The sequence below is a fragment of the Tetrao urogallus genome (assembly GCF_951394365.1).
Source record: "Tetrao urogallus genome assembly, chromosome: 7".
Classification (NCBI taxonomy): Eukaryota; Metazoa; Chordata; class Aves; order Galliformes; family Phasianidae; genus Tetrao; species Tetrao urogallus.
The window spans coordinates 34,040,971-34,110,581 of NC_136820.1; the positions used below are offsets into that span (position 1 = coordinate 34,040,971).

At 43.8% G+C, this 69,611-nt stretch overlaps 1 protein-coding gene across 2 annotated transcripts; it reads left to right on the forward strand.

Moving 5' to 3' along the window:
* Positions 1-3,484: 3,484 nt before the first annotated feature.
* SPAG6 (sperm associated antigen 6) lies at positions 3,485-36,728 on the forward strand (the record flags this gene model as incomplete). Of its 2 annotated transcripts, XM_079538712.1 has the most annotated exons (11): positions 3,485-3,509; positions 3,606-3,701; positions 13,757-13,923; positions 17,326-17,509; positions 24,177-24,382; positions 25,296-25,469; positions 27,420-27,572; positions 30,187-30,378; positions 31,545-31,661; positions 34,327-34,472; positions 36,662-36,728. In XM_079538712.1, the coding sequence occupies 11 exons, from the start codon at positions 3,485-3,487 to the stop codon at positions 36,726-36,728; spliced, it is 1,527 nt and encodes a 508-aa protein (XP_079394838.1). The 2 variants fall into 2 exon arrangements, with proteins under 2 accessions (XP_079394838.1, XP_079394839.1); XM_079538713.1 differs by lacking the exon at positions 34,327-34,472 and having other exon boundaries at positions 36,662-36,685.
* Between the last annotated feature and the right edge of the window lie 32,883 nt (positions 36,729-69,611).

The window sequence follows — 69,611 nt, forward strand, 5'->3', positions numbered from 1 at the left end:
CGGAACTCCCGCACATCCCATCCACGAACCGTACCGCTCTCAGCCCGGTGTGGCGGCGGCACCTCGCGCCCTCCCAATGTTCAGAGGGTGAAATTCGGAGACAATGTTTACCCAGCCAAGTGTTTCCTGTTTCCGCTGTTAATTTTTAACGTCCTCGCTTCTACTCTGGGTACTTGAAACGGATTTCCTTCATTTTACTACAGACTTTCTTTTTCACGATCTCTCCAGAGCCGCGTTTGTTTTACAACCGCGGAGATAATAAACAACAATAACAAGAAGAAGAATGAAGGGCGAACCGGAGCGGCGGGGCGGCACGGAGCGGGCACAGCCTCGGGGCCGCAAAGAGAAGGAGGCCGCCCTTGGGGCCGCGCAGACGGGGCGGGAGGCGGCCGCGCACCGCTCCTCTCCGCGCCGGCGGGGCCGCAACCGGCTGTACTGGGGCGGCCGCATCTCCGCCGCCGCGGAGCGGAGCGGAGCGCGGCCTCCGCCCGGGCAGAGGCCATTTTGCGCCTGCGCAGCTCTCCCGCCTCGCGCCTGCGGAACTTCCCCCGCGCTCCGCCGGATTCGAAAGGGACCCGCGCAGGACCCGCGCAGCACTGCGCACCCGGCAGTGGGGCACCCTGTTTCCCCTCCCGAGGCATCCGCAGAGCCCGACGGCTCCGCGCCGGCCTTTCCCTCGCCACCTCCGCGCTAGGTGCTCGGGGCTCGCAGGCTGTGCAGCTGGTTTGTTGCTAGTGGCAACCACACGACAGCGATTTGCAGCTCGTTCTGCTGCCGGTGCCTCTCGTTCCACCTTCTTGCGCACACCGGCACGTCGCCGGAGGGTCCTCACTTTCCAGCCGCGAGGACAACGGTGGGGCTGGCAGACGGGGCGGGCGCCGGGCATCGCGCGGATTTTGCGTTTCCCCCGTTCGTTTGCGAGCTGCCCGCGGCCGCAGCCCGGAGCCAGGGTGGGCGAAGCGATCGTGGGACCCCGTAGGGAGGTGCAGGCAGCGCGCACCCGTAGCCCCAGCGGTGGACACGAAGGGAGAGCTCACTCCTTTCCACTGCCCGAACAAACGCGGCTCCGGCTTTCGGTTTTGGACCGTCTAAAAATATTTATTTTGCATTATTATTGTTATTATTTTGATGGTACTGCAGAGAAGCCGTCGGTTCCAGGGGAAACCAGAGGTGCAACCATCCGCAGGTGGCAAAAGGGCTAAGCCCCGGCAGCTGGCATTTCCTGGCACCATCCCGCAGACAACCCGAAACACTCTGCCCATTTCCCATCTATTTCTCTCTCATCGTTTTTGTTCTGCCTTTGCCCACCGTGGTGGCGACGCACAGCTCCCCACCGGCAGGAGCCGTGCGACGGTGGAACCGCGGCAACACATGGTAATGTCCTCTTCGGTGGGGAAAAAAGAGAAGTCCTCTTCCCAGTGCCCCGACTTCGATGCCTTCGCCCCACAGAACTACTTCGTTCCATAGGAGAGTCCCACAAATGGAACCCGATGCCGGGAGCGCGGGGTGGCACCGCGGGACACCGAGAGCCACCGGGAGCCGTGCGGAACAGCTGTAGCGGAGTGGGCTGCGGGACAGCCCCGATGAAGTCCCGCCTGGAGCCGGGTTGGTCATGACAAAGCCGACCTTAGGCTGGAAAATTAAACAATTTCTTGCAACGGTTCAAATATTTCTCTTGCAGTGCATGACCTATCCCGGGTTGCATACCCTTCGCTCAGCGATGGAGCGTCTCATTCCCCAACAGTCCGACCACTCGTGACCCCCCATTCAGCAAGCCAAGCACTCGAACCCCGAACCGCGGGGGAAAACCCCGGGCTGTGCGCGTCGTCCTCCCACCGGCACGCGTTAAAATCTCTTTTTTGCAAACCTATTTTTTTGCTTAGAGGTGGAACCATCCGCCCGACGGGGACACTCCATGGGAACACCCCGTGGGACATCCCGCGGGCACATTCCACAGCCGCCGTGCGGTGCGGCGGGACACGTCGCCTTCTTTCTGCCGGAGCCGTAATAGTAGCGGCCGCATCGCGGTACCGCTGGGCACGGGCTGTCGGGGGACGTCAGCTGAGAGGCGACGGCCGCGGAACACCCCCGGCCGTGCCACCGCCCGGCGCCCCGGCCCTCCAGAGCCCCACGAATACCTTTACCGTCCACCTGGCCGGGGAAAAAAGCTGCGCCCCGGCGCCCTCCGGCCGCTTTTCCCAAGGAATCAAAGGCGAGGGTAAGGCACAGCCGCCAGAAAGCTAGACGCGATACCGATCGGGACATTTGGTGGCTGTTCTCCCGTCCCTGCTTATTTCTGAAGCCGACGCGCCCGCTCACGGCGACGTCACAGCCGTCAGTGATTTTCCGTTCTCGGTACTTTTGCGAGAACTCCGGCGACGTTTCCGCAGCCGCGTTCGCGCGGCGTTTGGCCCCGCGATGCCGTCCGCTCCGTGCGCTGCTGCGGCCACGCAACGGCCCCGCGCGGTGCGGGGCTGCGCTGCTCCGAGCGCCGGGTTCACGGCGAAACAGAGAAATGAATCGATCGGCGATCGGCGCAGCTGCTTTTGGAAAATAACCCCGCGAGCCATTCATCACTGTTTGTTTATTTATTTATTTTTAAATTTGAGTTACTTAAGAACAGAAATAAGCGCACGGCAATGTGTTTAGCAGCTGTTCCCTTCCTGAGTCCACATGGCGATAATTTCTCCAAATATTTTTGTGACAAACGGCCCCGGCGATCCCATCCTACCCGCCTCATCTCCCCGCGCCCGCTCCGTTTGTTTGCTCCCGGGGAGCGACGTTGGCGTTAAGGGCGGCGGGCGGCGCGAAGCCCTCGGCGGCCCCGGCACGGATCCCGTGCGCTCGCCGCTGAGCGCACCCGGGGATCGGGGGGTTAAAACTTCGGCGACTTTCTTCCACTTCTCCGAACTTTTCCAATGAATTTTCCCTCCCGACTTCGAGCCGCGCGCCACAACTTTTCCTCACCGCCCACCGCACGGGGCGGCCCCTCGGGGTCGGCCCAGTCCGAGCCCCGCGAAGCAGCACGAGGCCCGCGGTGTCCCTGCGGCTGCCCTCGGGAGCTCGGGCCGGTGTCGGCGGGAGCCGCTCCACGCGGCGCTACCCGCAGCTGGGCCGGGGCGGCGAGAACTGGCAGAGAGAAAGAGGGAAAGAAAAGAAAAGAAAAGGAATAAAAGAAAGATAGCGAACTAAAAGGACCCCGCGAGAAGCACGGGGTGCTGCGGCCGCCCCGCTTTTCCTTTCTTTTCCCCCCCCCGCGGGGCGACGGCACCCTCAGCAAGCGAGGGCGGCTGCTGACCCCGGCCCGGCCCCGAAGGACTCCGCGCTCCGCCAGCAGCTCCGCGCACCACGCCGGGACGGGGCGGGGGCGGGGAGGGCGGGGCGATGACGTCACACTCCGCGGTTAGGCCCCGCCCCCCGCGCCGCTTCCGCCCGCCCGGTTGCCGCGGCGACGGGTACACGGCGCGGGCGCGCGGTCTCCGCCATGAGCCAGCGGCGGGTCTTGCAAGGTAGGCCGGGGCCGGAGCCGGGGCCGGGGCCGGGGCGGCGGGGCCGGGGTCGGGCGCTCAGCCGCTCACCTGCCGCCCCCGCGCTGCCGCTCGCAGTGTTCGAACAGTACCGGAGCGCCCGGACGCACTTCGTGCAGGCGGTGGCCGAGCTGTCGGCGAGGCCGCAGAACATCGGGACGCTGCGGGACGCAGGTACGGCACGGGGCGGTGGGAGCGGCCGCGGGGTCCCCGGAGCGGCCCCGGGTGCTTCTCCCGGGGCCGCGGCCGTATTAAGCGTTTTATTTCGGGCTCCGCCATCCGGCCGCGGTCTCGCCGCGCCTTTTTGCTCTAAGAAAACTTTCTCAGCTCGATCCGCTTCTGCACGGCGGTGCAGTGCGGCAGTCCCGGTGCGGGCGGCTCCGCTGGGCGCCGTGCCGCCCGAGCCCGAGGGATGGCTGTGCAGTGAGCGGCCGGGGCCGCTCGCGGCTTCCTGAGCGAGCGGGGCGAAAGAAACGGTCGGCGATGAGTGAGCTGACCGACTGGTCGGGAAGGGCTGCGCTTGGCTAACCGAGCGGGGTTGGGAGATCGGCGGCGCTTCGGTTTGTCCCGGCTCGGTTTGTAGGGTTTGCGTCCCGCATCCCAGACGGCTGTCAGCCTCGTCCGAGGCGCGGGCAGAACAAACGCACGAAGGAAACCGATGCCGCGAATACTTCCAGCTTCTGGCTGCCGGGAACCCAGCTTTCCGTGAAAATGGTTTTGCTGAGGATCTCTCGGTTAAGGAGCCATTTGCGTGGGCCTGCCGCACCGCCTTGCTGCTCCGTTTCTTTGCTTTTTCATTTGTTTCATCTGTTTTTCTTTTTTCTTTTTAAATCTTTTTCGTATTTCTGTGCCACTGCTTTACACAAATTTACACAAATTACCCACATCTACCGAAGGGACAGCTCAGCCATGCAGGCAGTTTAGGACTTATTCGCAAGGAGAAGCCTCACCGTGCCTGTTTATAGTTCTGATTTCTGTCTGCTTGCGGAGCTCCCATTCGGATGCAGCTCTTACAGTGTTTAAAAAATGCAGAAAATTTCTATTTTAAGAAAGCAGTTGAAGTGCCAAGCTAATTTTACTTCCATTGTATTGCGTGAACTTAAAGTAGTCACTTGTAGTCTGGTGGGCAGCTTTCTTTAGCACTGCCTTGTTGTGAGGAGGAAACGATCACTGAGAGGCCACAGACTGTGCCGTGCCTTGGTCTGAGAGCTGGCTGCACGAGGATCCGCTCTGGGGTCACGGTGTGCAAATGTGCTTTTGTGAGCCAAGGAGAATGGAAAGCAATTCTCTACTACTTAGCTGCTTTCCCATAGGGTTGGAATCGATTTTTGGTTGCTAGAAGAGAGGGAAATGTCTGCAAAAACAGTCCTTCCTATTATTACTTATTTGAGTGACTGAGGCCCACAAACATTTTACTCTCTCTCCCCAGCCTATGCTTTTAAAACTTAAAATTGAAGTTACAATTACAGTGGTAACTGTTATCCTGATCTTTTCTGAATATGCTAGAAACAGGCTTCAGAACCTTGCTCTAAGTGACAAGTGGTTGTGTGCTGTCAGAAAGACCCAACACAAGCAGCAAGGTGCTGCAGATCTCTCCATCGCAGCAACTTGATAAAGAGAGGTGTCTGTTTGCACAAGTATCTCTGTTGAAATCCATATATAAACGAGTTGGGGGGCCAATATAATATTCTGGTAAAGGAAGTTCATTATTCTTTGGGAAGCTCACTGTTTCAAGAGGATGCAGGAAGTTTTTGCCTGCTGTCATTTTCCATTGGCTGTGGGAGCCTGGGGCACTTGGAGGGATTCTCCTGTTGGATCACAGGAGTTGTCAGTGCTGAGGTCTTTCCCTCAGCAGAAGCAGAAAGCAGCTCACAGTCACTTGAACTGGAACAAAATTGAGCCCTTAAAATTTACTGTATTCTACGTTTGTATTGTTGGCTTACGTTTCTGGAACGGCCAAAACTCACGCTGGCAACTGTGAAATATCAGTGCTCAAGGAATAAACATCTGGTTCAATTTTTAACAATTCCTTTGATAAATACTTAGTATCTCATGAAAAAGAAATAGAAGTTTGAGACCATTTCGTTCTTTGTGGAGGTATCTCTGGGTATCAAGCTAGCAGTGCACAAGACAGAAACATGTTAGTGCTGTTCTTGACCTCACTGTGCAAGGAACCATTGGAGCAGTTCCTTTTGGAAGACTTGCTCCTGTTCGTCTTCAGCAACTCTCAATTTTTACTGATTTGATTTTGTTCAGTTTGCTTCTTATGGTTAAATACTGCTATGAATATTAACTGTAAGATTTGTCCTTTGAATGTTTGATCAGTTGCTGGGAAAAAAAAATTATTTTCCAAGCCTCCTAAACATTTTCTGTTTGGTAAATGTAAGTTTGGAACAGTAACAGGCAATTATCTGTTCAGACCTCATTTCTGGCAGGATCATGTTGGGAGAAGCTACTCTGGCAGGAACTGATTTAAACAAATTCTTTAGGAATAAACCTATTTCTCTGACAGCTGCAGCTCATCAAGTTTGGTACCGGAATGCCATGTTGAGCTCCGTCTCCTCTGCAAGAAGCTGACCATTCTCAACTGTAGTGGCAGATGAACTTGAGCCCTCTTTCTTGTGCTGAGATTCAGGCAGCTTTTGGTCTTTTAGAAATATCAGGAGAACACCTGAACTGGTTCCAGTATGTTTTGAAGGCTGGTGGTCCCCAAGGGCCTAATTCTGTTTTCTTCATCTGCTTTGGGAGGTGCAATACTGTAAAGTGTTCCATTAATATCATTTTAATGGAAACGTTTACATTTCACCATTAATAAATGCATCAGATTAAGACTTGTATTATTTATGTATATTCATTTTTGTATTCTCCCATGATCTGAATTTAGTATTTATTTTTGCATCAGAGCTTATGATGATGGGATCTTTGCTTTCAGTGCTTTGCTTTTCAAAGTTATTTAAGAATATTATTGTAATTAAGAAGCAGTTTTAGTTCAGCAATTCAGTTTTTGACCTTAAAGATACTCATGAGATCAGCTCTTTGCCTTTCTGGGGCAGTGGGTGTCATAGAGAAGGCTAAGTCCGAGGTGTGGAAAAAGAAACCTGTACCCGTGTGGCCAAGGAGCCTGGGACGTTGGGTGCTGGCATCCTGCACACCCAGCTTTCCCTCTCATTTTTGCCAAGGTTGTACTTTTAATGCCTCGGGCAGATCTCTTCCAGTTTTCTGTTCTTCAGTCATGCCTACTTACTGACCAGCCTTCAGGGCTGTGGGAACCAACTTCCAAAATGTCAGTGTAAAGGAGGGCACTGTGGCAAATCCTTGGGCTGTGGCAGGGTTCCTCTTCCTCCGTGGCCTTGTTCTTTTGCAGCTCAGGGGTGGTGCTGCAGGAGGTTTTCTCTCCCAGCCCCAGAGCTATTCCACTGACTATGGGTTTTAAAAGCTGCATTTCCAAAGCTTTGGGTTGTTACAGGCATCCTTATTGGTAAGAGAAGGCTGTTCTGATTTATTTCCCTTATCCAACTACGTGGAGTCTTTTTTGCTTTTCTCTGACCTGCAGTTATTCAAGTTTCATGAGGGCTTTCAGGGGCTTAGGGAAAGAGAGTATGAGGATTCTGACTGACTTTCATGTATCATCCTCCCCCCACCTTTCTCCCCCCTTCCCACCCCCTCTCCCCCCCCAAAAAAATGCCCAAAACAAAACCCCAAAACCAAACAAACAAAAACAAGGAAGCAACCCTAACAAAGTCTGCTATCTCTGGAGTAGCAACTGTTTGTCTGGAAACTTGGAACGAAAAAACTTGGAATCTGCTGCTGCCCCAAGTGTGCCTTTTTCTTTTTTTCCTACCTCCTTTCCAGATAGGCAGCAGCCAGCTCTTGCTTGCTGAAAGGAAGTGCATCAGGCCTGGGCACAACAGCTCCACTTGAGGAGCCCGTTAAGGGTAATTCAGCTCCTAAGTGTGACATTCTTTGAAACAATTCTGAGTGGGAAACCGAGGATGGAAAGGGGAATCAGTCCTTACCAGAGGTCGGGCAAGGTTATATGGTGCAAGAGAGAATATTTGGCAGTAATTCTCTGCTACCTTCTTTCTGAGTTGCTGGTGGGAACTCTTCCAACACAAATCCAGTCTAACAGTCTAAACACCTTATTTTCTAGTTAACTCTGTGTTGCTGCTGCCTTTGAATTAGACTTAATGAATTCCCTACTTCTGTCACAAAAGGCTCCTTCAGAAGGTGACCAAACAGTTCTCCTAAAATTTCAGGCACCAAAATGCTGTGCTACTGCTACTGTGCTGCTCTATGGCCCTATTTGTGTGGGTCAGTGGTAGAGGCAGGAAGACACTGCTGGAAGGTTCTCACCAATTTTCTTGCTGTATGATAGACTTACAGATATTTGAATTCAACTCAGAAAGCTGATAGGAATCCTGGTATGGACTTGTTTCAACAGAAGGGGTGGGCTTTGCTCTGGACAGGACATTCAGGAAGGAGATGAAGCGGAGGAGCTCAGCAGAGGCAGCAGTACCTCAGGTGGAAGCAGCTGCGCAGGCCCTGGGGCAGGCAGCTCTATCAGGTGAGCACAGCGGTCCTTTCCAGTGCTGTCTTCAGCACTCATCTCTGCTTCCCTGTAGGTGTTTTAGAGGAGACCGTCGCTAAGCAGCAGTTCTTACATTTGCAAAGTTAACTGTTCTTCTAAGTGCTACGGAGAGAAATATTCGGTTTACTGAAGATGTAAATAGGAAAATGAAGCAAATGAAAATAATGAATCTAATGAAAACTTCTCAAGCAGCTGGTCTTGTTGTGGTATCTGATTCAGAACTGATGAATAGCAACTTCATGCAGGAGGAGAAACTAGTTTTAGAAAATGTGGAAATTGGAGGTAAAGCTTTTAATTAAAGTCAATGCACAGTCATAATCTTGGTTTATATACATCCCTCAATTCTCAATTTGATATCAGTGTAAGGCTTGCACAGCAATAAGAATTGATTTTTCTTTTTCTTGTTACACTAAAGCTCTTGTCATGATAATTATTTGGTCACTGCCTTTTCTCATATTCAGACATCACTCTGGGAAAATACATTCTCCTTGAGAACCAGTACAGTTTCTTTTTCTTCCGAGATCCTTTTAATCCTTTCACTCTTCTATCAGCTCTTCTTTAGTGTTTTCTTCAAACAGTAACTCCTATCCCACTTTTTGTCTCTATCCTCACTTTCAGTTGCAGCACCTAAAATAGTCTGTAGTAGGACGTTTGTGCTGACACTCAGATGTCACTGGCAAGCTTTATGTGCTTTATTCTACAGATAAATGTCTGTCTGTGGTCATGGTGAGACATGCTGCATGGCAGCATTTTAAAACATGCTAAAAAGCCTTGATCCTGAAAAGTGAAGTCTGTATCAGCTAGTCTTGAAAATGCAAATCATGTAAATCTAATTCTTACGTCAACTCAAGGTGTATGGCCATTTAAGCTGTCTAGCATGTGGTTTTACCTTTTGCAGTGACTAGGTATGTTGTGCAGGCTAAAAACACATTATGAGGTCTGGCTCTAGCTCATGGGTTCTTCTGCTATAAACTGATTCTGCTCTGTTTAAATGTCACTGAAGTTTAAGGCTGCCTCGAATGTGCCACCTTGGCTTTTCTAAGGACAGAACATTGCGTGTTATCACAGAACTGTAGGGGTTGGAAGGGACCTCCTGAGATCATCGAGTCCAACCCCCCTGCCAAAGCAGGTTCCCTACAGCAGGTCGCACAGGTAGGCATCCAGGCAGGTCTTGAACATCTCCAGAGAAGGAGACTCCACCACCTCCCTCGGCAGCCTGTTCCAGTGCTCCGTCACCTCACTGTAAAGAAGTTCTTGCGCATGTTTGTGCGGAACTTCCTATGCTGCAGTTTCTGGCCATTTCCCCTTGTCCTGTCTCCACTCACCACTGAAAACAGTCTGGCCTCGCCATTCTGCCCCCCACACCTTAGATATTTATAGACCTGGATCAGGTCCCCTCTCAGTCTCCTTTTCTCAAGGCTGAACAGACCCAGTTCACTCAGCCTTTCCTCATAGCAGAGATGCTCCAGGCCCTTCACCATCTTCGTGGCCCTCCGCTGGACTCTTTCCAAGAGATCCCTGTCTTTTTTGTACTGGGGAGCCCAGAACTGGACGCAGTACTCCAGATGAGGTCTTACCAGGGCAGAGTAGAGGGGGAGGATCACCTCCTTTGACCTGCTGGCCACGCTCTTTTTAATGTTATGATGTTGCCTTTATTCCCAACCACTCTAACAATCTCTATTTTGTCAGTAAAACCTACTTAAAAGAAAGTGAATCTAGTTTTTATATTTTACCTTAAGGGTTCAAATGTAATGTCTTTATAACTGTTCTGCCTGGCAGTATTTCAGTAAAGCAGGAGCAGTATGAAGAGCTGGAACAGCATGAGGTCCCTGTAAGAATTTCAGGCGGTATTTGATCATGCAACTCATTAGGAAATGAGTGTCCAACCTGTTGGCTTGCCTGTTCTGCACTGAGTGAACAGGAATTGTCTTGGGCTGTATACACAAAGGTTGCTCCAAAAGTAATGCCTCCTATTTATTTCCGTGGAAACCACACCTGATATCAAGAGCACAATAACACAGTTCAATAGAGCAAATTCTCAGCTACAAAACACTGTCTTTCATTATAGTCACCACCATTAGATATGCATTTTCACCAGTCACGAACGAGAGCCTGCATGCTGTACTCCTAACAATCTGTACCAGTGGAGATAACCCACTGCCACTGCTGCTAAAATGCACCACCCACCACCTCACTGTGCTCACATCCACTGTTAGATCTGCATAAACATTCAGCAAACATTGATGAATGTCAGTGGATGCGATTTTTTTCCACGTGGAAGAATTCAGTTCCACCCCTTTTTCTTCCTATGCACCATTCTGTCAGACTGCCCCTCTGCTGCCATCTGTCACACAGCAGCAGTGTGTATTGGAATACTGGTGGGAAAGTTCCAACACTGCTGCCATACCACCACCATCCATCTCTGGTGTTGTGGGCCAACATAATAAAATAGGAGGCAATACTTTCAGAGCATCCTTCCTAAAATATACAATATAGTTCATGTATGTAAGTAACATAACTTATTTTAATCTTTAATATATATATTTTTAAAGAAACAACAACAAAGAAAGCAAAAAACCAAGAAGTAGTGGTATACGTGACCTTGCTTTTGTGAAACTAACGCTTCACTCCCTGGTTTGATGGCAGTGGCTGTAAATCCTAGTGAGGTCTCAAGCTGTTTGTTAGAGATTTCTGATCAATATGGCATGATTGTGAAGTGAGAAAGGTTTTTCTCTGTTAAGAGAGGTCTTACAAAAGTAAAGAGACACGGTTAGATTTTTTAGTTGAATCTCTGATTGTACCTCCATACCTTCCATTTGAAAATTCCCAGTTGCAAACATTAAAACAAACTTTTTTTTGTTGTTGTTGGCAGTCTTGAAACCTATTCTCAAATCCCTCTATCAGAACAGAAAGCATGGCTGCATGTTTTTCTTTTGTTCACAGGACTGTGTTTAGCCAGTGTACTGAAATGGGAGGGCAGATGGGTCTGGGCTGTGCTGCGAGTTGTGCTGTGGGCTGGATGTGCCTACATTAGGGAGAAGGACAAGGAGATGCTTTCCTGTAGGGGATGCAGATGACTTACTAGAAGATTAGCCCTCTGTAGATGATATATTGCATTGGCACCAACTTGCGTGTCTTTCTGGTTTTGATTTCACTTATAATTTGTCCTTTAAAGTCCTTAACCCATCCTGATATGAAGTGTAACTTCCTATTGAGGCCATACCTGCTATTTGGAAGGTTCTGTGAGAGGGTACCAGTACAATGGCCAGATTCTTAAACAGGGGTTCCTGCAAAGTGCTCAATGAGTTCACAGTGGCCCTACAGTGCCGGAGGACCAGCTTCTGTCTGCTGCTGCACAGGAGGCCTTTTTCAGCCCCATGGCTTTGACAAGAGTGTGAGCAGGACCCAGCTATACCGCAGTCCTCTTTCCATAGTCTCTACGTGCATGTTCAACTCATGCATGCTATGACCGTGGCCATTTTTGGTACTTCTCTAGTGCTATTCAGACATGATTTCATTTCACTTTCCTTTTTATTGTGTGTTGCTGCAAGACCTGTGATGTTTTGACTTGTGAACATCCTGGGAGGCTGAAACCACCGGACATAGCTTGCTTGCGGTGCTGACCTTGCTAGAGCAAACTCAGTGGTGTCAGCATGGCCTCCGTGGTTAGCTTTTCACTCTCACTCTTCATCCTTCTTTTTTAGAGCCTCTTATTGACTATTAAGATATTTTCTTCTCACTGGAAGTAATATAGTTTTAACTCGTGAGAATCAGCCTGCTACTTGAGTACTTCTTCCTTTTGTTCTTTTCAGGGTGCCTTTCAATACAGAAGTGTATCATGGATATAATTTACTGTGATTTCCGTCCCTTTGGCCTAATGCTTGCTCTAATGGCCTCGGCTTGTCCTTGTTTCATTGTGTCTCCTCAACATCCAGGTGTTACCTGCCGTTAGTGATCCCTCTGCAATGGGACTGTTGCACCAGAAGGCCTTTGGTACTTAGAAGCTTATGAGCCCTTGAGAAGTCCTGCTTTCTTCACTGGTCAGCCAGCTAAATCTTTATCTGATGCAAACAAATGTAGTGGAAAGAGCAAAGAACTGAGGCAGCTGATACAGAGTTTTTTAACTGCAGCTCTCAGTCATTTGAGTTCTGGTATAGCACTTTTGCAGCTCCATGGAGCATTGCTTTCTGGCTGAGTTTCAAAGCTCAGCAGTATTAATCCATATGGCTGGCTCTTAGAGAGGCACTGCTTTCAAAGAACTGCCGTACAAATAATTTTCTCTTTTCAGACCTTACAAATCATATACTTTGTAACTGCATATATCTTTTTTATATCCATACTGAAAAGTCTTAGTTTAACTGTAGAAATAGCCTTTATGTACAGAGTGGTCAGCCTTGGTCATCCTTGTTGCCTTTTTCTGAGCCCTTCCCAGTTCTACTCTAGGGAAGGGTATGAAATGCAGAACAGATTTATACAGCAACATAGTGATGGTCTCCAATTTGGCATCTATTCACTTCCATATCCCCATATACTTCTGTGTGCATAATTATTTTCCCACGGCTGAGCAGTGAGCTGGTGTCTCCATGAAGCTGCCTGTCCAGCAGTGGGACCTTTCTCCTGAGTGGTAGCGATGTGCTTGAAGTTCATCACTGTGGGATATTGGGATCAGCTTTCCTGTATATGTTTGATTTCACTTGCTGTTTTATTATCCAATCATTCAGTCCCTAGTTTCTTAGTTTTCCCCATTGGCACTCCCTGGAATAACCCTCGGTTACCAGTACATGGTCTCACCTCATGGCTCCTGCCCCTTCCAGATCACAGGTGAGTGCTGCAAGGCACGTGTCCATGCATGACTCGTGAAGACCTGCACTGTGACCTCCTCCCTCCTATGGCCAGAATGGAAAGTTTACACCTGCTGTTTCCCATTTTTAGCCAAACATTTATCTTTATAAGTACTCTTTTGGGCTATAACTGCTAGCGGTTCATGTCATGGTTGATTACCTCACCTATAATTTCAACAATGTGTGTATATTGCAATATCCTCAGGATACATGAGGATTTCATCCTCAGGATTCTTTCATGTTTAACTGACGAACTCTGGATTGCAGTAAAACACGTTAACATTTACAAAGTGATTAAAAAAAAAGAAGAGAGACGGCACCACCAACAAACTTTAATTCTTGTATCCGGAGTGTAAGACGTCATGGCTATTGGCCCTTCCATCAATGGTAGCTTGTAATAGACGGAATGTAATTTAGCATAATTCAAGGCAGAGGTTCTTCTGGCAGGCTGGAGGAGTGGCACAGCAGTGGGAGATCACCAGAACCTCTTGATGAGGTTTCCTGTACGTGCTGCGTTAACACGTGTATTTTATATATGTTCGTACATACCATATTTCTGTGTGATTTTTTAAAAATTTTTCACAGTTGTTTTCTACCTATGAAAAACTGCTGTGCTTCAGCAATTCTGTCCAAGTGCCAACTTCATTTCAGTGGAACACTTGCATTTCCTACAAGCTCTCATTACCTGGAAGAATAATTTAATAGATTTTTTATGAGTAAAGTTGATGTAAAGTTTAGAATAAATGATTTGAAAAACTTCTGTTTACCAAGTGGGCTTTTCTCTTCCTGGTGTAACACAGGTGTAATATCTTTGCTGAGACCTCTTTTGCTGGATGTGGTCCCAACTATCCGACAGGCTGCTGCTTTGGCTCTTGGGAGGCTTGCCTATTTTAACGATGACCTGGCAGAGGCAGTGGTGAAGGAAGGCATTCTTCCACAGCTCGTGTGTTCACTGTCTGAGCAGAATGTAAGGCATCATTGTTTTCTTAAGTAGTCATTTTTGTTTAAACTGTTGCACAGGTAAAGGGAAATCTTTCTGTATTGGCTATCTGCTGATATTCCTAGCATAGCATAGGAATGTGTGGAAGTCAGAGAGTATGCGTGCTTGAACTCCTGGGAGATCAGTGTGTGTATAACTTTGAGCTTAAACAAGTTTGACTTTAAAATCTCATCTTACCCCCCAGTGCATTATAAGAAATACACTCGTGGCATTGTTATGGTTTTAAAATATTGAGTGATATATTACAAAAAATCCCTCTTAAAAAATGAGACAATTGGAAAGCTGTAGTGAAAATTGATCGGGATTTGTCAATAATACCAAACATTTGTAAAATACATAGTAAATATTTCATTATGGATATTCAGTTTATATCTCCACACAGCCATGTGGAAATCTGTAGCATAAGAAATACCAAACCACTGATACAGGAAAATACCCTTAAGGTTTTGATCTTATTAAAAAAAATGTTACTATGCAATTGCATTGCAAATAAATCTCACAGTGTCACTTTCTCCCCTCTTGCCATTTTTCCTTCAGCTTTTCCATATATTCTAATTTTTGGTTCCTAGCCTAAATAAAGTAAAAAACAAACACTTTCAGTACAGTTTCTACTTACTGGCAAATGGAGGAGACAGCTGACAGTTAAGTCCATTGATACCATTGCCATACTCGAGTTGCAATTTTGGCTAATTACATTTCTGGGATATTATGATTTCAATGGCAATATAGTTTGGAAAAGTGTATTTTCATTATCAGTCTTCTGAAGAAGACGAATTCAAATATTCTTTGCTTTTTTTTTTCTTACATGTCTGGCCATTCCCTACACAGTTAATCAAAACAACAACAAAAAGTCTGAAAAGGTCTTAGACAAATTTATGACCATTTCAGTTAATTTATGTTTTTAAGAGAGGGAGGGAAACAACTTTTTTTTTTGTTTGTTTGTATTAAATAATTTGGAAGCCACTCCCCTGCTACAATTCAAAGCACTCACTAAATTAGCTCGACTACCCTGATTTATCTCTTCCACGTTACTGCCAGTGCTGTTGCTACATCTGTGAGATGGCTGTAATTCAGAATCAGTTGGGGCAGCAGCAAGATTAGTGTGAGGTCATGGAAATCCTACTATGTCTTGGTGACTGAGGGCAAGTGAAGGAAACTCATTATCCAGTTCATGCAGAGTTTAGCAATGCATGCAGTTTGTTACTTCCCATAGGCAAAAAAAAAAAAAAAAACCAAAAAAACCCAAACCAAAGCAAACAAAAAAAACCCCAAAACATTTGAATTTCCATTCACTCATAAACTATCAACATCTATATTTAAGGAGCTGATTCTCGGAGCACACAACAAATACTCATTCTGCTGGTTTATGGAGAATAGTTACAGGGTCACATCCCGGCTCAGTGTTTTGTCAATTAAACTGAGCAAAACAGAGTTTTACAGTATGTACTAACTGTGCCTGCAGATACAGTTTGTTTGTAAACAAATGTGTTTTGAATAACAATAAAAACAAAGAAGTGTTTTTCTTTGCCAGAAGTGTAATTACTTAACAGAAATAACGTACCCGTATTTGCACAGATGTAGACTGGTGCAAATTATTCTAGCTTCATTTATTTCAGCAAAACTGAACGTAACTTAAACTAGCTAGGGGTTTGTCCACTTGTGTCTGTACTGTTTCCCCTAACCTCTCTTCTCCTAAGATGTCTTTCTTGTAAATTACAATCATTGTATCTACTTGTAGGCCTTAACTTAGAAGTCTGGGTTTTTGGCAGTAGGGAGTTATATCTAAACTAAGCAGAGACAGGCATGCACTGTAGCACTAGAGGATGACTGCTCTTTACATGCTGAAATAATGGTGTTTGGGCCATTGCTAGCAATCAAAATGCTTGGCAGTGCCTGGATGTGGTTGAGGGGATGGCAGAAGCAGATCTCCATTGGCTCACATGAGGCCAATGTGCTTTGAGGCACATTGTGCACTGTTGCTTGTTCAGAGTCCACTTCACTTACGTATGGAGCTGTTGCAGACAGTTCTATACTGCCACACCTTAGTGCCTCGGGGAAGTTTTTCAAAGGTGTTTGGGCACCTGGCAGGAGGCACAAAAGCATTAACTTGGCTTCACATCTCTATGCACTTGATCCCAAAGGGTTGAGGGGTTTTCTTTGTATAAGTTCTGGGTACCTTGACAGTAGGAATCCATCATAGCTAACTGCCTAGGCTTCCTGTACAGAGCAGGGGAGAATGAAACATCCAGCTGGTGCATGGAGAGGGAGCCCTCCCAAGCTGGTCACAGTGCTGATAGGCCAGCTGCCAAGAGCACAGGGTAGTGGCAGTAGGTTGGTTGTGTCCTGCTGAACCTTGCCCTCGTTGCTACAAAGAGACTTCACAAGAGGGTTGAGTGCCAGCACAGTTGTGGCAGGAGTACTTGAATTGGATTCTGAATTTTGAATCTGTAGAGCAAGGAAGAAATGTAACCTTCAGCTTCCACATACTAAGGAGAGCTTTGAAATTGCAGAAGACTATGAAAAATGATTTATAACATATGCTTTTAAAAGAAGCCACAGCCACCACTGCAGTTTACGTAGAACCCCATGATGTGTGCAGCATCGTACATTACAAGGGTGCACCAGCACTGAGGCAGAAAAGTAGAAAACCAGAGACAAGTGCTTGTATTTTCTTGAACTTGTGACAGAGGTGCCAAGCTTAGTCTGCTTGGAAGTGAGCTGTTTCTGGACACATGCAGGAATAGATTTTCAAGTTGCCTGGTCAAAGTTGAGGAGTATCACACTGGGTGTCTGCCGGTCTGGGTTTTCCCAGGATCTTAGCTGGGGCATCAGGCAGTATTTAGGCATTTGGGGATTCAGTTCCTAAAGACTTTTGTTACATCATATTCTCTGTGTCTCTGTTTCCTGTTTGTAAACAGTGTTTTCACATAGTGATGTTACGAGAGTATGCACATCAGAAACTGTGAAGTCTTGTGGATGTTGCAGATGGGTAGAATTAGTTTTAGGAGCTTGCTCTGCATAACCTATGTAATCTGATTAAATATGTGAAGAACTATTGTTTTTGTAGCCCTTATCACTCACAACTCACTTAAACAAACAGACTTATCTAGACTATTATCTTTTCCCTATATCCTCTTAGCTCTCTATTTTTTTTTCCATTTGTTTGTGCACTTGCTGCAGATTTTAGATCATGAGCTGTCTCAAGGAAGGACTGTATATTCATTGTCTGTGTGATGCCTGGTGGTCCTGATTTGGATCTGAATGAGATACTGTTGCTATTAAAAAGTCTAATTTATGCATGTCTCTGCTCTATTATGCCATAAACTACTAAATGTTAGTAAAAAGCATTTTTTTTTCTCATTTGTATAGCGTTTCTACAAGAAAGCAGCTGCATTTGTGTTAAGAGCAGTTGGTAAACATTCTCCACAGCTAGCTCAGGCAGTAGTTGAGTGTGGAGCGCTGGAAGCACTTGTGATTTGCTTGGAAGATTTTGACCCTGGAGTGAAAGAAGGTGCAGCTTGGGCACTTGGTTATATTGCCCAACACAATTCAGGTAACAGGTTCGGTTTGCTATCTTTCAACCCAATACAGTGTGAGAGTTACAGACATCACAGTAATATAATTTATTATAAATCAGAACAGAAGACTTTTTTTTTTTTTTTTTTTTTTTTTTTTTTTTTTTTTTTTTCTGTGATAAAATTTTAAACTTGGAGTAAAAACCTGCTCTAATTTGACAAATCTGGCAATGCTGTCCCTTATGTGAGAAGCTGGTGTATCTGACATCCACAATGACCTGCTGTGTGAGAGTTGCTCTAAGAAGAGACACATTGGATGAATGGCTGGGAAATGACATTCTGCTTTATTCTCCTTTATGAGGAAATTTCAGAAGCTGCACTATTATGTAAATATTACCGTGGAACAAAATTTCTTTTGCTTACTGTAAGTTCTTTTTTTATGTACATAGTAAAAGGGAAAAGTCTAGGCAGAACCAAGATCCATTCAGCTGACAGCAGAGCCTGCAGTATAAATGTGCTAAATTCATTGCAGTGACTATATTATCATTAGGCAGCAGACCACACTCTTTCCCTGGGAGTCAGGAATAGGTTTGAGGAATCTGATGTCGAGCAGCTCGCTGCTGTCTTGCAGGCAGTTATATAACTCACTTGCAGTGTCATGTTCCTATTTAAAAGCCAATCCACATGGTCAATAATTCTTTTACCAGCTATTTATATAGTTCAAGTAAAAGTTTGGAGCTAGGAAGAGAAGAACTGAGAGACAAAACTGCTGAATAGAAAGGATGAAGTAAATAGCCTGTGTTTGTACTGGTTAAAGATAAAATTATCCCAGGATCACAGCAGTTTGGAAGCTATTCTTTTTTTAATTGCTGTTAAGTGTTTGGCTGCAAAAAGTATGGGGTATTTTCCCCAGTTACTGGGACCAACTCTAGAGTTGTCAATGTCTTCCACATGGGCTGCTTTTTAGCAGGGAACAAATTTATTCTTGGTACACCTGTCTGCTAAGAATCTTTTTATTTTTTGGCTATTGGATCAGAATCCCTGAAACCAAATGTTGCTTTCATCTGAAATATATTTGCTAAGCGTCATTTGAAAGTGTTCCTTTGTATGAATGTGTGTAGTCTAAGAGTGTCTGTGTTACTCTTAACATAAACATGTCTGTAGTTTTGTTATATCAGTAAATCAATATTGACTCACCTCAATTGCCCTTCATGCTATTCATTGTGTGGATGCTGGCTGATCTTTAGGGTGATCCAGTTCTCTCTGTGATGGCACTGTCTACAAAGATGGAGATGTGGAGGTACTGAATACAGCAAACTCCTTATACAAATTTTTATTTCATGGTTATAAATTGTTTATTCACTGACAGTAGGTGGATGGATGTTTCACCATTTTATGCCGGCAATAATCACAGCATTTTTAGGAATTGGGTTGAAATTGTGAGGACAAGGACAGATCACTCAATATCATAAGTTAAAAACAAACCAAAAAAGAAAGCAAACCCCCCCCAAAAAAAACAACAACAACAACAACAAAACAAACCCAACAACCAAAAAATCAGTTATTCCCCTGCTGTGGAGCTGCCCAACTACAGCCAACTGGGTATTTACCTTGCTCTCTGACACAATCACAGGAAGCCTCTAAAATAGTGACTACTGAAAGTAGAGCAGTTACACTGAAGGAAGATCTCTCTGTGCATAGTATGTCTCTTGTACTGCTGCAAGCATTTGCAGCAGTATTGTTGGAGGTGGGATCCAAAGTTGGATCTCTTCTTATCAACATCTGGTATTTACTGTTAAAGAAACTCTGGATTGGACTCACACTTTTGCATTGTCTAAATTTGGCAGTTATGATTTTCTCTCACTGGCTGTGGGCACATATTGCAGTTTGAACTCTAAACACAGAGTGGGGTGATAAATGGTTTTCCCCACCCACAAGAAATTTTTCAGTTTCAAAAATTGTTTCTGTTCTAAATAGGGACAACATTAAGATAAGATCTTTTTTTTATTTTTATTTTTTATTTTTATTATTTTTTTTTTTTTAACCTCCTGAAAGGATGATGTGGGGGAAGTTTACTTGTCCTCAGCAATAATAGTTTCACAATTGGGGCATATGCCTGGGATATGGGAGACAGATTAACACCCTGATCTGCCTTAGATGAGATGTGAAACTCAGTCTCTGGGTGCAAGCACAGGCTCCTAGCATTAGGTGGTATCTGCTCTGCAGTGGGACAGTTTCTCAGTTTTTATCAGAAATTCCATCCGTGACATGATTAAGCTGCTCTCTAGGAACTACAGTGCATGTTCCCTTGAAAAGACTTTTAACTTTGAGAAATTGGGACTTTTTTTTTCTTCTCTAAAAATAAAAAGAACCACCAAGAAAACAACAACAAACAACCAAACAGATTAACAAGTTCCTTTCTATCTTCATACAGCCATCACTTAAAATACAATTCATCTGTGAACAGGTATTTCCAGAATGCCTGCAAGATTTTAGGTCAAGACAGAGATTCCAAGACACTAGAAATTTTGCTAGGTCCATTTCCAAAGCCTAGCCTGAGCTCGTGCAGTTCTGCTCATTGTGGAAGATTCCCTTGAGCTGTGTTCAGATGCTGATTTTACTCCAAAGTTTGTGGATCAGTGTATGCTTGAACTTGGTCGGTCATTACTGCTACTGTATATTTGCGTTTGAAAAGAAGTGCAGAGTTTCAAATAATATCAAAATGCTATCAAGTGCATGAAAAGTATTTTATAAAATTTTACTTGTACAATTAATTTGAATGCAACATTCTTGTTAGAAAGAAATGCATATAACTTAGCTTCCCATTTTCTTTGCCTTCAGAAGGGCATGAAAGATGTAATTTACTAGTGCTTTAGCATACAGTGAACTGATAGTAAAATGAAAATAATCAATTCTATTTATACTCAAGCATATTGCTGAGAGAGGATTTAAATTCATTTTCTATCATGCCGTGGTGCCTTAGGATCATAGGGTGGTTCAGGTTGGAAGGGCCCTCAGGAGGGTTCTAGTCAAGATCCCTGCTTAGAGCAGAGTCAGCTACAACATTGCTCACATCTTCAGTGATTGCAGTCTAGTAGGAACTTCGTCTTATTCCAAGATCTAAGTATGCCCCATAATTAACAACCACCATCCCACAGATTTGAGCTTTTCCCTCTATTTCCAGTGAAATATTCACCACTGTGGTTGAAGTGGTCTGTAGTGATCTCGAAGTGCAGCCTTTTGGACTACTTGTGGGGATTAGAGTCTTTCTATGTGGTCATCACATAATCACGTGTTATTCAGAAAAATACAGTATTGGTGGTTGTGTTAGTCAAAACCTGTTGTTTCCTGTGGATACACCTGCCACCACAGCAGGGTCTGTTTGAGAACCATGCTCTTGACTGAAACATACATTTGTTTCCAAGCAAAGAAGGTTTTGCTGCTGCTTTCTTGCTATATTCCTACAGTGGTTTTCCTCCCCGGGGACTACCATCACATTCACTTCCTCCTATTCATTTTTCTGCCTCACTTTTTTTTTTTTTTTTCTTTCAAAACCCTTCCTCTTACTGCTAATTTGTTAATGTTAGTATGGATTTTTTGTTTTAGATCAATCCTATAAGACTCTCCATTGATTTCAGAGGGTGTGTAGTCAGGAGTTTATTGACTTCTCTTTGTTCACTTCCAACTCTTCCTGATCACGTAAACTCATGACTAGGCTTCAAGTTACTTTGAATTAATTTCAGTCCCTGGTGAACACTTCTGTACTGAGACAAATCAGTACAACTCTAGTACAGCTTCTAGCTGAAATGGTGACATCTTAAACTCCAATGGGTTTCTTTGTCAGTCTTCCTCGTAGCTCTGTGTCAGTCTGTCCTCCTGTCTGTAGTATATCCCTCTGCTAAAATCCTCTCCATATTTCTGGACAAAAGCATCTTACTTGTAGTGAGTGTTGAGTCCAAGCTCTGTTGTCTCTCCTTATACGTAGAATCACACTCACTGCTTACTCTCATGCAAAGAGAAGTCCTGCTTAATCACCATACAGCTGGGTGAGTTCTTCGGTCTGTGTCTCAGGCTACAATTCTGACCTTGCCTTTTTCCTAAACTTCTGTTGATTTAAATGATATTCATAAATTCATTTTTTTCTTTTCTTTTTTTTCCTGTTGTCTTTCTCCTTCTGCTGGTTTGGTCTTTACCCACGTAACACATTCTTGGAAGAGTGTTAAGTCTTTCTGTAATTTATTCTATTCCATCTCTTTTAATTTCTTTGTCTGAATATTTGTTTTTAAAAATTTCTTCCTGAAAACTGTATTTTCTCCTTTAACTCTTTCTCAGCATTATTGTTTTCTCCATATCTATCTATATTCTGCAATTGGATAGCAAAGTTTTAAAAATCCTTATTGCACAGTTTGAATTAAAGATTTTCCACTAACTTGGGAGATTAATCATCTTTGTGAGAAAAAGAATTGCAATTATCATAGCCTCCTTAGTACTTAGTATCATAGTTTTGGGCTGAGTCAGCAGGGGGAAGTGATGGGAGAATACATATTTTCTTTTGTCCTGCTTCAACTTCTCCAGTTTTCTGACAGTCTTTTTACTATTCAGCTGTCTTGACACCTGGTGCAGCCCTACGTGTGGTAAGTTATTAGCCTTGAACTTTACAAACACCACTGGAAGGAGGACCACTTAATTAACCACGACCAACAGTAACCATCAGTATTTAAATGATATCAAGGTTCTAACAGCAAGAGCTGATCTTAATTGAATCAGATTGACTTTGCTCTTTTAAAATTACTTCTATGGTTACTTTTACATACCTGGGCATTGCTGTGACCTTAAGGTATTGCTCTTTCCCTCCTTACTTGATTTCAGCTCATAAGGTATCAAACAAACACCTTCTTCTAGAACTGTCCTGTACCTCTTGACGTAATTTCTGTGATATTAGCATCTCATCAGTAGACTGCAGGCAGTTGAGATGGTTGCTCTGAAGTTGCTTCTGAGATGCCGTCTGTAACTGGGCACAGTCTGATGAATTAAGCCAGACCTTTGGTCAGTAGTTCCCGATGTATTTCTCTCTGTCAGCATACAGTATCAAAATATAATTTGGAGAAAAAGACAGGTGTATTTTTTCCATGAAAGTTGAATGTAGCTTATACTCCTTGAAATGTTTAGCTAGTTCTCCAGTCTGTTTTCATACATGCTGCAGGTACATTTCGTCTCAAATCTGTAAACTTGCAGCCGGACCATCAGGCAGGGTTTTGTTCCAATCACATGATGTGTTTATGTTTTCTTTCAGTCTGTTTTCTTTCAGCCAAGAAGTTACTTGGAGGTTTAATATTGTACTAGTTTATTTAAAAAATCGCTGCATTACTTACTATTTCTGAGGTGATGTTTATACTTTGCTTAAAATATGATATCATGTGAAATAATGTATAGTGTAAATATTTGAGTTATCACATGCCTTGGAGTGTGTGACTATAATTCACTAATTGAAAACAAATCTGGTCAGGAATATTACTTGGATGCTAACAACCTAATGATGACATGACTTACAGATTTCATGAAGAACTGTATTAGTCTATGTATATTTAATGAAGTATGCTATATTTTTCTTAGTATGAAAATGTCTTTATGGATGGACTATAAATCAAAAGCTAAGTTAGAGTCTTGAAATACAACAGCTATATGTTGCCATGGTACTGCAAGTCAAGATAAATGTTAAAGATAATAATGGATATGCATAATAAGATGTAGCAAAACTGAGCTAAGACCTAATAGACTATTGAATTCATCGTGATTTTTACTGCTTTTGCACACTATTTGGAAACAGCACAGCTTTGTTACAGAACACATTTTGCTTGTGGTATCCAGTAATTCTTATTTTAGGACTGTCCTTAATGCTGCATATATATAGAAAGAGCTAATGAATTTCCAATGGTGTAATTTTTGTCACTGTAAGCTAATCATGTGCTCAGATTCTTTTTTTTCTTATTTAAGGTGCAGTTAGTTAAGGATACTGTACTAATATAATGTACTAATAACTATACTGTACTAATCTCAGACACACAATATCCCAGTGATGATATTTCTCATTTATCCAATTGTCTACAATAACATTTTGATGTCACTAAGGAATAAATTCTGTGTTTTCCCATGTATGGTTGCAAAACCTCATTTTGGTCGGTTCTGTTTTTCCAGTCTTTTATGTAAGATAAATCTTTTATGTGTGTTTTTTGTATTTCTGTTTTTGGCATTTGATCTATGCTAATATCTGCTTATCATTTAAAGAGGGTAAAATGCTCTCTAATTAGGTGGTTGGTAAAATTTTGGTACTTTGGCTTTCTGTGTTGTTGTTAGCCATGCATAAAATGCTTTCCTATTGATCAGTGTAGAATAGCCAGGGTTTAAACAGCTGACATCTGCTTACTTTAAAAAAAAGAAAAAGAAAACAGAATAACAAACCATTTCAGCCTAATCTACCTCAAATGTGTGCATGTAAATGGGGGTCCATCTATTGACCTGCATTCTTTTCAGTTTTGGATTGGTCCACATGGTTTATGAAACCAGGAGGGCTGATTTGAAATGCAGATGTCGAGACAGTGAACTACACCCTCCCCTTTTTCCTTTGCTGTATCTGTCAGGGTGAAAAATGGCTTGCACAAGGGTCAGTCACCCATACTCACTTAATTACTTTCCTTGGACCTACAGAACTGTCACAAGCTGTGGTGGATGCAGGAGCCGTTCCTCTTTTAGTGCTCTGTATCCAGGAGCCAGAAATTGCTTTGAAAAGGATTGCTGCTTCAACTCTTAGCGATATTTCAAAGCATTCTCCAGAGTTAGCACAGACAGTAGTGGATGCAGGAGCTATCGCTTTCTTAGCTCAGATGATCCTGAACCCTGATGCTAAACTGAAGGTACATTTAAAAATTATTTTTAATCTCCATTTTACCAGTCGTTACTTGATACTGAATCATTGGCACAGATGTGTATATTTATTTAGAAAGCTCTTGTTTTGAATGTTCGCAAAAGGTAACTACGCAGTGACAGAGTTCTGAACACGTTCACAGATTTAGCTGCTGGATAAAAACTGCCACCCAGTGAGGAGCAGTTAAATCAATCTTTCAATGAACAGCGTTTTATTTATTTTAATTATAAAGTATCGTGTGAGGAATGCAATCTGATGTATGAAACCCCATCCTTTGAATTTCTCTAACAAATATTTTTAATAGAGAAAATCTGCACAATTCAGTTACAAAAAAGGTTTTGTGTGCTTAGGATTATACTATAAGTTAATATTGAATGTATTATTGTATTTTAGAATGTGCTATCCGATATGAATTGTTCTTGTTGAAGAATTTCTCACAAGTTTAATGGACTAAAAGTCACGATTTTTTCTTAGTGTAATTTTCGTGTTTAACAGTAACAAAAGAAAATATAAAAGTGCCACTTCAAACAAATAGATACAACGATTTAAATAATTGATCTGGCACACCAAACGTAGGCAAATAAAGATACTTTTCTGTAGATGTCACTGAATTTTAATGTAGTTTAAATTTTTTTATTTATATATGTATATATATGTTTCTTCTTTATGACATAGTAACTTTGAATGGCATGAAACAAAGAAGAAACTTTTATTCAGCAACCAGCAAACGTTCTGAGCCATTATATTCGTGCATGAATTGATTCAGTGAATTGTAAAGTAGCTGTAATTGTTTTCTCTATCCTCTTTGTTTTCCTTGATGCAATAGATTTTTGTGTGCAGGAGGAGTGCATGTTGCAGGCTGTTTGTCTACTATTGATTTTATAACAATTTTTATTTACTAGTGTCAGGTGCTGTCAGCGCTAAGCCAAATAGCAAAGCATTCAGTGGATCTTGCAGAGTTGGTGGTTGAAGCAGAAATTTTCCCAGTTGTGCTCACATGCCTGAAGGACTCGGATGAATATGTCAAGAAAAATGGTGCAACTTTAATTAGAGAGATAGCAAAGCATTCGCCTGAGGTAAAACCTTGAAAATGCAAATACAAGGTCATATCATTAGATTTTACACTTTAAATAAAATACAGGATTATTCTGTCATTTGCTTTTTGAAAGGGAGGGCAAATGGCTGTTTGGCATATTCGTTGGAAAAATATGGAAATGCTTGCTGATATTATGAGATGTGTATTGAATATGAATTGGCTTAGGAAAATTGGGAATCGCATAAAATGCACCTGGCTATTTCATTCCATAAGATATCAGTGCAGAAAGGGAGTTTTAGGCTGACAGTACTGTCAGTGTCAGATATTAAAAATACCACAAGTAAAGCCTCACAGAAGTCATGATAGCAGCTTATAAGTGACACGAACGTGTTGCGACAATAACAGACGGTGTGTGTCTTTCTGAAAAAATCTTTTAGGGAGTGCTCGTATCGCATTTCTTTTATTTTTCCAACAACAATGAAACCCAAAAATCCCCTCATTTATTGTTAAACTGATGATAGTTTTTTCCTGATAGCTTGAGTTTTTTATCTGATTCTCAGCATTTGCAGTCTTTTTGCCAATAACAGGTACAGAAGGGTTGTGAGAATCAGCAAAGCAAATGCAAAATGCATAGAAAAAATAAATAATTAGAACTACATTAATCTGTCAAATCACAAAGACATTTAACAGACTCTAAATATGAGTATGGAAAGAAATGCAAGCAATGTATTTGTTTCAGCACTAGTGCTGAACACAACCATCGTAATACTAGCTTAACAGCTGAGAATTGTTTAAACATGAGATTTGCAGCCTGCTTGTGTCTGTGCAGTAGTAGTGTACATCTCTGCACATGCGTGAGCCCAGATGTAGAGCTTGGCCATCACTGACTGCAGTTAGCTACCATGTGAACGCTTTTTCCTAAGCAGTAACTTTACATTTCGTGTGGCTGTGTCACAAATAAAGCCATCTCCTTACAAAAGGCTCAAAGGTAAGAGTGGATTTCATACTATTAGAAATCAGCTGGACTGGAAATCCACCTGCCTTCAACTTTTGTTTATGTTATTGCAACTCTTGAGCAGGTGTTACTTTTACTTTAGAATCTTGGCAAAGATGTGGTGTATACCCAACAACGTAGAAGGAAATAATCATAATATGGAATTCTGTTAATTTATATGCATTGTTGATATCGTATATTCTCTACTGCTGTCCCTTAAGTGATGTGAGAAGCAATATCATTTGGAATGAAACATGTCACGTAGCTTAATGTACACAGCAAACATCACAGACTATGGACATGATTATCATTTATAAGCAAGGCTATATTGGAGATTCTGGAGAAAAGTCCACTGCTCATGAAGTGTGCTCCCTGGATGTGTCCTTTAGATATACAGTGTTGACAGAGTGATGTAGCCCAAGTTGGTTTTGGGCAACCATGACAGCTGTCTTTGGATTCACGCCTTGCTGTGGGGGAGGAGGATCACAAAGGCTTTAACACATCACAAAGGCTGCTGAGGTTATCTATAGAACACAGGTGAGAGGAGGTGTGGGCTTTTCCTTCTTTCCTTGCACAGAACATGTGTTGCTGGCTTGGAGAACAAATGTACAACAGTATGAAAGAGCGTCTGGCTTAGTAGTTGTGTCTTCAAGGTCATCTGTGTATTTGGCTATCATTTGCATGGTTCTTTGGTATAACTGTATAAGTTGTTTTGTATAATAATGCGGTTGCATAGCATGGAACAACATTTTCAACATCAGAAATTCAGAATCCTGATTTCCTTGCAGTAAAGTGAATCAAAACCAGGATAGCAAGACAGGTTAGTTCCTGAGGACTTCATGCTTCACTCAGTGCTTAACAGTCAGTGTGATACATCAGTCTTATCCCAGTTTTATTTTCTAAGTCAGGAGCAATACATATAAGGACTTTTATAATGTGATGCTTTATGCTTGTTGATACTTCACAGTATCTAATCTGTTCTGTTTATCTTTACAGCTTTCACAGTTTATAGTAAATGCAGGTGGAGTTGCTGCTGTGATTGATTGTATTGGCAGCTGCAAAGGGACTGTCAGACTGCCTGGCATCATGATGCTTGGTTATGTAGCAGCTCATTCAGAGAACCTGTCAATGGCAGTTATTGTCTCCAAGGTTAGCTATCACTTTGCCTTCTTCCTATAATTCTTCAGTGGTGTTCTGAGAAAGAGATACAAATTAACATAGGCAGAGCATGTGTTTTGTGACAGAATTATATACTTGCTGTTGATTAATGCACTTTCTTGTAATATTGCTGCTGCAATGTCTGAGGTTATATGGTAGCCTGATCAGAGTTGGTCCTTATCAAGCTGAACCTTTTATAAAATGACCTGGATGCATTTCTGAACATCTATTTGTATTCTACTACATTATTTTTCTGTGCTGCAATTGAATGAATACAAAAGTAAGTCAGAGAATTTCTATGGCCTGTTTCGTCTTACAATGAATATTTGTGGCTACATCAAAACTCCTTCTGAAACAAGAATGTTTAATGGCAGATTCTGTATTGCGCTAGCATGACTATTAGAATAGTCTTGCAACTGAAATCTTCAGACTTGCAAAGACTTCAGTTTCTGAAATGTAGCATAGTTTGATTCAATTGTGCAAGTCATATTTCAAATGAGATAAGCTGTATGTTTTCAGGTTTAAATAAATTCTGCTGGGCATTGGGATAGAAAGATGATGTAGTAGGGATATTTGCAATATTTGCAATAGATGAAATTAGTGCCTGAGGTAATATTCTAATGTGAATGATGCTAATGACAGGAGGAAGTAATTTCACTGAGCACTGTTGGTCCGTTTTCATGCGGGCGGGTTGAGGGAGGTGATTCTCCCACTCTCATGAGACCCCACTGGCAGCAGTACTGTGTTCAGCTGTAGAGCCTTCAGCATGAAGAAGATACAGACCTGTTAGAGCAGCTTCAGAGGAGGCAATGAGGATGCTGAGAGGGCTGGAGCACCTCTCCTGTGAAGGCAGGCTGAGGGAGCTGGAATTGCTCAGGCAGATCTCATTGCAGCCTTCCAGTACTTAAAGGGGTTCTAAAGGAAAGCTGGAGAGGGAATCTTTATCAAGGAGTGCAGTGATAAAACAAGTGGAAATGATTTTAAATTAAAAGAGTAGATTTAGATTTGATATTTGGGAGAAATTCTTTTCTCAGAGAGATATGAAGTGCTGGGACAGCTGTGGATGCCCCATTCCTGGAGGTGTTCCAGGTCGGGTTGTGTGGGGTTTTGAGCAAGTGCACCTGCCCATGATAGGGAACTGGAGCTAGATTATCTTTAATATTCCTTCCAACCCAAATCATTCTACGGTTTAAAGTTTACCATGTGAATAGAGACAACCAAGCAATAAAAACTGAGGAATGGAAGTGTTTGCTGGTAGAAATGCAAGTTAAAAAATGAAAATTGTACAACATAACATCTGTATGTGCAGAGAGGGTGGGTGTGATAAAAAAAATTCTCTTCTGCATTTGAAGACTGAAGAAATGGTCTTTTGGCTTGCTCTTTGTGGAGATCCACCTTTTGTGGGTACGCCCATGTCTCACCCCTATAAGGGATGCATAGTATGCTTCTGCTTTTAAATTCTTAATCATGATGAATCCAGGCTTATCTTCAAGAGGAACCACCAATGTGTTAAATTTCTGAAAAATAATGATTGCTACTGTGACTGAATGAGAGTGCAATAAGGTTTTGTAGGGATCTGTGCAGGCATCTGAAATGAAATATTTTAACAAATGATTCACAGAAGATCTGAATCCCATTTAAAAATATTTCCTTTAGGGGAAACTAAGTTTTTTTGAGAGATGCATAATGCAAAGGGTAATGCTTGGTAAACTGGGACCATTTGAAAGCTATACACCTAGGATGTTATAGCTGCATATGGCTGTATGAAGTGCTCGAAAAGATGAATATCAAAAAGTGGCTTAGTGGGTTGTACTGGACAGACACTTCAGTGTGGTCTTCTGCTGCAGCACTGTGAGGAAAGAGACACTCGAGTCCTTTGCTATATTAAGAAGTAGAAGGTGGAACACTGCTGGAACAAAAGTAGTGATTCTATCTGTATTGCAAGTGCATATTTTTCCATTGTCTGTGTTTGAGAAGGATCTTGAGAAAAACAAAGGGGATGCAGAAGAGGCCATAGATGATCCAGAGGGTGGAAGGAAAAGGGCTTATAGTTAGAGATTTAGTAGCCTTGACCCACCTAAAGTACTGTGAAGTGGTGATATCTATTGAAGCATCCTGGACGTAAAATACTGGCTACTGAACAGCTCCATAATTCTGTGGAGAAAGGATAAAGATTGAGACCCCTTATCCACAAGAACTTCAGTAATTGCTAGAAGTGAGTGAGGTATTCTTCATCTTCTTGATGTCTTTGCATCAAGCATTTAAACCTTTTTTGGAAGATATTGGATGCATCAAACATGAACTGCTCAACTCAAGCAGACTTAGTAACTCAGTCTTAGTACAGCCTGAATTGTGTGATGCATTCCTTTTTATCCCTTAAAGTCTGTTAGCTTAAATGGACACAATATTGAATCTGTTTCTCTCATTGTTTAACTAAATTTGTAAAGATTTATTCAAAATTCTTGCTAGTCACGATGATGTAAAGGCATGAAAACAAATAGCAATCATTCTCTTCTAGCTTATATTATAGGAAGAGTGTAAATAGAGAAACATTTTCTAACAGTCTGTATCAGTTTAAAGGCAGTGCTTTTGGTTACTGCTGCAGGGAATACCACCACTGTGTACCTGTTTGTTAGAAGAGCATGAAGATCATATTAAGGCAGCAGCTGCGTGGGCCTTGGGACAGATTGGCAGACATACTCCTGAGCATGCACGTGCAGTAGCAGTAACAAATGTGCTAACTACACTGCTTTCTGTGTATATGGACACACGCAGTTCAGAAGATCTTCAGCTGAAAGCAAGTATATTCAAAATATATGCAGTATGAGATATTCAATGTAACCACGTTTCTAAGTGCTTAAAAACTATACATGGTATGTGTTTTTACTGATATTCAATAAGTTATGGATTTCCTGTGCCTGAAGGCTGTGTATCATTTATTAGGACTGATTGGCCCTAATGCATGGGTGTGTGTATGCAATCATATGATACAGCCACAGCAGTGTAATCTTTCATTTTCTTCCTACTTTAGATCAGAGTTGTGTGTACTCACAAATACTGTTGTGTCCTACAAGTGACTAATTGTCTACCTTTTTTTCTCAAGTATGGGCTCTTGTATGAAGTGTTATAGAGCTCATAGTAGATTTGTTTACATTTTTATTATTGTAATAAAACTGTAACAAGTACCCAAAGTACTCTTCTCTTGAAAACATGTGACTGTTCCTGTTTAGGGCCTTAATTCCATTGGAGCTAGTAAAGCTGGACTTTGATAAAGGGTAGTTTTGGGTGACAGTAAATGAACTGACTGAATAGTATAATAGGACAGGATACGTTCTTCCAGGTTGCACTGTGCCTCTTTACAGTCCACCAACGTACAACAAATCTCAGATCTGTAAGACAAGATGACAACTTCTGTATTGCTGTTTTCAGTGCTCGCAAAAATATCAAGACCAAATTAGCTGTACCTAGAATCTGACCCAGTGAGGCCGTTACTGCTTCTTGTAGCCAGCACTGAGTCTGTCTCACTGTCCCTGTTCCTTTCTGCCTGGATGGTAATGCACTTTGCTACCCCACAATAGCATGCTCTCCCAGTAAGCCACTTGTAAAATACAATCTTTTAAACTGTATTTTGATTTAGCTTTCTTATTATGTTGAAGTACTTCAATTTACTTAAAGGGTCTACTCATGCTTCCATTGTAGCCAAAGTCAAATTGCCATTACTTTGACCGTAGATAACTTAATAATAATATGATGCACCATAGGTTTTGAAGCTTAATAAATCTAAGTAGAAAATTGATTCTTCATTAAGTGACTTGATGGATATAATATTTTTTATTTAAAAAATGCACTTTGAGAATTCTGATCAATTTGCTTTTTTTGCTTAGACTTCAGAGATATGTTTCATGAATTCTTGTTGTTTTCATTGATGTCTCACTGTAGAAATTTTGTTTTGCATTTCAATAGACTAAAAGAGCCTTAAAGAGCATCCTTCAGAAATGCACTTATCTTCCAGCACTTGAACCATTGCTGCACGATGCCCCTCCCAACATTATGAAACACATTGTTGGGCAGTTTAGCAAGGTAAGAAAAGGCTCTGCTTGATGAGTAATCATTTTCCATTTATCAAGAAAGTTATCCTTCCAAATATGAAGCATATAGATGCTTCATATAGGTCTTAGTTGTTGTCTCAGAATCCTCAAGCTTCCCCTGTAGAAGCAGTTTGGAGCATTGTGCTTTGTTGCCTGTTAAAGATGGATATGGTTTTATCTGGAACCTTCTATAGTTCATCCCAGGACAGTGGGAAAACAGTTAATTATAAGCAAGGTGTTTTTTTCTTCTTTGCCTCTTGAGATGAAGCAAAATAACTCACATGAGAATATTTTCACTGAGCCAAAGTATCACGTAAATCCCAGTTACATCTGTTTTAGACAAACTGCAAGCTGTCTGTCCAGGAGTGGCTTAAGCTGGATGTTTTACATTAGAGTATGAAGGCCTCACTATTCTTATCTCCATTAAAATTTTCAGTTGCTTATTGTTAATTACATTATTGATTTAAGCACAACGTATAAAGAGAAATGCGGTTTAATCAAAATGCAATCAAACTATTTCATTGCAATATCAAAATATTACATTTGCAATATAATGCAATATAATCAAAATTCCAGTGTCTGATTTGATCACCAGCAATTGAAAGCCTTGTTTAGCTGTAGGCCTTTCTTTTGTGCAATACCGTGCAATGTAATCTATTAGCAGGGGATACCAGATTCTCTTGGTGAGGTGTTTCTTTTTGGAAATGACCAAGCAAAGCACTTCTGATTAGTAATCAGTTTCTTTTATCAAAGATCTGGAAGTGCCACTGTTTGTAGTGTGTACTGGAGATTTAGTCAGAATCCAGTGCCTTTGCTTCTGTGTGCTGACTGGAACTGTTGAAGAGTTGAGTGTGTAGTAATTGGTTACCCCGTGTATACATTTGAATGCTGTTTGCTGTTGAAGCGGTTTTGTACCCTTCATATCAGCTGATGTTTTGTTTAATTTTTCTTCTACACTGTATTAAACAAACTGTACTTGTCTAGCATTTGTTCTTCTAAAGTATACATTTAAAATTAAGTCCTTTGCACTAAAAGCTTTTTTCTCTCCAATACCATAACTTAGGAATTTCCTATTTTTAAACCTGAGGTGCATTGGCTCTGTTGGCTCATTTATAGCACAGTAAAAGCTTTATTTCCAAGCTGTGCTTCAGGGTGGGATGCTATGTGTTTTTGGTGCTGGACTGTGTCATTTTAGTATTGCCCTTTCCACGGTCTTTGCAATTCTGTGCTTTCTCAGTTTGGACTGGGAAGAGGGAGACACTAGGTCTCCAAGGTGTAGTCTATCTTTAGAGCCTCTTCCAAGAGACTTTTCTGCTGTCTTATCCAGCCTGGGAACCACAGTGTGGAGGCAGAAGTCAGGGAAAGGGCCAGATCCTGTCTCCCTGCTAGTTGTTCCTTGGCAGTTCTTGTAGGAGGAATGTGGAAACAGCCACTTCGGAGTTCCCAGTTGTTCCCAGCACACAGCAGGGAGAAGTGTCTATGCAGCCTTGTGTTTTTCTTACCAGTCTTTTGCAGATTATTGCAGCTTAGAGGGACCAGAGGAGTGAAGGCTGTTTGCCTGTATGCCTGCCAGAAATCTCATCCTTATTTTCTTTCAGTCTTTTAGGCAATCCCTTCCTCCTTCAAGGCTCATGTTTTACACTGACACACAATCAAATTTATGGGCTTGATTTGTCCCATCAGTGTGAAGGCTTATAAAAATCTTTTGCCCCCATAGTATGTAGGTCTCAGAGTCCTCAAACCTCAAGCTTTTCAAGCTTTTTCAAGGTCTCAAACCTCAGCTTTAAACCTATCTGTTTTTGCTGACATTTACATCTTGGATTATCCTTTTTTTTTTTTTTTTTTTTAAATAATAATTATTATTATTCCTGCAGCCCTGTGGGCCTGCAGACTACATGCTGTCGCTCTCCGTCGCCTGGCCCAGCCCCCACCTCCCTCTCTTTCGTCCTCTGGACGGAGCTGCATATTGGCATTACTCAGGGAGCGCAGAACGTATTGTCTGATCGTTTGTGCTTCTCATCCCCTTTGGCTGCAGAAACTTCACATTTTTGCTTTGTGTGTATATGTGTGTAAAAAGGCTTCCATGGCTACACAGTGTGTTGTAGGATTTTAATATCCAGGAATTTAATAGCAGCATGTAATGCTTCGAGGCTGCATTGTTCACTTGCAACAATTCTCAGTATTGTCTTCACGCAATAATCTATACTAGATCATTATAATGATATAAAATTCTGCTCTACAATTAAACTGTGGGAATTGACATAAAAGACCCGAATAACTTGGCTTAAGTGGAACAAATGCTGTTGTTATTCCATGTTAGTGTTCTGTTTTTATTATCTGTTTAATCTCCACAATCATCTTGTCTCTGTAGGGATAATTCAAGAAATATTATTTATGTAACGATAAATGTTCAATTCGCTATTTTTATCTGTGTTATGTATTAAAGTACATGTTAAATTATCTTTAACAATAAAGGGCTGGTTTATGATACTTGCTGTATAACCGTGTTAAAATACAGAAGTCGTTACAGATGTTGTATCTCTAATGTGTTCCATTTTATCTGTCCTCTGAATTAAAACAAGTTAGCAATATTTGAGGCTAGTAGCACAAAGGTTGCTTTAATAGAGTACATATTTTTAATATACTTCTCTATGTAGGTGTTACCACATGACAGTAAAGCACGTCGTCTCTTTGTAACAACTGGTGGGCTTAAAAAGGTTCAAGAAATAAAAGCAGAACCTGGGTCACTTCTTCAGGAGTATATCAACACTATTAACAACTGCTACCCAGAGGAAGTAGTAAGGTAGGGAAAATTAAAAAAGAATGCACATGTATAACTTGAAATGTTCGTAATAGAAGCAGCACAAAATGAGGATTTAAAATGAATTTAATAAAATTTAATAAAATTTAATTGAACTCCCACATGATTTTAGTTTTCAATAGAACAGTGTAGCATTTGGTTAAATGTCCCAGTGGTATGCACAAATGTTAGAGATATACTTCTGAGCACTTTCTATTTTCTGATTGGTTTTGGAATTAGGTTTCTTTGTCTGTAAACAAAGCCCAAATAATGAGGCTGGTGCAGGAAATGGGGAAGAAGAGTCAGTCCTGCACTACCCAGCCAAACTCTGAGGCTTCAGCACAGTCACTCAGAGATATAAATACCTATGGCAAGTTTAGTTTATCTTAGTAGCTTATGTTCAGTTTCTCAGATATCGGTGAATTTTTGCTTACACCCTTAACTTCCCTAAGAGCCTGGCTAAATACTAGAATATTCAGATGCTCCTTTGAAACTTTGTCTGATGTACAGAGGGTTCAGAGGCTCTCCTACAGTTGCTCTGTCCGCAGCTGCCCTTCCTCCCCCAGCCTCATCATGAGGCTTAAGTGAAATATAAAAGGACCATACACCAGCTGTCTGCACCAAGTTGAACTTTGCCCTTAATGAATACAGAAACACTATTAAATAGCTTACAGTCAAAATGTCACTATCCTAAATTGTAATAAGGAGGTAAATGCCCTCCTAGATTCTAGATATCCATTCACCAGTCCTTCACTCCATCAACACATCAAAAGGATGTCGTACTCATGCACTCCCTCTACAGGCTCTGAAAATCTGCATCATCAATTTTAATTACAGCAAAGGAGATCTTTAGCTAGTAGTAGCTACAGTCATGCAAAACGGAGCCCTGTTGTCTCCATGAGGAAAAGCCAGTAGCTATCAAACGGGTAAAAGTGAAATCATAAAGGAACTTTATTCTACAGCTACTGATACTTCAGAGCGAAAGAGGATGTTTATACGTCTCTGGACATAATCAGTGTTTCCTTGTCCAACTATTTTATTTTTGTGTAAATGAAACAAAATTACTCGCGTAGACTGGGACATAACAAAGAAAAGGGCCTTTCCAACATCTCTTGTGTGCATCTTAATGCTAATGGATGGTGGTTTCTGCTGCCCAAGCCACAGCTGCTACAATAGACATCAGCTCTGGGGTTGTTTTGGAGCCCTATTATTTCAAGCTGTTTGCAGCCCGTATATGATAACAGCACATTGGCAAGTTACCTGTATGGTTGGAGAACTATTTTGAGTTCTTTTAAAATTTTAATAAGTTTCATTGTACAGAATCATCCAGGAAGTCAGCAAGTTAAATGGATCTTTGTTTAATGTGAATGCGTTGGAGTTTTTTCACTTAAGTACATTTTAGGCATATAGTGCATGGAAACGTTACTTTGTCCTTGTGGTTAAAGCTTCCAGGGTTCAGAGGTGGCAATTTAACATGTCTGCAAAACAAGAAATGTACTGTGATTTATGTTTGTAGAGTAACATAGTAATAATTTTCACATATTCTTAACCTGGAAAACAAGAACTAAATGCTGCTTTGATGATCCTTGCATACTAGGAGGCATGTAGTTGGTCACTGTGGAAAACTGAGTGACAGCAGGACAGTAATGGCACCACAGCATTCTTCTTTCATGAGAACTTACTGGATAATCTCTGTAACAGACAGAAAGTCATTGTGATTTTTTTTGTTGTTGTTATTCCATAATGCCTCTTGAAGTGATGTAGACTTCACATTGGCTTTGGTGTGTGTGGTTATGTTTCACAAACAGCGGTAGACTGTTGCTCTCTGTTAGCCTATGGTTCTGTGTAAACTCATGCCGTGTTATTAAAGGCCATCATTTCAACAGAAGTTAACATCTACACTTCCCAGAAACGGCAATGCTTATGGCTGCTGAACTGTCCAAAAACTAGTCACTTACCTATACGCCCTAAAAGGAGCCAAGTATTTTTTGAAAACCTGACTTCCAAGTACAAATGATTCCGTAAGTTGAAAAGCAAGCTCTTACAGCGCTGTCAGAGAATAACTGTAAAATTCCTTGACCACTATTTAATGCCACGACTTTTTCCTGATCGATAGAAATATGAATAGTTTCATTACTTGGCACAGAACATGCTTTGTAGTCTAATGCACAAACAATATGTTTCTCTTTCAGGTATTATTCCCCTGGATATTCTGAGATGCTTCTGGAACGGGTGGAAAATTACCAACCAGTTTTATAAACTTCAATTTTTATTAGAGCTGTATTTCACGTTTACGCTTTTATGACTGTAATACAAATACAGCTGCTGAAACTCTTGTTAGGTTCTGAAATCTACTTCTACTGTTTGAACCACAGCAAGACCTCAGTATTTCCAACAAGCTGTGTTTTGTTCTTTATAGAAATGTTGCTAAGTTTTTGTTCCTATTTGTTTTTCTCTAACTTTATGACCAGACGCTGCAGCATATATCAGTGGAATTTCATGCGAGGGTGTTGATTTATCACAGAAGCTTTTTTAGAATCAGTCATTTCCTTTTCCTTCCACAAGAAAGGTTTGTTATTATCTCATTCAAATTTTATCCTTCTCAGCACTTTATCAATTTTCCCCCTTTTGTCTTTGCATATTGTTTAGAGCTTCCCAAGCTTGATGAGGGGGAGGAAAACGATATCCCCTCTGCCTTTTCTAATTATAGAATTCATTCTATGCTGAGATTTTTTTTTCCCACCACTACCTTTCGGAAAGTGATGTGATTTTTTTTGCATCCCCAAACACATTAGTAGCTGCTAAAAAGAGAAGTAATCAGATCTGATGATGATAAAAGGGCTGTATTCTGCATGCTACAATAGTGTCATGATCCTGGCATGCTAAATAGTACATCTGCAAAATTCCTCCTAATTAAGGCAAGATTTGCTGTGGAGGGAAGCAGCAATACATTATTTGGTGTGCTTATGTGTCATTGTTCCTATCGGAAAGGATAGAGTGAACTCAGACTTCCCACAGGTACAAAAGGAGAGCAAGGACTCTGAGGTTCTGCCCCATTTGGGTCTGCAGTACCTGGGCCTCTTAGGAAGAGAGGAAAATTGTTTGGCTTCAGGAATGCTATTAGCAAAGTTTTGAGCACATCCAGAGGAAAACTGAGGATATTTGAGTCTCACTGAATTGAGTGGTGGGACTAAGACTGCTCAGCACTTTCTCTTCAAAAGATGAAGCTACTGCAGAATTGGGTTGAAACACATTTGGAACTTAGTCTTGAACTTGCAAATCATGTTGGCATGGAGATGTAGGTATGAGCTTTGTTGTATACAACATCCTGAAAATACTTTTGCCCTCTTAGGTAGAGTAAAAGGACTTTCTACATTCTACTTTGCTGCGTACTGTAGCAACAGGGAACAGCATACAACCCTACAGTATTCACCAAGTAATAGGTAATTGTCATTCATCATTTTTTGTTCTTCTAGCCATTTTCCTCTTCCAAGTATGCAGTGGGTTTTTTTGTTTGTTTGTTTGCTTTTCTTCTTTTCTTTTTCTTTCCCAGGGAGTAGTATGCAGTGTTTCTGGGGTGGGATGTCGAAATTCTGGCAGCTGCAAGGGAATACAATACTTGAAAACCCCTGCAGGAGAAACTTGTCTACTTTCTTAAACATATTAGCTGAATGAGTTTATAAAACAGGGATAGCATCTTCTGTTACTTGTAAAACAGGAGCAAAATCTTAATGCAGTTGGAAATGATTTAGAGTGAGTTTTCCTTGCCAAATTCCAAATTACCATGTTCTTGTCAGCATATTTTTCATTGGTTCACAGAAACACTGGTGGGCTATCTTCTGCTAAGGTTTACTTCTACAGAGGGCTGTGCTCCTGGTGTGGGGCACTTGGTGCTCTCGGACTAGTTTGAGGAGAAGCAGTGGCTGCTCAATAGCTGGCTGTATAGAGCATAACTGAGATGGAAACTGTTGGTGTCATGACTGCTGATATATAAACCACACCAGCTGGGTTCTTGCCTTAGCCTGCATCAGAATGAACAGCTTTGGAACTGACTAACCTTTTCCTTTTCGGTATTCATATTTTGACATTAATAATGTTATGACACTGGTGGGAAAAAAATCATTAGGTATATTAAGAAGATTGTTGTAACACTCAATGAATTTTCTTAAATGCGTTATGGATATTTAAAAATCAAATCTTAAACATTCTTTGAAAGAAAATGTCATGCAAGGACTTCCAGAGAATCCTGAAGGATCTGATGGCTTTGTTTTCCCTAGCAGGGGAGAAATACTGCAGAAGGCTGAATGCAGTGCAGCTGGGGGGGCGGGTCGGCATTCAGATGTGTACCCATAGCTGCATCAGATGTTTGGGTGCACGTGCATAGCACACGATGCTAATGGGTGTGTTTTTTGTGGAAAGAGCATAGAGGCTTCAGTTCCCTGACAAATATGTTACACCATAATGATTCCACTGCGTTAAATTTCAGTGCCTAAACCCTTTGTCCACAGTCTTCTCACATTTTTTTCTGATTCCTGACAGTGGAAATGATTGCAAAAGGCAAACCTTCAAAGCAATCTGATTGTGCAGTGCACAGTCTCAATCAGACCTAGCATGAATCCCTCTTTACGCCAGTTATGCAGTTCTGTCCCAGGCCAGAGGAGCTGTAAGGCCTCTTGTCACAGGTCTCCCTCTCTGGTGATGCCACATCCCATTCAGCCCTGGCCAAGCCAAGATCCCTCTTTGGAGAAGCCCTCAGCTCTCCTTTGCTGGCAGGCTGCTTCCGTGCATGGTAGTATACCTGGGGCTGGAGGCTTCCCAGGCAGTACACATCTGCATAAGGCAGATTGAGGCCTTTCCTGCAAAATTATCACTAATTTGTGGTTTAGGCTTTCTTTACTAGAGCAAGAGTTGCTTTTTTTTTTTTTTTTCTTGGAGTGTTTCACAGGCTCTGATGTACAGTGATTCTGTTCTACCCTCTTGTTTGTCTTAAGTCATCATCTAAAACTATATTAATGTGTGTAATTGCTACTCTGGCAAGCTTCAAGTGTGTACTATTCGTCTCAATTTCATAGAATAAAATGTAGATTTGCATTTTAATTTGTTGTGTAAATGCTGTTTTCATGCTAGTCTGTGACTGTGATGTTAAAGAAAATGAAGAACAGACTCATTTTGCAGCTGAGCCTGACACCACCTCTGGGCGTTTGTTTCAGCATACCACTCAGCAGTGCCGAAATTTCTCCTTCTGAGCTTAGAGACACACAAAGATTTTAAGTAAGAGTCTCTCTGGCAGAGGTAGCTTATTAAGACACACAAAGAAAATTAAGCTAGTGCTTTGGCAGAAGTAAATGTAAGCAGAGACAGCCCTTAAATCATTTTGCCAGTTGCTTTGACTGCAGCATGGGGACTTTTGAACCTCAGTCTTTAAAGGTCTTCTCTGGGGGCCCAACCTATGATTTTTGTCTACATTACTATATCTATTATTACATCTACAGATGTAAACTACGGCCTCAAAAGAACATGTGGATGTGTAAAACTTGACTATATTTCATTCAGTGGGTGGATTAACTGGCCTACAAAAGCTCCATTCTTTATCTGAATGACTGGAAACCAAGAGGATCTGCAAAGGGGAAATTCAAGGAGTTCAACTGTTATGCACATAATATGTTCTGCATTTCCAGAGGGATTTACTAAGCCATTGTTTTGTCTCATCTGAAGTGATCAATCTGCTGTAGAGCTGCACCTTAACAAACAAACGAACAAAATGCTGAAGGAGCTGAATGGAACCGGTGGAAGAACAAGTGAATCTCCTTTTACAAAGTAAAGCATAAAGTTACTGCAATTAAGGAAGCTGATGGTGTGTGTGAATATTCTCAGTATTCTTGATTTGGTGTTGTGGGTTGTGAATAACTTGGCCAGAAGGGAGCTTTAGACATGGAGGATGCCGTGGCGTTGTCCATAGCTTCTGGTGTAAGCTGGAGTTCCCTGATTTCTGGGCATGCCGGAGGTGGCTGACTGCAGTCCTTTACTGTGAGAAGTCCAAAAGTATGCTTGCCTCAGTGTCTTCCTGCTCAGAGTCCAGTACTTTGGTTGCTAGAATTTTAGATCTCAGTATGTGACCGGGATAGAAAGGAAATGCAGAGTAGCACTAGACTGCAAAGCTTGCACTTGCACTTCTTGACCTGCCATAAGACTGCTTTAATGGTCCTGGTATTACATCTCCCTGCGCATTGTCTTCAGCTGTGGAGTATAACGTGTTAATTTGCATAAGCGCTGGAAATACTGCGCTCACGTAAGAGGTTGGTGCAGCAGGACTTAAATGCCATATTCCTTTCTGAACACAATATTAATTATATTGTTCAAGAACCTTCAAAAATTTACCTAAGATACTTTTGAGATGCTAATTGTAGAGTTTGAGTCAAACTAAAAATCAGTGGATTCTGTGAGTTTCCTCACCTGACACAAACTGAAGGAATCTCAGAGAAGGAGGAAATTACAATGTCTCTCATGACTGTACTAAAACTATTGATGTCATTTTGTATAATGCTGAACTGTTAATATTGATATTACTATGCTACATTCTGCAGTCAGCTCTATAATTTAGCTAGTGAAAATACTAATTACGTTATTACTGCTGTACTGTATTTCTAGATACTGCACAAAAGACTGATTTAGAAAATACAAGCAATTTCAAAGCAAATTTTGGTGAGTAGAATGCCTTTTAAACCAAAAAATAGTGCTGTGTTGGCTTTCACAAGAAGTTGCTCTTACAGAAGTTGAACATGTCTTAGGTTTTCACGTTCCCTCCTGCTCAGAGGTCCGGCCACGAGGTGAGCTCAGTGCTCAGCGCAGTGCTGAGAACCATCACATCTGCTGTCTGTTGTAGAAACTGGTTGTGTTCCCTGTGATGCATCAGCATCACTCCACTCTCTCTGGAGAGGAACAGTGTGAGTGTGGCATCATCTAATGGCATCATCCCAATGGATTTCAAAAGAGATTTTGATGGCTTACATTTTCTCCATAAAAATATGCTTGTTTCTAATGCTGATGCCTACCCCCAAATTGAGTTAAAGGACAGGTACTTTGCTCCTTTGATCACAAAGCCAACTAAAGGTAGGGAAAAATTGTGATAATATCTTTCTCTAAATCAAAGCTCTTGATTATTTTTGTGACAAAATAGGTGATAAAACTCCTCCTGACCCCATGACAAGATCTGTGCCTTTTGCTCCCTGTGGAAAGTTTCGTCTCTGTAGCTACAGGCTGGTGATGCATTTTTTCCCTGTTGTCTTGTTTATAATTAGATCTGATGTCCGCTGTGCATGTTCACCTTTAAATATTAGGTCAGTGTTAAAGCCATTATCAATCTAAAACGTTGGTCTACTACCAGGATTCAGCTCTTGTTGCCCCACAGTGCTATAATTATATTACCGTCTATTGTTAAAAATTAATAATATGCAGCATAGAGGTCTGATGGAATCATGTTAATGAGAACACTGAAGCTTCATTGACTTGCAATATCATTAGAGCTCTGAGACAGGTTTATAGCCTTGTGCAAAGTATATTTGTGTTGCTTTAGACACAGTATTTATTTGGTCACACCCAGCCAAATGTTTCCTTACTAAATTAAAATAAATGCTGGTAAGTTCAATGAGCTACAAAGATATATAGTATAATTTCAGGTTCTCAAGTCACAGAAAATGAGCCCCAGCAATGGAAATCGGTAGAGGGTCAAAAATGATGGATATACAAGAGTGAATATGAACAAAGAGGGAAGGGAGTTTACAGAGTTGAGGGAAGCTGGGTTGTTTTTTTTATGACTCAAGCAGTGTATAAAATTTGAAAGAACATCACCCATTTAAAGTCTGTTCTGATGTTTGTGTATACACGTGCATACTCATTTACAAGCACAATTGATAATCGTAATTAATTGAGTTGTAATTGTTAGGATTTCTGTCTTTGCTCTCAAGAGGCTTGCCCCTGTAAAGCATCGTTAGTGGCTGAGGGGAGCAGGTCACTGGCAGACCCTCTGCTCACTAATGTGGGTTTTGTGGGACTGATCCCCACAGAGGCATAGGCCTTTGTGTATATGCCTTTGTGTATAGGCCTGCCCACCTGCAATGGGCAGGGTTCGGAGAGACCAGGCTCCTTGCCTACTGTGACAAGCAGAGAGATGGAGCTGAAAGATAGATAAGGCTGTCCGTTTATACAGCTTGCACCTACAGGGATGAGGGAGGCATAGATTCTGCTCTGCTTCTCTATCCTGCGTCCAGGAGAGCACCACCCTCATTTGTTTGGGTCTGGCACATGGGGGGCTTCCTCCTCCTCCTCGGTGTGTCCCAGAGCGTTGTGTGAGTGTTCAGAAGAGCTCTGAAACTGAAAGCCAGTATGAATGCTGTGTTCTTACTGTTTGCAATGTGATCAGTGTGTAGCTGACCTTAATTCATTTTTGTGTGGTAGTACTCTTGTTTAAAGTGGAGACATTTGCAAGGGCATGAAACCTGGCCTTCACCCTGAAATGTGAGCTCCATTTGGTCCTTCTCCCTATATTTATGCATCTCTGTTATCACACATGATCTACTAGTAACAAAATCTGTTGTAACTTTGTCATTGACTTGAATTATCATGAGGTCATGGATCCTTTAGGTCTTACCTTCCCCCTAAGTGTTTTTTAAATCCCGATGTTGTGTTTATGTGCTGTAGTCGTGCAATGGGAATGTCTGGTAAACTCACAGCTTAATTTACAATGGAAGAATGCTTTAGCAGCTGTTTTATAACAGTTGAACTACTCTGACTTAAATGACTGTTCTTAAGAGATTAAAAACTGATTGAAAAGGTGAAAAAGTCCAGGACTGTCTTCTCTCTTTCTTTCTCTTTGCATTTCATGTGTTTATTTTTAAAGTCATCTTTGAAACTGCTTTATAAATGGTTTGAGTTCCTCTGCATAATTTAGATGGGAGAGAATGCCAGTTAGCTGGGACTTGTTTTCTGACCACTTGAGAAAAAGGAGTTTTTTATCCTCTTGAACATCATCTGGAGCTATAATAAAATGTGCTCTCAGCTGGATTCCTTCTGTGTGCCAATAGAGCTACATCATTGCACACACACCTAAAGGAAGGACACAGAACCACAAAAGCAATCTGAAATCTGGATTTTGCCAGCTCCTTAGAGACCACAAGTAATTTTCTGTAGTCTTCATGAAAATTATTTGAATTTTGAAGGAACGATATACCTCTCCCTTCCCCCCAGCCTGAGTAGGACCAAAGCTGGAGATCCTTTTCTATACAGCAGTCACCTGATGGGGTCAGTGTGAAAAACCCTAGCAAATGGTTACTGAACTAATTTAAAAATCCATGAAACAAAAGAAGTAAATGAGAAAAATTCAATAGTAGGATCACATTAAAAAAAAACAACAAACAAATGCTAATTAAACTTCAGTTGAATTTTCAATCCAATCTGTTGCAGATGAATGAAATGTGGTACTGGTGTGGTTGGATCCTGGGGTGAGAGGCACATGAAGAATCCACACAAGAAGGATGTCAGCTAACTGGTGCTGCAGACGGGCCGTTCTGTTTGTATGGCAGCCGATCCTGCAAACCCCCAGCCAGGAAGAGCTTTTGTTGATGTGAGGGTGCCTGTGTGCTGCAGGGATGGTTCCCGGGCATATGGCAGTCAGATGAGGGCGGCAGCTCCCGCGATGTGCTGTGAGCTGGTGGAATCGTCAGATGACAAAACTCGGCAACTTCACACGAGTGCAATGTAATCTGAAGCCATTCTGCAGGGAAACTGTAGACAGCAAGTAAAATTTTGGAGCCTGATATAAATTCCATCCCGTTTAACTGCCATCGGTTTTACTGCTGCAGATTAGCAAACCATTGTTTCATGGTATAATTGAAAAACTCCTCATTAGAGAAGCATTTTCCATAGCCCCCAGACACATGGCTTTAAGGCCTTAGCTGTCTTCTGTAGCCATGTCGTTGTGCCCTGAGCTGGACCATTTGCTTTGTTCCCTTTCTCCCACTAATGAAATAGTGGCTCAGTTGCTTTCTTCTGGATTTCCTTCATCTTCTCCCTCTCTCTCTTTTTTTTTTTTTTAAATTCTTCTAATTATTTTGATTAGTTCATTTACTTAAATTCATTGATGCGTGTATGTCCTACATGATTTTATCCTTGCAAAGGATGCAAAGCTCTCTTTTAGCTCCTTCTCAATGTTTTTCTAGACCTCAAGCGCTCTCAGTTACTTGCTTTGGAAAATGTCCTCACATGCTTCCAGGTTGTGATGCATTTTTATAATTTGCCTTGTTTTTATTCATTTGGCTAATTGCACTTCAGATTTTCTTTAGCCCTCCTAAATTACATATCTTCCTTGTCAGAGTTCGTGCTCCTTTGGATTGATGTTGCTTTTCTAAGGATAGTTACTCAGTCCTGGCAGCCAGTTGTTGCTGTGACAGTCGACTGATGTATGCCTTGAAGTGAATGCACATAACTGCATGTTAAATGCTAACAGTGTAGTGACAAGGACAACCCATTTTTAAAATTGCTTTAAAAAAAAACAAACCCAAATGTGGAGTTAAAAAAAAATAAAAATAAAAAAATTGAAAAGCAGCACACCCAAACCGAGAAGCAGGCATGCTTGAGATGAGCCACACAGTGTGATTTAATTAGCTCCCTGTAAAATCTCAAAGTAAATCTCTTCAGTGAAAGATTTCAGGAGCAGAGGAAAATGTCAGAGGCCCGACGTTGTCCTGTGGATAGGAAATGTTGCGTGAGGGTCCCTGCACGACTTGTGCTGGTTTGTATCCCAGGACAGGGTTCGTGGTGCAAATGTAGCTCCTCCAGCAAGGCAGGAATTCATTCTTTGCTTCAGATAAACTGCTTCATCAGAGAAGTTCATCAGGACCCCTCTGTGTGTTTTAATGACTGCTTCATTTTAAAGCTGTGTGGAGCCAGCTACTGCCTTCATCTTTCTTTCTCTCCTCCCTGCATCTTTCTTCCACCTTTCCATTCCTTCTCCCCATCACGTTCTGAGGCGTGCTGTAAGGTATGTCTGTCGGTGGGTATTACTTTCACCAGCTTTGCTTTGTAGCAGCGTGTCTAGAAATGGCAGACAGCATCACTCCTAATTACACATTGCCCCCAGATGCTCCGCGGGTGATGCTGATGGATGGCTGCGTGGGTGGTGCTGAGGGGGGCTGGGATGCAGCTCTAAGTGGTAGCAGAGGTCTCTCTTTGGACTGGCCTCGGCAGCCCTCATCCGTAACAGGAGCCTGGGAGCCTCTGAGCTCTTGAGCCCTGGGCACTGGCAGAGGGGGCATAAAGCCAGAATGGCTTCGAGATGCAACCCATACAGAAAGGGAAGAGGAGCAGCTAGGAGAGGCAGAGAATTTACTTTCTACCCATCGCTGTGGAAACAACACAGCACGCAGGGCTGAGGAGCTGCAGCAGACCGTGCAAGCTGTTAAGCCTCTTTGCTCTCTTGATTCCAATTCCCCCACTGCCCTTGCTTCCGAGGGTCTGCCCTGCTGCCTACATGGCCTTGACTTCTTTTCCTTAATGAACTTTCTGACAGTGACCTTCTGCATGGATTGAGATATCCCATCCCTGTTATGGAAGAAGTCACCCTCTTTGGAGGACAACCTTTGGGCTTTGGAATTGACTCTGTTCTGTCCTGCCTCCAGTTTTCTATGAGTTTTTTTCTCCCATCCTGTGGCAAGTTCTATTCCTGGATAATTTTTGGTGTGGAATCTTGTCAGAACCATTTTCAAACCTGGACTGTGCCACACCTGCTGGATCCTCTCTCCGTGCCCTTATAACGTGCACTCAGAGCTCCAACAGGTCAACAAGGCAGAATTTCTCTTTGCAGAAGCTGTGCTGTCTTCTCCAACAGACCATGTATATCCCTGTCTTTACTGACTTTATTTCTACAGATTCTACTGCCGTTAGCAAGGGTGGCTGGTCTGTTGCTCCCACTGGTCATTTCCACTGTCTTTTCTGTGGAGGTGCGAGGGCAGCTTGCCAGCTCCCAGCAGCTTGACTCCTTGCAGTGATGCTGGGATGCATTGCTCATCCTGCAGCCCTGGAGCTGAGGGGCAAGAATGAACAGCAGCTGGGGACGGAGTGGGGCTGTACTCAGGACCGGAAACCACCATCAGGGGAAATGCTGGCAACTTGTTATTTTGCTTCAAAAGGCATTTGCTTAGTTTCTAAAAGGGATACTGAGACACCAGTTATTCTCTTGCACTTCTCTCCATAGGGAATCTCCAAGGCATTCTGCATGGTTCTTCATACTGCAGTCTGCAGAGTGCAGAGAATATGCATAGAGGTACACTGATAACGTCATTTCTGTCATAGTTTTCATATGTTGTATTTCTCTATTTGTATGCTACTGGTATTTGAGGAGAATATTTCCTGCAGTGTGGGGGAATGTCTGCACTGACAGCATAATGGAATAAAGCAGGAGAGAGTGAAACTCTACACTGGAATCCTATGGATTGGGATTTAGAAGAAGAAATGAACACAAAAATGAAGAACAGAGCTAATTACAGGCTCGATGGGTTAAACATAAAGGTTTTGGCCATTAAACAAAATGTTTCTTATGTGACATCCGATGGATGACAGATGCTGCTGAGGACATGTGAGGAGGGCCCAGAGGGGCCAGGAAGCAGCTGAGCCTCCCCTGATGCCTGCACATAAGCAGCATGGTTCTCCAGGTAACGTTCTTTACTTATCACCAAAATGGTCAGAAAATAAAAACAAAATAAAAAGCTAACAGCTAACAGTAAATAAAAATGCAAGAGGCAGCAGTGAGACTGGGCTGGAGATGGCTGCAGAGGCAGCTTTGTTCCAGGAAGGGAAGGTCCCACAGCATGATGAGAATGCTTGGCTGGGGCCGTCTGTCATATCTGTCATCGTTATGAGCATGGACAGATGATGATGATCTCTCCATTCTGTTTCTGGCTTTTCTCACTCTCCCGAGATGCTCATCCAGCTGTTTTCACCACAAAATTTATTCAGCTAATCTGCCCCTTTTCCTTTCTCATTTTCTTGCAGTGCTTCTTACCTTCCTCAGGCTGTTGCTGTCCTCTCTCTGTTCCCCGCTGCCATCAGCCTTCACTGCTCATGGGGAAGCTGACTGCTTCCCAAAGCTTGATGGTGCCTTCCTGCCTTCCTCCTGTCTTGATTTTCAGGTCACCCGACTGCACAACATGGATCCCATGCTCTGCCAGGCCGTGGAGGGGTGGGGTGGGGGGGTGGGCAGGGGCTGTTTCTCAGCAGGACACTTCTTGCAGGCCCTTCTCTCCTCCCCTGTTTCCCTGTCTGTACCCATCCCTTGAGTGCTGAGCCCAGGTTTGTTTAACAGCTGCAGTACTGGTGCATCCACAATCAGGCAGCCAGTTCAGCTGCTCCTGTAGGAGCTTGAAGATAGCAGATTCCACAGAACTGCAGTTTGGGGAAGATTATCTAGGGGCTGGTTCCTCTCCAGGGTTGTTGGAGAAAAGATGTCTCAAGTCTTGGTAAGCCACTCAAGAAAAGTACTCTGCTATTTATTTTCCAGATGACAGCTGCGATACAAAGCAGCCATACCTGCTACATAACTGGGTGTCCTTTTGTCTTGCTGGAGCCTGCGCCTGGGGAGGAACGGTCAGGGTGAGATCTGTATGCAGGAGTTTGGTAGAATTAGAAGCAGACTGGAGCTGGGTGTCAGGGCACTTTGTGATGTGCAGCACCTTAAAACAACGGCAGAAGTCCTCTGCTGGCCAAGCTGCCTGCACCTGCTCCCTGCAGGACACGCGCTCCGCGGTGCAGCACTGGGCCGTGTGGTGGCTGGTGCCTGGGTGTGACCTCACCTGTTACGGTCGCCAAAGATCTTTGTGGGAAGAGTGCATGATGGAAGATTATGGGACAACAAGATAAAGACTGGCCAGGTGAGAGATTTTGTTGTTAAGAAGGTATGAAGTATTTCTAAAATACACAGCCCTCTGACAGGCCGGGCCACGCCTGAAGGGGCTTGCGATAAAGCCACGGGGCCTGGAGCACCTGGTCTGAAGGGCGGCGGGGCGGGCTGCAAATCCCCGAAGCCACCCAAGATTTTTGGCTGAAATAAATACATAATGACCAGGAGTGCCAGCTTCTTTATTCAGCTCCATTGCTGCAGAAGAAGGCTCATCTAGCTGAACTGCTGTGCCACGTGTGAAAGGTCTCAAACTGAAAATTTGTAATTGGTTGTCTGTCTGTTTTGCAATGCCACCTTCCACAGTCATGGTAGTTCATAAAACACATCACATATGGAAAAAAAAAGGTGGGGAAGGAGTTGTGCTTGTGCTTTCCTTGCTTCCAGCAGTCCCTTCTATGAAATGTGTGCAGCCATACCTCTTTTCCCTATGGTATAGCTGCTATAATGTGCTTTGTGCCTTTAAATGTGTGGAGCGCCATGTCTGCCTGGCAGGACCATGAGAATTCAAGATGGGAGAGGCAGGCTTTGTTTTCTCTCTCATGGAGATTTTGCATTTGTTCTCTTCCCGTTATGTTGGCTTGCAGAGCGGGTTAGTAAACATTCCCATCCTGTTTGCCAGTTTCTTTATATTTTCTGTACACAGGGAGCAAAATGCACATTTTCCCTCTGCACAGGAAAATGAAAGGGAAGGAAGACGTACAGAATCTGTCGAGGAAGCGGCGTCTCCTGCTGCAAAGTCTTCCTGCAGCAAACAGGCAGCCTGTGCTCTCTCATTTGAAACTGCAAAGCACAGAAAATAAACTAGCAGACACGTTCTTCCATGCCCAATGACTGTATCTATTATTATCCCTGTTGTCAATTCGCTTTCAGGTTGTTTCATTTTCCTGCTCAGCTCATCTCTATTCTAAGGTATAAGACAGTCCCCACAGAGGTCGTTCTTTGTTCATGGTGGGTGCCTGGTTAAACTGAGCAGTGGTCGGGCTCTTACCTCACTGTGATGCCACCTGGTGTCCCTGGGGCCAGGTCTGGGGCTCCTCCAAGGACCACGAGTTTCTGAGCAGTGCAGTGGCTTGAGGCCGGGAGGAGGTATTTGTACAGTCTAAGTGTGTGGAGCCACATTAGCATTAGAGCTTGTTTGCATGGTCAGAGGCTTACCCGTGCTGTCAGCCCCGATGAATTCATGAGGATGTTATGACAATTTGCGGGGAGGCCTCCAGGCTTTCAGAGGAGATGTGGATTAACTGTGGTCAGAGCTGTGCTCTTTTTCCCCCAGTGCCTGTGACCTCGTTGGGAAAAAAAAAACAACACAGAAGTTATGTCAGAAGAGCGTTATCCATTCATTAAATAAAGACGCAGCTGTCGTGTGTGGATGCATGTGTACATGTGCACAGAATAGCAGCGGCTGCCCCAACATCCTCCCTCAAGAATCCTGCTGCGGGAGGGCAGCCATAAATAACTCAGGGCCTGCAGCGTGCAGCCAGGATGAGCTGCCAGTGCCAAGCAGGAGCCTTCCCCAGCAGTGCTCCTCACAGGTGCTGGGTACCATGGGCAGCCCGCCATGCCCGGCTCTACTGGCTGCAGGTCAGCACTGGGAGATATGCTGTGGATACAAGAAGTGCTGGGGCACTAGGCAGTATTTCGTCAGTCACAAACCTGACAAGCACTGCACTGATGTCCAGGGTTTCTCCTGGAGAAATTTGCATTCTTCTCGGATCTTTGCTGGTCAAAGTAGGATGTTCAGGTATTGATATGTGTTCACTGGCAAATGAAAGGAAATTGTTCCCTACTTTAATGTTCTGACATCAGCGTGCTGCTCTGAGAGTCCTTGCAGCCCCTCTGCCTGCTGTGGGCTGACAGGAAAGGTGCTGTGCCAAGCAGGAGGCTGCAGCCTGACCTGTTTCTCAAAGCAATTGTTTATTTTTTTTTTTTACAATTGCATAGGGGATTCTTTTTTGCATTTTAAAAGTTATGTTAAAGTAATGATTAGGAAACTGTTTCACTCTTTTTTTTTCTTCCCAGAGACACTGTAGATGTGATTTGCCTTCTAGCACTCAGAACAGCTAGGAGTGAATTCAAATGTTTCTTGAGAAAAGGGTTCCTTTGTTACAGAGACTCCTTCTGCTGCTCCCTTCAGAGCCTGTTTTACCTGCGTGATTTGAAAATATTCCAAAAACCCCCTACATTTTTGGTTATGCAAATCTGCTTTACTCTTTCATTCTGCTAAATCTCAGTCTCCGAGATGGCTTTTTCTACGATTATTAATTCCTACAAATCATTGGAAAAAGGTTTTATCTTCAAAACGCCATTCTAACTTTCCGAGAATCTATCTGCACATACCCACCATGTTCCTCTAACTACCCAGCTGCACTGAAGGCAGTACAATTGCTACATGTGCTGTGTGCTGTTCTTACACATATCTCTCACTTAAAATGGAGATGGCATCACATATGCTAACACATCAAACATTTATATGACTAGAATTGCATATGCGGTAAATGTTTTACCAGTATAGCTAGCTTGGTAAAATAAAATTATAGCCCTGCCTAATTATAATGAAATAAAAACAGGCAGTAGACCAAGACACAGTGGTTAATTCTTTATTACAGTGTGTTTCCAGCTGCAACAGAGTATAAATATCACCTTTTCCCGTGTGGGTTATTTTAATTTTTTTCCATAATGTCAAGGATTTATTATTTCTAAACGCAATCATGACATCAGTTGCAATGGGAACATTTTTATCTTTGCCCCGTGTTCTGAATAGACAAACCTCTGTAAGGCAAACAGCGAGCTTTCAAAAACGAGCTTATCTCTGCAGTTAGACAAGGTGTGGCCACTCTCAGGGCCTCCTGCCCCACGCAGATGCTGCTTTAGCAGCCCCTCACAGTGGTCCTCAGTCTATAATGTGAGGAAAGTTTTATAGCTCTATATTTACACATTTTTAGCGCCGCCGTATACTTTGTTTTCAATGGAGACATTATATTTAGAAGTTGCTCAAAATGTGGAGCATGTGTTAAATTTCTTTTGCGTAATCTGTCAAGACTAATTTGATTCAAGACCGGTGCCTTTTTTCCCCCCATCTGTTTGGAAAAGTGCAGTTGTAGAGACATCAGTCATGTAACACTTTCTGCGGAACAGCTTTACTGACAGTTGGGAGTTGTCAGTAACCATGTGCACTTCAAGCTCCCAGTCTGGCTGCGGAGAGAAAAACCCTCTGACACACAATTTCCAGAGAGCAGCAGAACGGTGGGCTGGCAGCACTCGCACCATCCTCAGAGTGACCTCCTGCTTTGTGGCCAGAGTTACTCGTGCTTCGGGCCTTGGAGCTGCAGAACTGCCAGTGCCTGGGACCAACAAACACTGCACCTAACAGCACGCACTCCCCAGTAATTTATTTCACTAGTTAACCATCATTATGTACGTAACTGTGTCTTGTTTCCCGTTTAAACTGATCTAGCTTCAGCTCCCAGTCTCTGTGAAAGCTTTAAGAGGTGTTGGATCTCTGCTCCTCACCCACCTATAGAGAGACCAAGGTCTGTGCCATATGTAGGAAGATGCCCCAGACAGCAAAACAGACCCACAAAGAGAAAACCTGACCTTGGGACCAATGCCTGCAGCTCTGCTTCGAGAGCTCCTTCAGCGCCGTGGCAGAGCCAGAAGGAGGGGCTGGCAGAGCTCAGTGCAGGCTCACAGGGCTCAGCGTGGGTTCAAAGGGCTCTCTGGTGTTGTCCGTGTGAAGGATGTGGAGGAATCACAGAATCACAGAATTGCAGGGGCTGGAAGGGACCTCTAGAGATCATCAAATCCATCCCTTTGCCAACGCAGGCTCCCTAGGCCAGGTTGCCCAGGTGGGCATCCAGATGAGTCTTGAACGTCTCCAGAGAAGGAGATTCCACAACCTCTCTGGGCAGCCCGTTCCAGTGCTCTATCACCCTTACTGTGAAGTTCTTATGCACATTTGTGTGGAACATCCTATGGTTCAGTTTGTGGCCATTTCCCCTTGCCCTATCACCATGCGCTGTCTGTGGAAGACAACTGGCAGCTGGTCGTTAGTGGGGTTCTGTAGGGCTCTGTTAGGGACAGTTCTCTTTAATATTTTCAGCAGTGACTTGGATGCAGGACTTGAAGGTACACCAAATTGGTTTGCAGATGATGTTAAACTGACAGGAACTATTGACTCTTTTGAGGTTAGAGAAGCATTGCAGAGATGCTGACAAACTGGAAGGCTGAGCAGTCACCAACCATGTGAGGTTTAACAAAAGCAAGTGTTGGATTCTGCACATTGGTTGGGGCAACTCTGGATACATGTACAGACTGAGGATGAGAGGATAGAAAGCAGACCATAGAGAGAGATCTGGGGGTTCAGGCTGACAGCAAGATGAATGTGAGCCAGCAGTGTGCCCTGGGGTGCACCAGGCCCAGCACTGCCACCAAGAGAGGGAGGGGTGTCTGCTCTGCTCTGTGCGGCGTCAGCTCCATCACTGGGTGCAGTTTGGGTGCCACAGTATAAGAAGGATATAAAGCTATTAGAGAGCGTCCAAAGGAGGGCTATGAAGATGATGATGGGTCTGGAGGGCATGATGTGTGAGGAGTAGCTGAGCTGCTTGGGTTTGCTCATCCCAGAGCAGAGGGGCCGAGGGGAGGCCTCATGGCGGCTGCAGCTCCTCACAGGAGCTGCATGTTTCCTTGTTGAACCTCGAATTTTTCAAGGACCCTCCGCACTGAATCTTTGCCCTTTCTCCTGTCAGTCCAAATAGTGTAGTGTCATCAACATATATGACTGTGTCACCATTGAAGTTGTTGATGAAAGTACTGAATGATGTGGATCTTAGTACTGACCCCCCTTGGGTGACCTGGTTAGTGGTGCCCTGCCTTATATTGGGCCACTGATCACTGCCCTTTGAACCCAGTGTTTCTTCCACATTTCAGACAATTTTCCAGTCTGTCCTTGCAGCCCACACACTCTGAACTTTCAAGTGACGATGTTGTGCAATATAGTGTCAAAACCCTATTAATGTTGAGGGTAGATTACATGCAAAACTTTCATCTTCACACATTCAGTCATTTCCTCTTAGAAAGCAGGTGGGTTGGCTAGGTCCAATTTGCCATCTGTAAATCCATATCGACTGTTCCAAAGTACCTCTTTGTCCTTCGTAGCCTTAGAAAGGGATCCCAAGAGGGAAACACTCCATGATCTTCTAGTGACTGAGATGATGCTTATCATCAGATAGTTCCCCAGTTCTCTTTCCCATGTTTTTAAAGATAGGTGAAGTGTTAGATCCTTTCAGCTATCAGGGACTTTCCCAGTCACCAAAGTTGTCACAGACAGTAGACAGCAGTCATACAACGACCCTGAGCAGCTCTTTCAGGAAGTGGGTGTCCTTCCTCGTGTCCAGCTCTGGTATGCTTTCTTTCTGCATTTTGTTTCATCAGGAAGACGCTTATGTAGTTGATCAGGTCTTCTGCCAAAATTCCATCTTCCTACATAACAAGGTTGGTTTTTTGCTGAGCCCTCAGTAAGTGCTTTTTAAGAATTGTTCAGATCTTCTGGGCACGTTTCCAATTCCTGGTTGCATCCCAGGGGATTGTATTTAGCAACTCCCTGAGTAAACTGGGCTTTATTTTCTGTGGAGTCCAGAGCTTATGATTCTGTTGCTTACTTCCCCATCCTTCTTCTAGATCCTGAATTCAGCTGTGGTTGTGTAAAAGATGCCCAGGCTGATACTGTGACTATATTCACCAACAGCAAGCGGTGAGCATAACCCCTGGCAGGCCTCCCTTGCATTCACAGCAAGAAATGATCACCATTGCACTGTAAGAAGCTCCTGGATTGCCTGCTTAGCATTGTGTTGTCCTTCCAGCACATGCCTGGATGGTTGAAACCCTCCATTAGCATCAGGGCTTATAAGAAGGAGACTTCTGCCAATTGTCTCTAGAAAGCCCTGTGCATGGGAACTTCCTGGGTGGGTGCTCTGTGAGAGGCTGCCCCATCTCCATTGGGATTTTCCTCTCAGCTCTACACTCAGAGATCTCCTACTCTCAGCTTTCTGGCTGGAGCTTTGTGCCATTGGGGAACTCCTAAGCAAGCAAGCACAATTCATTGCTCACGTTTGATTCACTGTGACTCACTAATCTTGACTCATTCTGAATCTCTTGATTCATGTCATTCTCCTTTTCTTAATCAAAATGTTGCCAACCTCTAACATGATAGTCAAATGCAGTTGAATTTCAGAAGTCTAATTCCCCTCCTTATTATCTGGCCTTCATATAGAACTAACTGTGACAATAACATATATTTCTTTGTTGTCTGGCTCTTTGAACCTGAACTGCACAGAATTTAACACTCTCCAAGTCGAGACCCTTGTGCATGATGACATTTGAAGACAACCATACTGTCCACAGACAGCTGCACTTGCACCCCTGCACACAGTGGCCATAAAGGTGAGAGGTATTAGAGGGAGATGAGAGCAAAACTTTGCACTAATGAAAGTACCACACCAACGTTAATACCAGGCTGATCAGGCAGAATTTTGTTCTTTATTGGTTAATCCCCCAAAGCCCCGAACAATCACGCACAGAACAGACTCTTTGGAATGAGAGTCACATATTAACTTGATGCTTATATTTTGCTCCAACTCCAGTTGAGTGAGCTTTTTTCCCCTCCCTCTCCCATTTGCTGGTTTGACCATGACTGTATATAAAAGAAGAACAGAAGCGAAGATCGTAATTCTTTGTTTCAAATCAAAAATCCTGATGCAGAACTTGGGCTGTTCCTGCTGCCAGAAGGTAGAGCAGCCTGTCTGAACGGTGACTCATGGCCCTGAGCCACATCGCAAATAATGCTCGTATTAATCTCTCCTTGCTTTGTTCTGGCCCCCCTCCTCCCGGTGTCTGATTTCGTGGTGCGGCATAGCCAAAGGTCAGATAAACTACACGATGGCCGGAGTTGCTACTGAAGAAAGAAATCGGAAATGCCTCTCCCAGCATTTTCAGCAGAGTGAAAAATCATTTCTTTTACTATCAACCTGCCTGATTTTTCATCTCTGTTTACTGTTTCAGTACAGAAAGCTGTGGTACAGACAAGGGGAAGTGGCCAAGCCCAGCTCTGCTACAAACGTTTCTAGGTCTGCCTGGCTCGGTACATTTTTTACACAAAACGTTCTTCAGGCATTTGATCACTTGCAATAAATGACAGTCCCAAGTCAAAAAAGATTCTGAGCTTTGCCTCTGTGCTGATGATACTGACTGATTCATTAATTACCCACTTTTCCCCCGGTTTGATTCAATGTGCTGTTCACAAGAAGATAACTAGTCACAAATTAGTCAAGCTGAAGTTCCATGTGCTTTGCTACAGGGCAAATGTTTTAGCTACCAGTTTCAGATGACTGATTGCTCCTGTGAAACTCACAAGTGCTTCTTGCATGTTGTTTCTTTTCCTCCATGGCTACCAAAAGTGTTTTTATTCAAATGAGAAGGAGCACACACGCACCGGGCTGGAGCACTCTGCCAGCAGTTAGTGTGAATGGATCAAATATGAGCACTTACTGTAAAGGTTGCGTGGTTTTCCTCGCTTTCCTTTGAACCAGACGGGCCCGTGGCTTCTGATGACAGCTGTCTCTGTGCTACAGGCAATGGGTAGTGCTGACACATAGAGGACTTATCTGGAAAAAGGGAGAGGAGCAGAAGACAAAAATCACTTCCTGTAAGCAGGCTTGTCTTTTTCTGTCAAATGGCAGCAACCTGTCAAAACTCCTTCCCAAAGAAACTCCTTGAGTTGGATTTGAGTGACTTCAGGGGCAAGAGAAGCTGCCTGTGGTTAGCAAGATGAGGAAAGCAGTAGGTTCATTCTGCAAAAGCTTCACAAAGCCATGGGCAGATATTTCAGCTGCAGCTTCACGTTATGACCTTCAAACCCACGTGAACAAGCTGAAAGCATGTGGGGCTTTGTCTTACAGCAGGGCTCTTGCTTCCCATGTAGATGTCAGACTGCTGGTGGCTGGACTGGGCAGCGTGTTGTTCCAAGTGATGGCACAAAGCACACAGAAGAAGATGGAAAGATATAAGCAGTCCATGTTCAGTTTGGCATTTTTGACAGGCAATGCCGCACAAGGCTCTGTGAAGGGCAGATCTGGGGCTTGTCCCTCAGCTAACTGCTCTCAAGGGCTCACTGTCCCCAAGCTCACCATCACTTGTCCCACAGCCAGCATCTGCCTCAGTGCTCACTCTGAGCAGTCTTCTATTAACTCTGCATGGTGGAAAAAACAGTGTGGGAGCCCTGCTCTGTTCAGTTAATTTACCTGGGGGGATTACTTTGTGGACAGGAGTTATTATGGCTCTGCATTTGTTCTTTGTCATTGTTGTGCCTTATTTTTATGTTCATTAACAAATTAATGTATATAAAAATAAGGCACATAACTAATTAACTTAAATAATAAAGAGATGTGGTAAGCTTTGGCAACCAGCTGAGAACAGCAAATCCAAGGAAAATGCAGCCACAGCCAGGCAGCCTCAGCAAGCCGAGTCCCCAGCCAGCTCTGGCAGGATCAGCACAGAGGGCAGGCAGGTGCCAGCTCCTTGTGGGCCCAGGCATCTCACACCACTGCCCCACGGGGCTTTCCAGCTCCTCACCATTGCCCATGGCTGCCATGTCCTGCCCAGTGTGGAGGGATTGGGAGAGGTGGGATCAGAGCCGGCCTTGCCTGTGGACACTGTCATGGAGGAAGACACAGGCATGGGCATGTGGACGGGCAAGCAGAGGTGATTAATGGTGTGATGTGTTATTTTAATTGAGTCATGTTTGGCTTCTCTCTTTTGTCAGCACTCTATATTTTGCTGTTGTGGTGGCGTGAATTTGGAATTAATGTGAAGAATAACAAGAGTCCCTCAGCTGGCAAACATGGACGAGACTGAAAATTAAAATGCTATGTAAATCTCACAAGATTAGGGCATAAACTGCAGCAGGCAGTGGGATGGCTGAAGCTTGAAGATGCTGGAAAGCCTCTCTCTACATTAGTCTCGATAATATAAAATCAATTTACATTGAATACATTTTTCTCAAATAACCATTCACCCCATGTGAGTTGATGTTACTAACAAATGCAGGAATTGGATCTTAATATATGTTCCATGGAAATATTCTGCGGAGGTTTTATTAGTTCTAAAAATACTTTGTGGAATCACCATACTTTGTCATTAAAATTGCCAGGTTCTGTGACACAGATATGCCGGAATTGTAATTAAAATGCTGCTGCACCAGCATCATCTTTCTGTGTTGAAATCCCAGGTCCTTTCCAAGGGCCTTTGAACCACCATAGCCCGGTGGCATTTGTCAGAGTGAGAAGACTCGAGTAGTCCTCTGTATTGCAAAATGGTGATGGTGCCCTGGAAGGTGTCCGCCAGGGCCACACAGGGTGCTGAGTTCATGCACGGCCCTCTGCCTTGGGGTGCCTCATCCTCTCCTGGTGCCTGTGGAGAACAGGCCACCGCTGCCAGCCACAGTGCTGGGATGGGGAGCACGTGGGGGCTGTGAGCTGCAGGCCAACAGCAGGTCCTGGTGCTGGATGGCTGCTGGGGAAGGCCGCGGCCCTGCAGTCCCCGGGGGAAGTGGAAGGGAGCCTACAGACACCGAGGCACGTGGTGGTGAGAAATCCCACCAGGCCTGGCGACGAGAGGCACCAGCAGTGCAGCAGCAGGCCTGCCTCGCTCGATCCCCACGACAGCCGACATGGCTGCTGAGACTGAAGTGTTCTGGCAGGGCGGGCGGATCGCAGGGGAGTTCAGTGCAACCACACGGAGCCCTCTGCTTGTAGGTCACTGGCTTAAACCTGCCTCCAGTTCAGAGGAGGTGGAAGTCCCCGCTCTTCCATAGTTGCTTGGAGCTCCATCTGCAGCACTGTTGGGGAAAATAACATTTGACGCAGGCTGCAAACTCTTCTGCTGGAAACGGTTCGGTGTCGGCAGCGTACGGCTGTGCTGCGGGGCGGAAGCAGGGCCTGTGGTGCTGCGGGGTGATCATGGCCTGACCGAGGGGCAGGACCCCCGCAGTGCCCAGGCCCCGCCGTGCCTGGGGCTGCCCCTCTCCTGCCTTGCAAGCTGGGCAATCGCCCTGCCCACGGGACCCTGACATGTTGCAGCACAGGCTGGAGCTGCCACGTGGAGCCATGGAACAGGGCCGTGTGTGGCTTGGCTTCCCATCAGTTCTCTTTTTTCTACTTTCTAACCGTGAATAGTGAAATGAGCTGAGCGTGAGGCACCTGGAAGAGAAAGATCCCACAGGATCTCAATTGGGCATTATTTATGTAAAGCTCGCTGCTATCTTAAATGTGCTGTTAGGTGTACAGGCCCAGATGAAGGTTAAGATCCCGCAATGAAGACTGTCGGAGGAAAAGTGGGGAGATGATTTACAACAGCAATGTTAATATTTTCCAAATCCTTTTCAGCCATAGTTACAGCTTCCATTTATTCTGTCACTGATTAATTTGATCAAACATTGTGAACAAATAATTTGTATTAAAAATCATGCAAGTTCCACCCTTCGTGTAGTTCGCTCCGGGCAGGTATTTATTGGATAATATAGTCTCAGACTAGTGAATGTTGACATTTAATTAATACAGAAGCTTAGCACTGTGAATATGAAGAATAGAAAAGGGCCCAAGAAAATCCTGTGATAATGAAAGGAGATGACAACCAGGTTCTGCCAGTCAGACAGTTCTGTTGACATTGAAGGGTCAAATGTAGATATCTGGTGCAGGGCTGCAAATAACACACTACAGGTCAGGGTTTGCATGTACAAATAGCTTCGCGTGATGCCTGACTTATACCTGCTTGAGCTGTTTGCACTTTCGCTGGCAGTGCTGTGCTGGATATTTTTGTTGTGTCTGCACAACGAAGATGCTACCAAAATAGGGAGGTGGTCTAACGTACTGAGACGAGTGCTGTGGTTGTGAATGTGTGCAGCACAGGTAAGGAAGGAAAATTAGGTGAGTAAAACAGCATCTGTTTGAGGGGATTAGCCATTGTGACCTACATTCCCATGCCAGCAGAACTCTGTAGTAGCTCATAAGCACCATGTGCTGTCTAAAGTGTGACGGGTAACATCCACCCCCACAGAAAGCAAACAAACACAAAGAACTTGATTGCAATAAAAGGAAAGCATTTCATCATAGAAATCTACAGGAACGGTTTCTCTTGTCATTCATAAATCACAAGCACGAGGACGTCTGAATTTTCCATTCCATTAACCCTGCAGTTCTTGAGTTTAGATGAAAACAGTTTTGGAGAAAGGAAACAGAATGAGCTATTCTGTGCTACATGGTGATGATGCAGTGAGACATGCTAAATTGCCTAGCTATGTTGATGGGTATAAACCTGCCACTAAGTTCTATTCATTCTGTAGCTTACCTTAAAACAGGAATTGTATTCAGGATGCAGTTTATGGTGTGTCCAGGAAGGATGCTATTCTTTCCTTAGATTACTGGGCTTTATACTGGGCTTTATTACTTTATACTGGGCTTTATAACTGCACCCCTGTACTTTCATCTGTTCCATGCTGAAATTTGGCACAAAAAAAAAAAAAAAAAAAAAAAAAAAAAAAGAACAAAATAATAACAATTAAAAAAAAAAGATAAGTCTGTCTTCTCTGTCACACTGATATTGGACAGAGGTTTCCACTGAGTGGAAACAGATATTCCATTAAAAGTCCACTGCTGCTGTGTAATTTAAATGCTTTTTCAGCACCGCAAACTACCTCAAGCCAAACAGCTGGTGTTGACTAAGAAGAGTGTTTCAGACTGTTACATGCTGTGATTATTACTTCCCAAACAAGAGTTTATACTTCATTTTCAGTGAAGATTAAATTAATTAGGGTGGCAATGTGAGATGGGAATAAGGAGGTGAGTGAAATTAACAGTTTTCACCTACTCTGAGGTTTGTTTAATTAACTATTTCCATTTGGAAGTGTCCTTCTGGGACTGTCTTTTAGCAGTCATACTTCTTTTTGAGCAAATATTAGACTTTGCAGGTCATACACAAAACCCAAAAGCTCAGCAGGAAGAGTTACTTCTGTTTTGACTATACGTGACATACTGAAAAAAAAATCACGTTGAACAGACAGCAGCAATGTCTTTTCATGGCATGTATTGAAAAGCAGTAGTAATCTCCTGATAAATAAGAAGAACAGGAATTTGTGAAGAAATTGCATTCTGCTTCTTTATTACATTTGAGGAAATTCTTTCCTCATGTCGCAGGGAAATTGTCACACTGCAGAACTATTGATTCCTCTTTTCCTGATTAAAATATAGTGAACGTTATCCTAAGCCATCAATATTGTTTAGAATGCTTCTCCTTGTGCAGACCAAGGATTGTTCCCCCACCATCAATAATAGAATGTAATGTTTAAAAGCTCAGCTCTGCCTTCACAATGCACCGTTGAGATAAAAAATCTTTACTATTCTTACAGTTGCCTCAGTATTCCAGCAATCATTTAAAAATGGCATAAAAATGAAAAACATCATCTTTAGAGACCAACCCCTCAGAATGTGATTGCACACAAGCACTGGTTGCCCTCACATGCCCTTAATGACCACTTATTGGCAGTAACATAACTTAAGGTTTAAAAGGATGCTTAACTAGGCTTTTGACTACACAATAGCATTTGTAAAAAATCTAATTATCACGATGCAGTAGAAATTAGAAAGCAATTTGTAAATCTTTAGATCAGTGTGATAAATACAGTAAAACCACAGCAGCCCAAACATGTATGTAGCTCTACAGATGGGAGCAGCCTGCATCTGAGGGAACTACCTACAAATAATTGCAGGTTCAGGTCACATAAGGTAAAGCAGCATTTGTTTGACCATGTTTTCACTGCCACAGAAATGTGGTGTACAGCATAGCCAATGCTCCTCCAGCTCCATAAGAACAGTTCATATTCCACCAATTATGTGAACAATCCCTTTTCCAATTTGAATGTCAACTGCGAATACATGTTGAGGTTTGAATACATCTGTTATTTAAAATCATATGAATAGTGCAGAACAAGTACATCTTAGTTTATAGTTTCTACACACGAAATTCCAGATGAGCATTTAGCCATCAGGGCAGGATCCCAAGGAATGCTTCTTTCCCGCAAACACAGCCTGGAACCGGAGTTTCCACCATCCATGGCAGTAAAACCCAGATTCTTTTTTTTTAAAATACATATATTTTTGGTTAAAAATGACCATATTAGGAACAGTCTCACAGAGACTGGACAATATTTTGTCCCTCTGAAGTACATTTGAAAACAGTGGCTACAAAAGGAAATAAACAGAGTGAAAACAACTGAATTAAACAACAGAAACAATCTGTCTCATCACACTAACGTAGCAGCCCTCCATTTTCCCAGTGCTCTGTTTCAATGCTACCATTTCAAAAAAGAGCAATTTAGATGACACATCTGCTATTCCAAACAAGTTACATACATACAGTTCCTTAACAAATTGCCCCTTAGCATTCTCTGACCAGGGGTATTGTTGCTCATCTGCCTATGCAAAAGTCATCCATGAGCAATACTTGGCAATGTAGGACCAGTGTTCAGAGCTGTGCTTTCTGACAGAAACCTTTTAAAAATGTGTTTCCTTTTGTAATTTGGATACGACCAGAGCCACCCATATTTCATAGCGACAGAAAGGACAGAAGCATTTTGTTTCTGTGCAGTGCAGAGTACCTGTTTTGAGTTAGCTCTGGCTCGTCTGCCTCCCCTGAATGATTCTATTGATTTCGAGGGGTCTCCTCGCATGAGAACAGTGAGCACAGAGACTGGATGCTAGTTTTATTGTTTCATCCAACACAGATTTATTTTCTAGGATCAGTTATTCTGCGTGATGAATGGGAAGTGCAATTAAAAAATGGAACCTAGAAACCTAATGTTAGCAGAGAGCCTACGAAAGTCTGCCTGTGAAATATGATCCAGGGCGCATTTCCTAACAGACAAAACTTGAGAATCATTTCTCACACGGGCAAGACTGTTAAAGTCAGTAATACTCTGCTTTTCCACTGCAGCCAACAGGACTCCTGCTGCACAAAGGCTGAGTAAAGCAGACAGACAGATCTGCTAATCGGAGCAGCATTACTTTCATTTACTGTACGCACCTCGTGCGTACAGAAGGTGGAATTAATTTGATTGCAAATAAAAGTCAAGAAATAAATTAATGGAACATTACTAAATTTTGCAACAAAAATATGTTATGCGTAAGGTATTCTTTGGTATCTGTCATCTTCCTGAGAGCGAGACAAAGGAAACAGGGCAGGGGAAAAAAGGCTGTGCTGAAAGCACATGCAGAAATCAAACACAGGAAAACTGTTGGGGACTTAATAGTGCTAGAGGTAAATTGGCCACTATTCTTTCTATCAGAAAGAGACCAGAGTATTTGATTAAGTTAAACAGGAGCCATTTCTTTGTTCCCGAGAAGAGAGAAAGCAGCATTTCAGCCAGACAGCCGAGACAGGGAACCCAGGAAAAAAAATCTATTAAAGAGATGACAAAAGAGAAAAACACTTAGACTAATTCTGTAAAATTCATAAAGCATCCTGAGGGGTTTATAAAGGCGGTGTTTGTCTCAGACACACACAGACTACACCACAGCAGTGTACTTCAGGTAGGTCCAAAGGATTGGAGATTTCTCAGCATTTTTAAAAGTTCAAGGCCCAGTAAAGCCTCTGAAATAAGCCAAACAACTAAATCTATGAGAACCAATCAAATAGCACAGCTGCGTGGGTCTGAAATTAAATGTTACAAAGACAAAAGCATTCCACCTCCAGAAACACTGAGTTTTTTCAAGGGGCACTGGAGATAGACAGGGCGGCAGATCTGATGAACATCTGATCCAGTTCACCTAGAACAGCCGGCTCTCAAACTGCAACAAAGGGGCCAGCACTGGCAGAGCTGTAAATAAGAGGGTAAAAATCAGAGATCTCTGCAGATCAGTCACATCAGTACCCTTTTGCCTCCATAACAACTTGTAATATTTATCAATCAGATTGTAAAATAAAGCAAAACCCCTGCCTACCTCTATATTCACTTCAATCGTTGTTCACCCTAAAGCAAAAACAATTCTAACCATCCACTCTCATTTATTCTTTACAATTATATATATGATGAAATAATCAGCTATATTTTAAAAAAAGCCTAATTCTTCTATTTCTGATGAGTGCATACAGGACATATTTTACAGCCATCTGTATACTGGACATGTTTTGTGCAAACGCCTCGCTCTTACTGGGACAAAACCAGAGTAGGTAGTGATTTGAGAGCAAAATATAGCCTACTAGCTTCCATATTTAGGTTAAATGCAAAGATTTATTAGTCCTCTAGGTAAACATTGACCTTGGCTTCACCTTGGTCAATATTTACTTCTCAGGTTAATAAATCTTTATATTAACTGCAATTGAAGTCACTCTCTGCTCAAGAGATAAAGACCAAACAGGACCTCATATGAAGACAGCATTCATCAGATAAACTCTGCAGCTTGATTTATCTTCTTGCCCACTTGTCTTAAAAAATGCTAATCCACAGATACTGCAATATGTTTCGCTCTGAAGGGCTAGGGATTTTTAAGCAGTTGTTCTGTGCACTTCACCTGCATTTTAAAGTCACGGCACATGTTTGCATCTCTTGTACTCAGGAATGGCGAATGTTTCCAGGGTATTACTTGAAAATTTATCTTCATGTAGTCTATTTATCTATGGGAAAAACATGCAGACTGTTTTACCAGTGACCACCCCTCTCAATCACAGAGCTGGTCAGTTCTCAGTTGTTTGGAACACATTGTTATTTTGGAAAAAAAAGGTGCTTGATGGGGATGGTGAGAATGACCCTGCAATCAAATAGCAACAATAAATGAACCAACTAACAGGTGATGACCTTGAAAACCAGGAAGCATTGAACTTATCAAAAGAGAAGAGACATCAAAGACTTCACCCATCTACCAGGAATGGGGATCTCCATTCCTGCACAGGAAAATGCCAAGAGACGCAGATGAAGAAGTAAAAGGGGAAGTTACAATTAGAGATTTCCTTGAAATTAACACTGAAAAGGAAAATCAGAAAAGAACAGCTCTGAACATCTCTCTATGCAATTTCAAACTCCACTGCACTGATTAAAATCCCACTGCGCTCTTTTCTCCACATGTAAGATGTATTTAAAAAACAGCCAACCAACACATGTTTTGTCCATGGGTCTATCTGGCTGAATCCAGACTAGATGGTACCTCATTTAACTTTCAAATGGATTCTGTGCAGTATGAAGGTTTTCTGCTTAACTGTTGTCCAAAAACAGAGGACTTGTAGAGAGATAATTGCTCAGATTACAGAGAAATTAAAAATGGAACTTTCTGAGGAACAGAATCACAGCAGCATTAACCTTAGAACCTAAATAGCCAAACTGTTCCATAGAGAAAACAAACAAACAAACAAACAAAAAAACCCCACATATTTAAGATCTCACTTAAATAAACATCAACTGCTTTACTCATACGGGATTCCCTTTGAAGTCAATGGGATTAGCCATGGATAAAATTCAGCCTAAATTCTGTGCGGAAAGACAGGTACAAAGTCAGTGAATTATTTAAATCCCACAGATTCTCAACATTAGGCTTAAAAGCTGCAGAAGTCTCTTGTTATTCCTCAGCACCGCAGTGTTTCATCAGCTGCAGATCCGGGGGCAGGATCTGTCCTCTGACACACACAGGGACGCGTCCTGCGTTCCTCTCCTGCTCCGAGCTGTGCGTTCCGGATCCCATTGGCTTCTCCACGCGGTGCTGATGAGTTTACGATCAAGTCTCGATGCCTTTTTGCAGGCAGCGCAGGGAAATGTCACGCAAACTCCATTAATAAATCATTCTACAGGCATGAACTACTGGAACGGCACAGCCAGCTCTTCTCGCAAGGCGGTATATTTTCACGGGGATTGTGTGCGAGAACGGGTGGGCAAAATCTATACAAATACACAGAATCATCTTCCAAACCGACCGATCCGCATACCTTTTTTTTCTTTTTCTTTTTTTCCCTTCACTGAAAGGAGCAGCTTACCCGGCGTGCGCAGGACTGCGCGCCGCACAGAGCCGCTGCCGGCTGCTGAGCGCTACCTCTGCCTCGCTGTGCGAGTGGCGGAGCTGCGAGCGCTCACTGCCGCCTTCTCTCTGCGCTTCCTCATTTCTAGATCATGGAAATAAAACACAGGTGGGGCACCAACACGATTTAAAACACCAGCCAAGGTTTTAAGAGAATTCTTTAAAGGATAAATGTATTTTTTTTTTCTTTTAATTTAGTGGCACGTGAATCCCGGGGTGAGAATTAATCCGTCTCTGTTTGAAGCCCATACTGCGGGTAAACGGGAGTCTGAGACAGCGAAGAAATCGCGGTGCTGACTGCCGATATTCCGCTGCAGTTGGCGGCGGTTGCCTGAGAGAGACGGGAGCAGCGCGGTGGCGGTGCGCGCAAACGGAGCGGTTCCGCACCCGCACTGCGCCCCGCTCAGCCGCCGTGCTACAAAGCGCAGCGCTACTGAGCGGGCGCTGAAGGGCGGCGCGGGGAGCGGGGCCGGCCCGGGGGGAGCTCCGCTGCCGCCCCACCGCGGAGCAGCGGCGTCCGCGGGGTGCGGGCGAGTTTTTTCCCTCAGTAACGGCGGTGCCGCCGCGCCGCTTGTCTCGCCTTTGTTTGCGCGGCCCTGCGGCGGCGAAGGCGTCGCTCAGTGGGAGCACGGCGGCCCCGGGAGCGGCGGGCAGGCGCTGCCCCGCCCGCACCGTCCCCTCCCCGGCCGCGGCCCACCCCGAAGGGACGCGTCCGCCCCGGAGCCGGGCACGGGGCGCGCCGGTGTCAGTAATAAAGCGAATTAAAGGGATTTAAAAATTAATTCTCCTCATTTAGCCACCAATCTGTTAATGAGGCGCGGAAACCCCGGGGATCGATAGTCGCGGGTGAAAACGAAGCAGGTGAAGGAGGTGCCTGCTGAATGGTATAAGGTTTACAGAGGAATATCCGCATTTCGGACGACGTAAGCATACAAGAAGGATCTGTAAGAATCCTCTCCTGCTCCCGGGCTGTGTTTCCCATCAGCGGCCACGGCGTTCCGCCCCTCGCAGCGCTGTGCAGTGCGGCACGGTCGCGCCATCCACCTGGGCAGCGTTATCCTCCCTGAATTGCCAGCGCAACCCGAAATGGAGCCCGCTGCCGAGTGCCGTGCCACGCGGGCACCTCTGCGTTCCCGTCATTGCGTTTTTCTGTTTTTAACGCCGAGCGAATCCCTGGGCCGACTCCGCGCACCCGGCGGTGCAGCACCGAGCCGCGCTGCCGCCGAACCCCAGAGCCGGCCGCGGCTCCCGCGGCAAGTCGCTCCCCGCGCCGCGACATGGCGGGCACCGGGCGGCCGGGAAGCGGCGGCGAGGCGAAGCTCCGCCCGCTCCTCTCGGAGCTCCGCGGGAGGCCGCGCCCAGCGGCGGCCGGAAGCGCGCAGCCCCTCGGGGGCGGGTGGGGAGCACCGCGTGCGGCCGGAGCCCCGGCGGCGTGAGCGGGGCGGTGGAGTCGCATCCCGCCTTCGCGCCCTTTGTCTGGAGCGGCGGGGTGCCGCAGGGACGGCCGCTGGCAGCGCGGGGCGGGTCGTGCGGAGCCGCCTCGGGGGTGAGGTGTGAAAACGCGCTCCTGCTTCAGCGTGGGGGTGGGCAAGGCGGGACAGCTGGGAGAGGCGCCGGTTTGCGCCTTAGGTATTGAACTGCGGCGGAGGGTTGTCGCACCGAACCCGCTAGCAGTCTCCGTGCCGGGTGCCAGAGCTTGCCCAGCTGTCCCCGTGCTTGCCGAGGCTGCAACCTGCGAGGTCTGAACTCGGGCTGGCAGCAGAAGGAACTGTGCCGCAGTGCTCACTCGTCGGAGCCCTGCGAGGGCGGTGCTGCTCGCTGTGCAGCCCGCTGTGCTGGCGGCGGGCTGTGCAGGGCCCCGCATTTCCCACCTGTGCGTTGCTGCCATCACGCTGCCGGCTGTGCTGTGCTGCAGATAAAAACCTTGTTATGGCTATTTTGTTTCTTTTTTTTTTTCCTAGAAGGCTTTTGGTACAGTCTGAGATTTTAGATCACTGTTGCTGGAAAACTCTTTAATGCAGGAGACAGAGCATGTCCTTCATGTGGAGGAGGCTGTGCTTAGCTCAGCAAGCTCCTGGGCAGAGGCCTGCATGGACCTGGGCAGCCCTTCCTGCTCCCTCAGGCGTCTGCTGTGTTGTGTATTCTGCCGGTGGGACTTCAGTCCCAGCCATCCTTCTGGCGTAACTGGCCACAGTCTCATAGCTCAGCTGCAAACGGTGTGTTTTGAGATCTGCTCAAAAAAAGTAGGAAAGGGAGAAAGGTTGAGGAAACTGGGCATGTTTAGCTTGGAGAAGAGAAGGCTCTGGGGATACCTCATTGTGGCCTTCCAGTACTTGAAGGGAGCATACGGACAGGAGGGGGAATGGCTGTTTTGAGAGTGTTTAGTGATAGGACAAGAGGAAATGGTTTTAAACTGAGACGGGAGGCTTGGGTTGGATATTAGGAGGAAGTTTTCACGCAAAGGGTGGTGACGCACTGGAACAGGTTGCTCAAGGAGGTTGTGGATGCCCATCCCTGGAGGCATTCAAGGCCAGGTTGGATGTGGCTCTGGGCAGCCTGGTCTGGTGGTTGGTGACCCTGCACATAGCACAGGTGTTGGAACTAGATGGTCACTGCAGTCCTTTTCAACCCATGCCATTCTATGATTATATGACACATGCAACTATGAGAATAATGCCATCTCTCCTTGCCATGGTGCAGTGCAAATAGTTCAGTATTTCTAACAAAATGAGCTGGTGAGGTAGGGGGGGCAGAGATAAACCCCCAGAGCAGCGACTGTACAGCTGGCACTGGAGAGCCCCAACAGAACTCATTTCAGGACAGCCACGTGGGAATGAAGAGCTGCATGTTTCGTTGTTGTGACCAGATAAACTGTTCAAAAATAGGTCCTTTAAAAGCCACTGTGACTGTTGGCTGTTCTGTAAATTGCTGCAGTAGATTAAATCTCAGCCTATGAGCAGCAAGTATATTCACAGTTACTGCCTCTGTCCTTTTGCAGTGATACCAGTTGCTTTGTATTTTACTTGCCTAGTATGTTATTCACAGTAGTGTTAATAGCACTGTTTGCAATATTAATAATTTAGGATTGCTGTAAATGTTGGCTTAACTGTGTGTGGGAAAACATGTGGAATGGTCCTCTCACAGCCAGTAGCATTCCACCTCTGAATGATCTTTCACAGTGCAGCCCATTTACCGGCATGCGGAGTGTGATGAGGGAGCCCAGCCAGGCAGGTCCTGCTGCCATGCCCACAAGAGGGGCGCCGGCCCAGCAGCAGTGCAGCAGGAGGCATCCCGAGGTGCACGGCTGGTCTGCGGTGCCTGGAGCTGCTCTAATGACATGTAAATGGCATGCAGGTGTCTCTGGCCTGCCTGGTAGTGGAGGAGGGAGTGAGGGTGAGCTTTGAGAAAAATGAGGACCCTTTCCCTGAAAATATATTTTTGTGCTGATAACGGCTTTCCCCCGAGTACCTCCAAAAGAGATGAGAAACAGTTACTGAGATGATGCTGAGATGCTTTTTGCCCAAGTGCTCATGTTGTGCTTGTTGCCAGAGCCAAGGCCTTGCTAGTTGTGCTGATGAGCGTCGTCATGTCTCAACCCAGACTTTCTTTGGGCTGGAAAAAAATGCTCTGAACAGGAAGGCGAGAGGGAAGGTATCCCCTGGAAACTGCAGGGGGCACAGTGTCATTGCTGGAAGTATGCAGGGCCTGGATAATGAGATACTGCTAACTTAGCTTCCCTAATGAGAATCCGACTTAGGGTGCTGAATGCTGGAAAATGAAGTCCTGGATTTGATAACTCACACCAGTGCTGGAGTCTGTGGCTGGGTTGGTGCTTTTGCCCAAGCTTTGAAAAAGCAATACCTGCTGGAGTACCTTTTTCACTTTTGGGGGCAGTTGGTCATTGAAGGAGCTCTGCTGCCCAGGGATTCCTTTGGCCTCACCTTGTGTAGCACAGGGCAGTGCAGCTGCAGGTGTGTGTGCGGCTACAGCATCGTAGCAGACCATGAAGCGGGGGTGGCCAGTGCAGACTGACAGTGTTACTAAATCAGCACTGTGCATTTCCTTCAGCTGCTGAACCTGGTGCTGAGC